This window comes from Oncorhynchus nerka, linkage group LG1, assembly GCF_034236695.1.
Source record: "Oncorhynchus nerka isolate Pitt River linkage group LG1, Oner_Uvic_2.0, whole genome shotgun sequence".
NCBI lineage: Eukaryota > Metazoa > Chordata > Actinopteri > Salmoniformes > Salmonidae > Oncorhynchus > Oncorhynchus nerka.
In genome coordinates, this window is record NC_088396.1 from 22063457 (window position 1) to 22134413 (window position 70957).

General features: G+C 45.7%; 3 protein-coding genes across 17 annotated transcripts in view; all 3 read right to left on the bottom strand.

Annotated features, from left to right (window-relative positions):
- Positions 1-9572: 9572 nt before the first annotated feature.
- On the bottom strand, positions 9573-15328 carry LOC135571362 (putative nuclease HARBI1). 3 transcript variants are annotated; one of them, XM_065017172.1, is made up of 10 exons: positions 12870-15328; positions 12606-12782; positions 12454-12515; positions 12285-12371; positions 12157-12198; positions 11914-12087; positions 11149-11834; positions 10964-11079; positions 10757-10868; positions 9573-10662 (listed from the first exon to the last, which is right to left on the bottom strand). In XM_065017172.1, the coding sequence occupies exons 7-10, from the start codon at positions 11615-11617 to the stop codon at positions 10292-10294; spliced, it is 1068 nt and encodes a 355-aa protein (XP_064873244.1). In that variant the 5' UTR covers positions 11618-11834; positions 11914-12087; positions 12157-12198; positions 12285-12371; positions 12454-12515; positions 12606-12782; positions 12870-15328; the 3' UTR covers positions 9573-10291. The 3 variants fall into 3 exon arrangements, with proteins under 3 accessions (XP_064873244.1, XP_064873237.1, XP_064873253.1); XM_065017165.1 differs by having other exon boundaries at positions 11149-11700; positions 11799-11834; positions 12285-12515; XM_065017181.1 differs by lacking the exons at positions 9573-10662; positions 10757-10868; positions 10964-11079 and having other exon boundaries at positions 11479-11700; positions 11799-11834.
- A 7147-nt stretch (positions 15329-22475) lies between these two features.
- Positions 22476-40834, bottom strand: rev1 (REV1 DNA directed polymerase). Of its 13 annotated transcripts, none has more exons than XM_065017195.1 (24): positions 40576-40834; positions 37348-37416; positions 36690-36822; positions 33087-33255; positions 32436-33014; positions 31480-32303; positions 31079-31177; positions 29072-29318; positions 28300-28428; positions 27991-28145; positions 27529-27648; positions 27205-27425; positions 26805-26977; positions 26469-26698; positions 26178-26392; positions 25787-26050; positions 25612-25714; positions 25235-25431; positions 24987-25137; positions 24539-24668; positions 24338-24404; positions 23066-23184; positions 22764-22827; positions 22476-22611 (listed from the first exon to the last, which is right to left on the bottom strand). In XM_065017195.1, exons 2-24 carry the CDS (start codon positions 37402-37404, stop codon positions 22546-22548), a joined length of 4512 nt encoding a protein of 1503 aa, XP_064873267.1. In that variant the 5' UTR covers positions 37405-37416; positions 40576-40834; the 3' UTR covers positions 22476-22545. The 13 variants fall into 13 exon arrangements, 10 of the variants coding, with proteins under 10 accessions (XP_064873267.1, XP_064873262.1, XP_029504424.1 ...); XM_065017190.1 differs by having other exon boundaries at positions 25235-25434; XM_029648564.2 differs by having other exon boundaries at positions 24539-24641; positions 25235-25434; positions 40576-40833.
- Positions 40835-43065: 2231 nt separating this feature from the next.
- aff3 (AF4/FMR2 family, member 3) overlaps positions 43066-70957 on the bottom strand; it is a 37862-nt gene continuing 9970 nt past the window's right edge. The window contains 17 exon segments of the mRNA XM_029648964.2: positions 43066-44340; positions 44518-44723; positions 44866-44915; positions 45030-45123; positions 52980-53051; positions 53143-53279; positions 53847-53910; positions 54067-54273; positions 54551-54678; positions 54858-56954; positions 56957-57001; positions 64060-64249; positions 64436-64473; positions 66223-66274; positions 66686-66726; positions 66878-66931; positions 67026-67100. Coding sequence (XP_029504824.1) covers positions 44219-44340; positions 44518-44723; positions 44866-44915; positions 45030-45123; positions 52980-53051; positions 53143-53279; positions 53847-53910; positions 54067-54273; positions 54551-54678; positions 54858-56954; positions 56957-57001; positions 64060-64249; positions 64436-64473; positions 66223-66274; positions 66686-66726; positions 66878-66931; positions 67026-67100 — 3672 coding nt within the window. The 3' untranslated portion in view covers positions 43066-44218.

Consider the following 70957-nt stretch of genomic DNA (forward strand, 5'->3'; position numbering starts at 1 on the left):
TTTTATCCAAAAATGAAATACTGCCCCTAGAGTACTAACAGGCTAATGGGCATGTGCAATCAATTTGCTCCTTGTCAATCAATCAATCAAATTTATTTCTAAAGCCCTTACATCAGCTGATGTCACAAAGTGCTGTAGAGAAACACAGCCTAAAACCCCAAACAGCAAGCAATGCAGGTGTAGAACTCCCTAGGAAGAAACCTAGAGAGGAACCAGGCTCTGAGGGGTGGCCAGTCCCCTTCTGGCTGTGCCGGGTGGAGATTATAACAGAACATGGCCAAGATGTTCAAATGTTCATAGATGACCAGCAGGTGAAATAATAATAATCACAGTGATTGTAGAGGGTGAAACAGGTCAGGAGTAAATGTCAGTTGGCTTTTCATAGCCGATCATTCAGAGTATCTCTACCGCTCCTGCTGTCTCTAGAGATTTGAAAACAGCAGGTCTGGGACAGGTAGCACGTCCGATGAACAGGTCAGGGTTCCATAGCCGCAGGCAGAACAGTTGAAACTGGAGGAGCAACAGCACGGCCAGGTGGACTGGGGGCAGCGAGGAGTCATCATGCCAGATAGTCCTGAGAAAGAAAGAGAGAGAAAAGAGAGAATTAGAGAGCATACTTAAATTCACACAGGACACCGGATAAGACAGGATAAATACTCCAGATATAACAGACTGACCGTAGCCCCCCAGCACAAAGTATTGCAGCATAAATACTGGAGGCTGAGGCAGGAGGGGCCGGGAGACACTGGCCCCGTCCGACAATACTCACGGACAGGGCCAAACAGGCAGGATATAACCCCACCCACTTTGCCAAAGCACAGCCCCCACACCACTATTTTTTATTTCACCTTTATTTAACCAGGTAGGCTAGTTGAGAACAAGTTCTCATTTGCAACTGCGACCTGGCCAAGATAAAGCATAGCAGTGTGAACAGACAACACAGAGTTACACATGGAGTAAACAATTAATAAGTCAATAACACAGTAGAAAAAAGGGGGAGTCTATATACATTGTGTGCAAAAGGCATGAGGAGGTAGGCAAATAATTACAATTTTGCAGATTAACACTGGGGTGATAAATGATCAGATGGTCATGTACAGGTAGAGATATTGGTGTGCAAAAGAGCAGAAAAGTAAATAAATAAAAACAGTATGGGGATGAGGTAGGTGAAAATGGGTGGGCTATTTACCAATAGACTATGTACAGGTGCAGCGATCGGTTAGCTGCTCAGATAGCAGATGTTTGAAGTTGGTGAGGGAGATAAGTCTCCAACTTCAGCGATTTTTGCAATTCGTTCCAGTCACAGGCAGCAGAGAACTGGAACGAAAGGCGGCCAAATTAGGTGTTGGCTTTAGGGATGATCAGTGAGATACACCTGCTGGAGCGCGTGCTACGAATGGGTGTTGCCATCGTGACCAGTGAACTGAGATAAGGCGGAGCTTTACCTAGCATGGACTTGTAGATGACCTGGAGCCAGTGGGTCTGGCGACGAATATGTAGCGAGGGCCAGCCGACTAGAGCATACAAGTCGCAGTGGTGGGTGGTATAAGGTGCTTTAGTGACAAAACGGATGTGCTGAGTAGAGTGTTGGAAGCAATTTTGTAGATGACATCGCCGAAGTCGAGGATCGGTAGGATAGTCAGTTTTACTAGGGTAAGTTTGGCAGCGTGAGTGAAGGAGGCTTTGTTGCGGAATAGAAAGCAGACTCTTGATTTGATTTTCGATTGGAGATGTTTGATATGAGTCTGGAAGGAGAGTTTACAGTCTAGCCAGACACCTAGGTACTTATAGATGTCCACATATTCAAGGTCGGAACCATCCAGGGTGGTGATGCTGGTCAGGCGTGCGGTTGCAGGCAGCGAACGGTTGAAAAGCATGCATTTGGTTTTACTAGCGTTTAAGAGCAGTTGGAGGCCACGGAAGGAGTGTTGTATGGCATTGAAGCTCGTTTGGAGGTTAGATAGCACAGTGTCCAAGGACGGGCCGGAAGTATATAGAATGGTGTCATCTGCGTAGAGGTGGATCAGGGAATCGCCCGCAGCAAGAGCAACATCATTGATATATACAGAGAAAAGAGTCGGCCCGAGAATTGAACCCTGTGGCACCCCCATAGAGACTGCCAGAGGACCGGACAGCATGCCCTCCGATTTGACACACTGAACTCTGTCTGCAAAGTAATTGGTGAACCAGGCAAGGCAGTCATCCGAAAAACCGAGGCTATTGAGTCTGCCGATAAGAATATGGTGATTGACAGAGTCGAAAGCCTTGGCAAGGTCGATGAAGACGGCTGCACAGTACTGTCTTTTATCGATGGCGGTTATGATATCGTTTAGTACCTTGAGCGTGGCTGAGGTGCACCCGTGACCGGCTCGGAAACCAGATTGCACAGCGGAGAAGGTACGGTGGGATTCGAGATGGTCAGTGACCTGTTTGTTGACTTGGCTTTCGAAGACCTTAGATAGGCAGGACAGGATGGATATAGGTCTGTAACAGTTTGGGTCCAGGGTGTCTCCCCCTTTAAAGAGGGGGATGACTGCGGCAGCTTTCCAATCCTTGGGGATCTCAGACGATATGAAAGAGGTTGAACAGGCTGGTAATAGGGGTTGCGACAATGGCGGCGGATAGTTTCAGAAATAGAGGGTCTAGATTGTCAAGCCCAGCTGATTTGTAGGGGTCCAGGTTTTGCAGCTCTTTCAGAACTTCAGCTGAATGGATTTGGGAGAAGGAGAAATGGGGAAGGCTTGGGCGAGTTGCTGTTGGGGGTGCAGTGCTGTTGACCGGGGTAGGAGTAGCCAGGTGGAAAGCATGGCCAGCCGTAGAAAAATGCTTATCGAAATTCTCAATTATGGTGGATTTATCAGTGGTGACAGTGTTTCCTATCTTCAGTGCAGTGGGCAGCTGGGAGGAGGTGTTCTTATTCTCCATGGACTTAGAGTCGCGTTGTTCGAACTGGCGAGAGCTTTCCAAGCTAAAGGTTAGCTGATGACCGGTTAGCTGAAGACGGCTAGCAATGTTTTGCTGACTGATAGCTGGTAGTTAGCTGGCTAGCTTCAGTTGAGGGGTTCCGGATCCGAAGTAAATATAAATACTTTAGGAAGAATAGCTACATTGGGTGAGGCGGGTTGCAGGAGAGTATTTAGAAGTTGAGGTTTAGCAAAATGTTTTAAAAGATATGCGAAGAAAAATATGTAAAAATGAAGAAAAAAACCGATATATACAAGGGACACGACACGACGTCTTACTGCTACGCCATCTTGGGAGCCAAGAGGGATAACTTCAACCACCAACTTACCATCCTGAGACAAGGCTGAGTATAGCCCACAAAGATATCCCCATAACTGCCATAACTATGCTTGGCCTATGGATAATATCATGCTTTCGAATGCTGTTGAAGATGACAAATTCCCCTCTTTACCGGTTACTCCGCGCAAACCTCCACCCTCCAAAACACCCAACATGAACTCTGACATCGAGGCTACCCTCTCCTTACTCATCAACTCCAGGTCTGACGCCATTGAGAAAATGGTAGGAGCGAACACCATGGTTATCGAAGGCTTGAAAAATACTGTGGAGTTTGCATGTGGTGAAATCAAGGATGTGAAAATGAGAGTGGCAGAAGTTGCGAAAGGTGTGGAAAAGAATAACAATGTCTACCATAGACGTCTCACTGATCTGGAACAATACACAAGATGGAACCTGAGACTCTACGGCTTGCCAGAGGTGGAGAATGAAGATGTGCGAGGAGAGGCTATCTGCATCTGCCAAGAAGTTATGCCTGCAGAGAAGAACAAAGTTGGTGATACCATCGACATTGTGCATCGCCTCGGCAAGAAGTAACAGCAAAACGATTCAAGACCAAGGGGTATTATCATCCTCTTCACTGCCAGATCCTACAGGGATGCTGTCTGGAAAGCTGCTAGGAAGAACGCCTTCCTTCAGAGCCATGGTCTGCATTTCGCTGAGCATCTCAGCCCGGAGGACATACAAAGAAGGAACAAGTTGTGGCCAAAGATCAAAACAGCACAAAATGAGGGAAAGGCTGCTTACTTTGTCAGAGGACGAGGCTTCATCAACGGTTCGGTAATCCATATTCCTCCCTAGAATCTCACCAGAAGGAACAGATTGATGGTTTCGGCCATGGTATTCTCATTTTCCTTGTATTGATTAACGTTACCTAACAAGCATCAGGTGACAATATTTCAGAATACTCAGGTACCTCAATAGTTTATTTATGTATGACCAGAAGGCCTATTTTGTTAACAAACTTACGAACTAAGATACTGTTTTAAAGGGCATACAGGTCTGCTCTGACTTTACACATGTATTGTTCTATTTAGTTATTCATACTTATTTCCAAGTGAAAAAGGTCTTAGGAACATGTATATGTAAAACATTTTTTATTCCATTTTTTTTAATGATCAGATTTCATATTCACTTAAAATAGTAGGTATCCTTTTATTAAAATGATTATTTTGTATTTTATTTCTCAGAATAGTTCCTGATTACACTAAAGGTTTTCTTTAGTCTCTGTTACTACAAGAACCCTTGTTTTGGTCTTGAACAGAATTTTCTGTTGAATTTCAAAAGCCGGATAACAACTAGCTCAGAGTTTATGGTATAACCTATTTTCACTTTAAGTTGACTTAAAATGGTGCAGATCTCGGTTCCTTATCTGTCAAAGGTGTGTATGGGAGGCGAAGTCAGGTGCAGGAGAGCAGAGTGTAGTGAACAGAAACCTACCCACATCCTGGTTTACTCTCTCCACCTGCCCGTTACTCTCGGGATGAAAACCTGAGGTGAGGCTGACCAAGACCCACAGATGTTCCATGAACACTCTCCAGACCCTGGACGTGAACTGGGGACCCAGATCAGAGACTATGTCCTCAGGCACCCCGTAGTGCCGGAAGACGTGAGTGAACAGGGCCTCCGCAGTCTGTAGGGCCGTAGGGAGACCGGGCAAAGGGAGGAGACGGCAGGACTTAGAAAACCAATCCACAGCGACCAGGATCGTGGTGTTGCCCAGTGAGGGAGGAAGATCCGTCAGGAAGTCCACCAACAGGTACGACCACGGCCATTGTGGAACGGGTAGGGGTTGTAACTTCCCTTTGGGCAGGTGCCTGGGAGCCTTGCACTGGGCGCACACCAAGCAGGAGTTAACATAAACCCTCACGTCCTTTGCCAAGGTGGACCACCAGTACTTCCCACTAAGGCAACGCACCGTCTGACCGATGCCAGGTTGACCAGAGGAGGGTGACGTGTGGGCCCAATAGATCAAACGGTCGCGGACAGCAGACGGGAAGTACAGGCGCCCAGCTGGACACTGGGGGGGAGTGGGCTCTGTGCGTAACGCCCGCTCGATGTCCGCGTCCAGATCCCACACCACCTTTGCCACCAGGCAAGAGGCCGGAAGTATGGAAGTGTGATCCATGGACCGCTCCTCTGTGTCATACATCCGGGATAGTGCGTCTGCCTTAGCGTTTTGGGAACCTGGTCTGTGGGACAGAGTAAAACCAGAGAGCACGGCTCCTATCCCAGCCTCTTACGCGTCCACCTCCACTATGAACATCAAAGAGGGATCCGGATGAGGCAGCACGGAAGCCGACGTAAACAGAGCCTTCAGGTGACCAAAAGCCCTGTCCGCCTCAGCCGACCACTGCAGTGAGCACAGCACAACAAGGCGATTCAATAATGTATTGTATGCTGCTGCATAAATTGTTATACACCAGGGAGATATGTACAGTGGGGCAAAAAAGTATTTAGTCAGCCACGAATTGGGCAAGTTCTCCCACTTAAAAAGATGAGAGGTGTAACGGCTTTCTAATGGTGAAGGAGAGTCGGACCAAACTGCAGCGTGTCTATTGCGATTCATCTTTAATAAAAAAACGTAACACACAACAAAACACTAACACTACAAAACGAAAACCGAAAACAGCCTATACAAGTGTCTACTAACCTCTAACCAGGACATCAAGACACACAGGACAATCACCCACAATACAACCAAAGAATATGGCTGCCTAAATATGGTTCCCAATCAGAGACAACGGTAAACACCTGCATCTGATTGAGAACCACTTCAGACAGCCATAGACTCTCCTAGAACACCCCACTAAGCTACAATCCCACTATACACACATACCAAAATCCCAAGACAAAACACACCACAATACAAAAACTCTATGCCACACCCTGGCCTGACCCAATACATGAAGAAAACACAAAATACTTAGACCAGGGCGTGACAGAACCCCCCCCCTAAGGTGCGGACTCCCGAACGCACCTCAAAACAAATAGGGAGGGTCCGGGTGGGCGTCTGTCCATGGTGGCGGTTCCGGCGCGGGACGTGGACCCCACTCACCAATGTCTTAGTCCCCTCTCCTCGCGTCCCTGGATAGTCCACCCTCGCCGCCGACCATGGCCTAGTAGTCCTCACCCAGAAACCCACTGGATTGAGGAGCAGATCGGGACTGAGGGGCAGCTCGGGACTGAGGCAGCTCGGGACTGAGGGGAAGCTCAGGAGTGAGAGAAAGCTCGGGAGTGAGAGAAAGCTCGGGAGTGAGAGAAAGCTCGGGAGTGAGAGAAAGCTCGGGAGTGACGGGAGTGAGAGAAAGCTCGGGAGTGACGGGAGTGAGAGAAAGCTCGGGAGTGAGAGGAAGCTCGGGAGTGAGAGGAAGCTCGGGAGTGAGAGGAAGCTCGGGAGTGAGAGGAAGCTCGGGAGTGAGAGGAAGCTCAGGAGTGAGAGGAAGCTCAGGAGTGAGAGGAAGCTCAGGCAGGTTGATGGATCTACCAGATCCTGGCTGGCTGGTGGTTCCGACAGATCCTGGCTGACTGGCAGATCCTGGCGGATCCTGGCTGACTGGCGGATCCTGGCTGACTAGCGGTTCTGGCAGATCCTGGCTGACTGGCGGATCCTGGCTGACTGGCGGATCCTGGCTGACTAGCGGATCTGGCAGATCCTGGCTGACTGGCAGATCCTGGCTGACTGACGTATCCTGGCTGACAAGCGGATCTGGCAGATCCTGGCTGACTGGCGGTTCTGGCAGATCCTGGCCGACTGGCGGATCCTGGCTGACTAGCGGATCTGGCAGATCCTGGCTGACTGGCGGTTCTGGCAGATCCTGGCCGACTGGCGGTTCTGGCAGATCCTGGCCGACTGGCGGATCCTGGCTGACTAGCGGATCTGGCAGATCCTGGCTGACAAGCGGATCTGGCAGATCCTGGCTGACTGGCGGTTCTGGCAGATCCTGGCCGACTGGCGGATCCTGGCTGACTAGCGGATCTGGCAGATCCTGGCTGACTGGCGGATCCTGGCTGACTAGCGGATCTGGCAGATCCTGGCTGACTGGCGGATCCTGGCTGACTAGCGGATCTGGCTGACTGGCACTTCTGGCGGATCCTGGCAGACTGGCGGATCCTTGCTGACTGGCGGATCCTGGCACACTGGCGGATCCTGGCTGAATGGCGGATCTAACTGATCCTGGCAGACTGGCGGCACTGGTGGCGCTGGGCAGACTGGCGGCGCTGGGCAGACTGGTAGCTCAGGCGGCGCTGGGCAGACGGGTGGCTCAGACGGCGCTGGGCAGACTGGCGGCGCTGGGCAGACTGGCGACGCTGGGCAGACTGGGAGCACTGGCGGCGCTGGGCAGACTGGCGGCGCTGGGCAGACTGGGAGCACTGGCGGCGCTGGGCAGACTGGCGATGCTGGGCAGACTGGCGGTGCTGGGCAGACTGGTAGCTCAGGCGGCGCTGGGCAGACTGGCGGCACTGGGCAGACTGGCGGCGCTGGGCAGACTGGTAGCTCAGGCGGCGCTGGGCAGACTGGCGGCGCTGGGCAGACGGGTAGCTCAGACGGCGCTGGGCAGACTGACAGCTCTGGATGCTTCATGCAGGCTGACAGCTCTGGCTGCGCTGAACAGAGGAGTACTGGTGCCTCTGGAATGAGGGGCTCTGGCGCCTCTGGCATGAGGGGCGGTAGCTCTGACAGCGCCGGACAGGCGGGAAGCTCCGGCAGCGGCGCCGGACAGGCGGGACGCTCCGGCAGCGGCGCCGGACAGGCGGGACGCTCCGGCAGCGCTGGACAGGCGGGACACACTGTAGGCCTGATGCGTGGTGCTGGCACTGGTGGTAATGAACCGAGGACACGCACAGGAAGCCTGGTGCGGGGAGCTGCTACCGGAGGGCTGGGGTGTGGAGGTGGTACTGGATAGACCGGACCGTGCAGGCGCACTGGAGCTCTTGAGCACCGAGCCTGCCCAACCTTACCTGGCTCGATGCCCACTCTAGCCCGGCCGATACGAGGAGCTGGAATATACCGCACCGGGCTATGCACCCGCACTGGGGACACCGTGCGCACCACTGCATAACAAGGTGCCTGCCCGGTCTCTCTAGCCCCCCGGTAACCACAGGAAGTTAGCGTAGGTCTCCTACCTAGCGTAGCCATACTCCCTGTGAGCCACCCCCCAAGAAATTTTTGGGGCTGACTCTCAGGCTTCCATCCGCTCTGCCGTGCTAGCTCCTCATAATGCCGCCTCTCTGCTTTTGCTGCCTCCAGCTCGGCTTTGGGGCGACAATAATCTCCAGGCTGATCCCAGGGTCCTTTACCGTCCAGTACCTCCTCCCATGTCCATTTCTCCAGGTAGTGCAATCTCTCCCACTGTAGCTGCTGCTGCTCCTGCTGCTGCTGCCTCTGTTGCTTCTCCTGTGGCTCCTGCCTGTTGACACGCTGCTTGGTCCTGTGGTGGGTGATTCTGTAACGGCTTTCTAATGGTGAAGGAGAGTCGGACCAAACTGCAGCGTGTCTATTGCGATTCATCTTTAATAAAAAAACGTAACACACAACAAAACACTAACATTACAAAACGAAAACAGCCTATACAAGTGTCTACTAACCTCTAACCAGGACATCAAGACACACAGGACAATCACCCACAATACAACCAAAGAATATGGCTGCCTAAATATGGTTCCCAATCAGAGACAACGGTAAACACCTGCCTCTGATTGAGAACCACTTCAGACAGCCATAGACTCTCCTAGAACACCCCACTAAGCTACAATCCCACTATACACACATACCAAAATCCCAAGACAAAACACACCACAATACAAAAACTCTATGCCACACCCTGGCCTGACCCAATACATGAAGAAAACACAAAATACTTAGACCAGGGGCCTGTTGCACAAAACTAGGATAAGGGATTAAGCCAGGATATCTTGGTGATCCTGGCTCAATTGATCCGTAATCCGGTTGCACTAAAGATGGATAGGGGCAGGAGGATATGTTATGGTATAAATTACCATGGAGATTTATTCTGTGGAGCTAGCCTGCTCCAGACCAGGCTAAATTCCAGGATCTATTTAATCTCATCCCTAATGTCAGTCAGCAGTCACCACAAATGGAAACCAATAGTTATTTCACTGCTCACTATACATTGTTATCACATATAACTAGACCCACTGTTATTATTTAAACGTTTGTGATCATTAATTTCAATGATTTTGGATAAAAAATGATTTTTAGATGATGTTGCTATCATTAGATAATTTACAGTTTCCCATAGACTATAAGGCTATATATAAAATGATAGAATATTAGGGCCACAGAGGGGAAAAAAACACAAGTCATAATATTGTAACCAGTTGTTTTAAAGGACAGTTGTTAAATTGACAGATGTGGGGCATTTCGTGAAATTGTACTTCAGTATGGTTTCATAAACAAAGACATGCTGATGTGCCAGAATATTAAGTATCACATTGTCATAAGTATCAAAACTGTAAAAACAATATGTAGCTTTTCTGCAGAAAGAACCAGCCTCATAAATTTATGACTTTATCCTTTTTCTTCAGTGTGGCCCTAGTACTCTGTCATAAACAAATACACATTCCATATGAATATAAAAACACAATGTGTAACATTATGTTCCTTTATTGAATAAGGACAAAACAAAGCAGGTAAACCATCAGCTCCTTTCGAAACTGAAGTCACAGTGACTCTACAAGATGGAAAGCACAGAATCCAAGCATATTATACAAAATGATACATACACATTCAAAGGTCTGTATATAACACACCCTGCATGTCTGCACACTAAAATAAATGCAGGACAAATCCATACACATCAACTGAACAGACAAATGAATGGATGCAGTAGCCTCCCTGCAGCCTTGTATTACACACAGTATACCGCACAAACATCATAAGAGGCCAAATTCGTCAAAAACGAACCCAAAAAAACCAAATTCCTCTGCCACCGCAGGACATATTTAACCAAAATTGAAAGCACACATACTAACTAAAATAATTCAACACATATTGGTCCCTCAGCAGCCGACCACTGTCGTCATCAGGGAAGATTGCCGGATTGTCCCAGTCCATGGCTGGTGGCACTCTGGGGGCCCTCTCCTTCCTCAGGCAGGCCACATTGTGGAGGACAGCACAAGCCACAGTAATATCACATGCCCTAACAGGGCTGACCCTTAATTTGTGAAGGCAGTGAAAGCGTGCCTTCAGGAGGCCAAAGGTCATTTCAACTCTGGCCCTGGTCCTGGCATGGGCATGGTTGTAGGCCTGCTGTGCTTCCTGGGGGTCTGTGAAAGGTGTCAGGAGAAAAGGCTGGCAGCCATACCCCCTGTCTCCCAGCAACACACCAGAGAATTCACCTGTCAACACAAAATCTCATCATTACTACCTCATAAACACAGTGATATTCTTGACACAGCCATGATGGTTATAAATAGGGGTTGTGTGGCTTACCTTGTGATAGGCACTGATAGATTTCAGAGGCCCGAAAGATTCTGGAGTCATGGACTGAGCCAGGCCATTTTGCCACAACATTGCTGATCACACAGTCAGCATTGCAGACCATCTGAAATCATAAGATGAGGAATATTACACCAATCAATGCACATCACTGGCAATGCAGAGTGTTCGTCAATGGACAATATCAAAAGTTATGTTCACCTGAACATTAATGCTGTGAAAGGATTTCCTATTCACAAAAATCGGCCTCATGGGCACCTGAGGGGCTTTTATCCTTATGTGTGTGCAGTCCACTGCACCAATGACATTGGGGAAACCTGTCACACAAAGTAATGAGTATCCTACTATGTGTTAACAGTTGTCCTGTAATTTGTAGATCCTCTTACCTGCAATCCTATAGAACTCCTCTTTGATGTCACAGAGTCTTCTGTGGCCAGGGAAGGAGATGAAGACATCTGCTAATGCTTTGATAGCCAGACACACACTCCTTATTGTGCGGCAAATTGTGGCCTTGTTCAGCTGTTCTGCATCCCCCACTGAGTACAGAAAGGCTCCACTAGCAAAAAAGCGCAAGGCCACACAAACCATTTGCTCCACACTCAGTGCATGGCTCCGTGCAGTGCGGTGCTTAATCCTGGGACCCAGCAGTCTGCATAGATACCTGATGCCATCTGCAGAAAGCCTGTATCTTTCATATAGATGGTCATCAGGGAAGGCCAGTGGGTCCAACCGGTCCCTGAAGACCCTTTCTCGCCTGAAGGCTCTCAGCACAAGTGCTTCTTCATCCACCACATCTCGCACGAATGGGCATGCCATTGTCAGAGCAGAAAGGAACACACAATTGTGGGCCTTCATATAGGCTAGTGGCCACACCTGGTGCTGGGGGGGTGGGCAAAAGAGGGCGATGCCTTATAACGATGACTTGGTTGTACTGATTGCTGGGAAAATAAAAAAAACCTTAGAAAGATGTCACCGTCCTGTGTGCTCACAATAAGAGCTCATATGTCATGGCTCACTTGACTTTACGAGAATATACCTAATTTTTATTTTGAGCTGTGTCATCTTCTTGGAGCTGGGGGAGGAAAGAAAAATAATGATTAATACATTTGTGTTACAGTTAGCATACAGTGTACATTGAAGGCATATCTCACCTCCCTCTCAAGTTTTTTTATTTCAAGGTCCAGTTTCCTAATTGTCCTCTTTTTTATTTCGGACTCCAGTGCAAGATTTTCCATCTTTTTCTTCTTGTACTGAATGTCTATGTCTGCCAGTTCTATTTGGCGCCGGAGGTGGTTGCCATACAACTTTCTGATAGCTTGTGAGCTCTGTGAACACAATACAATTAGCGCAGCTGGAATTTGGCAGGATGTGGTGTCCTTTTTATTAATACGCACTATGTTGCCAGGCTGGTTTTCCCACTGTATAGCATCTGGGTCCTGTAAAAGAAATTAGATTTTTGATTTTGATGAGGACTCCTCACCATTGTAGAGTAAATAGTACTTTCACAGTCTTAACATGATACCTCATGCCTTCTGGAATCCAGAGAGATGGTCTCCTCCTCATCATCGTCTCCATCATGTGCTGTTGCTGCTGCACTGGGGCCTTCACCCTATCACATTTAATCAGATTCATATTGAAGCTAGTAGACAAGACATGCCAGGCCTACAGTATGCCTTTGATGGAGTACTCACTGGATCAGCATCGTCTGGTGCTTGTGCTGGTGGCTCTAACAGGAACACAGTGCTGCCAGGCACTGCAAGGCAATAGGTAAACCAAAGTCAGACAGTCCAAATTGATTCAATATGAATGTGGTTGTATCCCATGTAGAGATGGAAGGACATACCTTGAATGAAGCGGGTGGCATCTTGGGAGGAACCTATGCTCGTCTCTTTCCCCCCAGGGATCCCCTCTAAGACGGGCCTGCCTTTATTTAGCTCCAAGGCCATGTCCTCTGCTGGGGTAAGGTCAGCCTTTGGTGACCCACCACCCGTGCCTTGTCTGTGGGTATTCTTTTTCACTGCTAAAACAGTACAGACAATGTGTGAGCAGGCACCTTCTGGGTACAATATATGCTTGTGCTTTGTTAAATATTAGTCAGGGACCATACCATTCTGCAGAAAGTTCTTGTATTTGATTTTGACCTGCTGCCATGTCCGTTTTGGCCCGTTCATGTTTAATCTACACACACACACACACATTTAATGGAGTCACACTGCAAAAAATTACTTGGTATTTTTGTCTTGTTTTCAGTAAAAATATCAAAAAATGTATCATAGCTTTATACAGTGTGATGGAGTTACTTTACACAATTTCACTCATATCTGCAGTGCATTTCAATTAAAAATTTAACCGTTTCATAATTACAGTACAACTGCATTTTTGGAGATGTGAATTAAATATTTGAATTGTAATTGTGATGTTTCAGCGGAGCGGTGAGTGTGTAATTGTGCACTACTTACGCATTCAGGCGGTCTGCAATACTTTGCCACGCTTTTTCTCTTTGCTTTATCACTGTGGCGGTGTTGCCTTTCTTCTTAATTATATCTTTTACCTCCTCGTATGCCTCCATGAGGATTTGTGCTTCCGACGGAGAAAAGTACGCGGCTCTAGTTGCCATGGTAAATCAGTTAATCTGTGATCTGTGGCGGGGTCTATTTGAGTGAGCCGTGAGCGCGCACCTATCCAGGATTGGTTTCACCTGGCTTAATGAATCCGTGTCTGCTCATCCTGGCTTGGTCTTTGTGCAACCAATTAAGCCTGGACGCACATGTTTTGGCTTCATTGAGCTCAGCTGAGTCATTTATCCCGGATGTCTTAATTCTACTTTTGTGCAACAGGCCCCAGGGCATGACAAGAGGCCTGTAATTTTCATCATAGGTACACTGGAGGACAGAGGAGCCTCTTAAAGAAGAAGTTACAGGTCTGTGAGAGCCAGAAATCTTTCTTGTAGGTGACCAAATACTTATTTTCCACCATAATTTGCAAATAAATAAATTAAAAATCCTACAATGTGATTTTCTGGATTTTTTTTCTCATTTTGTCTGTCATAGTTGAAGTGTACCTATGATGAAAATTACAGGCCTCATCTTTTTAAGTGAGAGAACTTGCACAATTCGTGGCTGACTAAATACTTTTTTGCACAACTGTATACTGTAGCTAAGAAAGTAAAACTAAGTGTATGTTGTTTAGTAAGCTGTTAGTAGCCCATGTTCCTCACCCTAATAAACGGTCACGGACAGCAGACGGAACATCTGCACTTGTTGGTGCACATGTAGCCTATAGACTGTGTCATGACGTTGGCCTGGGGGGGAGGTTTATGACCCCCATAAATACCTTTCCCCTTTTTCCTCTCTCTACTCTACCGATGTGACTATTGAACATTCCTTTGTTAACATTGAGAGAGAGTCTGGTGACATCAAAAGATGGGAATCGGAACCATATTTCGGTAATCCAACCAGTTTAATATATGAGTTGGGACTTAATGAATATGATGTCAGTTCAGTTGGCGTCTGAGACATGATTACTGATGATAGGACGACATAAACGGTATCTTGGAAAATGTACACATTCTAGTTATCAGATTCACATGGAATTGTTGTGCAACTTAAATGTTTAAATATGAAACTACTTGTGAAAAGATGAAATTTTTAGCTTCTTAATGAGAGAACGGTTTGTCAGAACACCACTCTGCTCACCCAGAGGCCCCGCCCAAGTCAAATCAAATCAAATCAAATTTATTTATATAGCCCTTCGTACATCAGCTGATATCTCAAAGTGCTGTACAGAAACCCAGCCTAAAACCCCAAACAGCAAACAATGCAGGTGTAAAAGCACGGTGGCTAGGAAAAACTCCCTAGAAAGGCCAAAACCTAGGAAGAAACCTAGAGAGGAACCAGGCTATGTGGGGTGGCCAGTCCTCTTCTGGCTGTGTGTTTCGGGTAGAGATTATAACAGAACATGACCAAGATGTTCAAATGTTCATAAATGACCAGCATGGTCGAATAATAATAAGGCAGAACAGTTGAAACTGGAGCAGCAGCACAGTCAGGTGGACTGGGGACAGCAAGGAGTCATCATGTCAGGTAGTCCTGGGGCACGGTCCTAGGGCTCAGGTCCTCCGAGAGAGAGAAAGAAAGAGAGAATTAGAGAGAGCATATGTGGGGTGGCCAGTCCTCTTCTGGCTGTGCCGGGTGGAGATTATAACAGAACGTGGCCAAGATGTTCAAATGTTCATAAATGACCAGCATGGTTGAATAATAGTAAGGCAGAACAGTTGAAACTGGAGCAGCAGCATGGCCAGGTGGACTGGGGACAGCAAGGAGTCATCATGTCAGGTAGTCCTGGGACATGGTCCTAGGGCCCAGGCCAGTTGAAACTGGAGCAGCAGCATGGCCAGGTGGACTGGGGACAGCAAGGAGTCATCATGTCAGGTAGTCCTGGGGCATGGTCCTAGGGCTCAGGTCCTCCGAGAGAGAGAAAGAAGGAGAGAATTAGAGAACGCACACTTAGATTCACACAGGACACCGAATAGGACAGGAGAAGTACTCCAGATATAACAAACTGACCCTAGCCCCGACACATAAACTAATGCAGCATAAATACTGGAGGCTGAGACAGGAGGGGTCAGGAGACACTGTGGCCCCATCCGAGGACACCCCGGACAGGGCCAAACAGGAAGGATATAACCCCACCCACTTTGCCAAAGCACAGTCCCCACACCACTAGAGGGATATCTTCAACCACCAACTTACCATCCTGAGACAAGGCCGAGTATAGCCCACAAAGATCTCCGCCACGGCACAACCCAAGGGGCGCCAACCCAGACAGGCCGACCACAACAGTGAATCAACCCACCCAGGTGACGCACCCCCCAGGGACGGCATGAGAGAGCCCCAGTAAGCCAGTGACTCAGCCCCGTAACAGGGTAGAGGCAGAGAATCCCAGTGGAAAGAGGGGAATCGGCCAGGCAGAGACAGCAAGGGCGGTTCGTTGCTCCAGAGCCTTTCCGTTCACCTTCCCACTCCTGGGCCAGACTACACTCAATCATATGACCCACTGAAGAGATGAGTCTTCAGTAAAGACTTAAAGGTTGAGACCGAGTTTGCGTCTCTGACATGGGTAGGCAGACCGTTCCATAAAAATGGAGCTCTATAGGAGAAAGCCCTGCCTCCAGCTGTTTGCTTAGAAATTCTAGGGACAATTAGGAGGCCTGCGTTTTGTGACCGTAGCGTACGTGTAGGTATGTACGGCAGGACCAAATCAGAGAGATAGGTAGGAGCAAGCCCATGTAATGCTTTGTAGGTTAGCAGTAAAACCTTGAAATCAGCCCTTGCTTTGACAGGAAGCCAGTGTAGAGAGGCTAGCACTGGAGTAATATGATCAAATTTTTTGGTTCTAGTCAGGATTCTAGCAGCCGTATTCAGCACTAACTGAAGTTTATTTAGTGCTTTATCCGGGTAGCCGGAAAATAGAGCATTGCAGTAGTCTAACCTAGAAGTGACAAAAGCATGGATTAATTTTTCTGCATCATTTTTGGACAGAAAGTTTCTGATTTTTGCAATGTTACGTAGATGGAAAAAAGCTGTCCTCGAAATGGTCTTGATATGTTCTTCAAAAGAGAGATCAGGGTCCAGAGTAACGCCGAGGTCCTTCACAGTTTTATTTGAGACGACTGTACAACCATTAAGATTAATTGTCAGATTCAACAGAAGATCTCTTTGTTTCTTGGGACCTAGAACAAGCATCTCTGTTTTGTCCGAGTTTAATAGTAGAAAGTTTGCAGCCATCCACTTCCTTATGTCTGAAACACATGCTTCTAGCGAGGGCAATTTTGGGGCTTCACCATGTTTCATTGAAATGTACAGCTGTGTGTCATCCGCATAGCAGTGAAAGTTTACATTATGTTTTCGAATAACATCCCCACGAGGTAAAATATATAGTGAAAACAATAGTGGTCCTAAAACAGAACCTTGAGGAACACCGAAATTTACAGTTGATTTGTCAGAGGACAAACCATTCACAGAGACAAACTGATATCTTTCCGACAAATAAGATCTAAACCAGGCCAGAACATGTCCGTGTAGACCAATTTGGGTTTCCAATCTCTCCAAAAGAATGTGGTGATCGATGGTATCAAAAGCAGCACTAAGGTCTAGGAGCACGAGGACAGATGCAGAGCCTCGGTCCGTTGCCATTAAAATGTAATTTACCACCTTCACAAGTGCCGTCTCAGTGCTATGATGGGGTCTAAAAACCAGACTGAAGCATTTCGTATACATTGTTTGTCTTCAGGAAGGCAGTGAGTTGCTGCGCAACAGCCTTCTCTAAAATTTTTGAGAGGAATGGAAGATTCGATATAGGCCGATAGTTTTTTATATTTTCTGGGTCAAGGTTTGGCTTTTTCAAGAGAGGCTTTATTACTGCCACTTTTAGTGAGTTTGGTACACATCCAGTGGATAGAGAGCCGTTTATTATGTTCAACATAGGAGGGCCAAGCACAGGAAGCAGCTCTTTCAGTAGTTTAGTTGGAATAGGGTCCAGTATGCAGCTTGAAGGTTTAGAGGCCATGATTATTTTCATCATTGTGTCAAGAGATATAGTACTAAAAGACTTGAGCGTCTCTCTTGATCCTAGGTCCTGGCAGAGTTGTGCAGACTCAGGACAACTGAGGTTTGGAGGAATACGCAGGTTTAAAGAGGAGTCCGTAATTTGCTTTCTAATAATCATAATCTTTTCCTCAAAGAAGTTCATGAATTTATCACTGCTAAAGTGAAAGTCATCCTCTCTTGGGGAATGCTGCTTTTTAGTTAGCTTTGCGACAGTATCAAAAAAGGAATTTCGGATTGTTCTTATTTTCCTCAATTAAGTTAGAAAAATAGGATGATCGAGCAGCAGTAAGGGCTCTTCGGTACTGCACGGTACCGTCCTTCCAAGCTAGTCGGAAGACTTCCAGTTCGGTGTGGCGCCATTTCCGTTCCAATTTTCTGGAAGCTTGCTTCAGAGCTCGGGTATTTTCTGTGTACCAGGGAGCTAGTTTCTTATGAGACATTTTTTTAGTTTTTAGGGGTGCAACTGCATCTAGGGTATTGCGCAAGGTTAAATTGAGATCCTCAGTTAGGTGGTTAACTGATTTTTGTCCTCTGGCGTCCTTGGGTAGGCAGAGGGAGTCTGGAAGGGCATCAAGGAATCTTTGTGTTGTCTGTGAATTTATAGCACGACTTTTGATGTTCCTTGGTTGGGGTCTGAGCAGATTATTTGTTGCAATTGCAAACGTAATAAAATGGTGGTCCGATAGTCCAGGATTATGAGGAAAAACATTAAGATCCACAACATTTATTCCATGGGACAAAACTAGGTCCAGCGTATGACTGTGACAGTGAGTGGGTCCAGAGACATGTTGGACAAAACCCACTGAGTCGATGATGGCTCCGAAAGCCTTTTGGAGTGGGTCTGTGGACTTTTCCATGTGAATATTAAAGTCACCAAAGATTAGAATATTATCTGCAATGACTACAAGGTCCGATAGGAATTCAGGGAACTCAGTGAGAAACGCTGTATATGGCCCAGGAGGCCTGTAAACAGTAGCTATAAAAGTGATTGAGTAGGCTGCATAGATTTCATGACTAGAAGCTCAAAAGACGAAAACGTCATTTTTTTTTTGTAAATTGAAATTTGCTATCGTAAATGTTAGCAACACCTCCGCCTTTGCGGGATGCACGGGGATATGGTCACTAGTGTAGCCAGGAGGTGAGGCCTCATTTAACACAGTAAATTCATCAGGCTTAAGCCATGTTTCAGTCAGGCCAATCACATCAAGATTATGATCAGTGATTAGTTCATTGACTATAATTGCCTTTGAAGTAAGGGATCTAACATTAAGTAGCCCTATTTTGAGAAGTGAGGTATCATGATCTCTTTCAGTAATGACAGGAATGGAGGTGGTCTTTATCCTAGTGAGATTGCTAAGGCGAACACCGCCATGTTTAGTTTTGCCCAACCTAGGTCGAGGCACAGACACGGTCTCAATGGTGATAGCTGAGCTGACTACACTGACTATGCTAGTGGCAGACTCCACTATGCTGGCAGGCTGGCTAATAGCCTGCTGCCTGGCCTGCACCCTATTTCATTGTGGAGCTAGAGGAGTTAGAGCCCTGTCTATGTTGGTAGATAAGATGAGAGCACCCCTCCAGCTAGGATGGAGTCCGTCACTCCTCAGCAGGTCAGGCTTGGTCCTGTTTGTGGGTGAGTCCCAGAAAGAGGGCCAATTATCTACAAATTCTATCTTTTGGGAGGGGCAGAAAACAGTTTTCAACCAGCGATTGAGTTGTGAGACTCTGCTGTAGAGCTCATCACTCCCCCTAACTGGGAGGGGGCCAGAGACAATTACTCGATGCCGACACATCTTTCTAGCTGATATGCACGCAGAAGCTATGTTGCGCTTGGTGATCTCTGACTGTTTCATCCTAACATCGTTGGTGCCGACGTGGATAACAATATCTCTATACTCGCCAGTTTTAGCTTTAGCCAGCACCATCTTTAGATTAGCCTTAACGTCGGTAGCCCTGCCCCCGGGTAAACAGTGTATGATCGCTGGATGATTCGCTTTAAGTCTAATACTGCGGGTAATGGAGTCGCCAATGACTAGAGTTTTCAATTTGTCAGAGCTAATGGTGGGAAGCTTCGGCGTCTCAGACCCCGTAACGGGAGGAGTAGAGACCAGAGAAGACTCGGCCTCTGACACCGACCCGCTGCTTAATGGGGAAAACCGGTTGAAAGTTTCTGTCGGCTGAATGAGCGACACCGGTTGAGCGTTCCTACAGCATTTCCTTCCAGAAACCGTGAGAAAATTGTCCGGCTGCGGGGACTGTGCCAGGGGATTTATACTACTATCTGTACTTACTGGTGGCACAGACGCTGTTTCATCCTTTCCTACACTGAAATTAACCTTGCCTAACGATTGCGTCTGAAGCTGGGCTTGCAGTACAGCTATCCTCGCCGTAAGGCGAGCACAGCGGCTGCAATTAGAAGGCATCATGTTAATGTTACTACTTAGCTTCGGCTGTTGGAGGTCCTGACGAATCGTGTCCAGATAAAGCGTCCGGAGTGAAAAGTTGAGGAAAAAATAAATAAATATATGAACGGTAATTAAAAAGTGAAAACCGTAAAGTTGTCAGGTAGCAAAATAGGTTGGCAACAAAACGCACAGCAACTCGAAAACAAGCCTGCAAGTTGTGACCCACAACTTAAATAACAGCATGCCCGTCACAGATCAAGTGAACAGACATGGGTTGTAAACTATGAAACACGCCCTTCTTTCACCACTATATAAACCCGTTTATGAAAATGTAACTTTCTGTTCCAAGGACGTGAGGACTTACCATTCCCACGTTGAAAGGACAAAGACCACCTACAGAACTAAGCCAACCTCAGCAAGAACCTAACGAAATTGGCATCGAATTTCAATGTGAAGGTGACGAAAGGATACACGCCGGAAGAATTAATTTTGACTATACCAGTCAGAATATAGCATGAGCTTAAAGTATGGCAACTTGGTATGAACTTTGAACTCTTAGGGCCTCCCGGGTGGCGCAGTGGTTAAGGGCGCTGTACTGCAGCGCCGGCTGTGTCACCAGAGACTCTGGGTTCGCACCCAGGCTCTGTCGTAACCGGGAGGTCCGTGGGGCGTCGCACAACGCACAATTAGCGTTGTCCGGGTTAGGGAGGGTTTGGCTGGTAGGGATATCCTTGTCTCATCGCGCACCAGCGACTCCTGTGGCGGGCCTGGCACAGTGTGCGCTAACCAAGGTTGCCAGGTGCACAGTGTTTCCTCCGACACATTGGTGCGGCTGGCTTCCGGGTTGGATGCGCGCTGTGTTAAGAAGCAGTGCGGCTTGGTTGGGTTGTGTATCGGAGGACGCATGACTTTCAACCTTCGTCTCTCCCGAGCCCGTACGGGAGTTGTAGCGATGAGACAAGATAGTAGCTACTAACAATTGGATACTACGAAATTGGGGAGAAAAAGGGGTAAAAAATAAAAACACTTTGAACTCCTAGCCGTCGCGTTAGCGCAGCAACTATAGACATGGGCTATGAGAGGGCGGACTGAGTATCTATTCTGCCACACGGCGACGGTACTACCAAGTATCCAAATGGGTGGTTATTTAGAATGCATAAGATTCTGTATTTACCAGAGTAGCTGCCCGATACATAGTTTCTCCCTTTGTTCCTCAGTCTTCCCGCTCTTTCATTCAAAACCCCACCCCATTTCTTTGTGTAACGAGCTGTCATATTCTGTCCGCTAGGGACGTTTTCCGTTATGACATAGAATTTATCATACATTGATTACAAATTATGTTTATGTAATTCTGTGTGATTATTCAGGTATTTAGTAAATAAATTAAACCAAATTTTGTATTGCCGATTCAACTTGTTAGCCAGGGTTCGTGAAGATATCTGAAAGATATATATTCATATTAATCATCACCTTGTCTCAACCAAGAATTTACAACTTTCAGATATCTTCACGAACCCTGGCTAACAAGTTGAATCGGCAATACAAAATTTGGTTTAATTTATTTACTAAATACCTGAATAATCACACAGAATTACATAAACATAATTTGTAATCAATGTATGATAAATTCTATGTCATAACGGAAAACGTCCCTAGCGGACAGAATATGACAGCTCGTTACACAAAGAAATGGGGTGCTATGGATGTGAAAGATTACTAGGTCTTTAAGAGTTTTTTCAGAAGATAACAGCTCTATAAACATTATTTCGTGGTGCCCCGACTTTCTAGTTAATTACATTCACCCGATTAGATTAATCAGGTAATATGAATTAAAGAGAAATTATTTTATATAATAGCATGTCATATCACTTAATCCGGCATAGCCAGATACACCTGTTTTAGAGAAATGTCATCATCGAATATTGTAAGAGCTTCATTTTCTGCTTATATGCCTCATTTATCCTACGGTTCCGACTTGGTGTACAGGGAGAATACTGGACGAACTGGCCATGTTCTGAATTCTGTCGCTGTACATTTCAAAAGTGCTGAACAAATAGACTATGTCCGTCCTAGCTCGTTCATTGTCTTAATCGAAAATATGGATTGCCTCTTATCCGCTCGTCATGCACTTATGCCATAGTTTGTACATCTCAATTGTCAATAGAAATTAAGCAAGTCAGCCATATCAGCTTTTTCTTTTTAAATTTTAAAGGCAGTAAATGAGGCTGAATTAACTGTTTCACTGCCAGACAAGGCTCCACTGATAGCCATGTGTAAATGCATATAAATTAGTCAAGGATATCCATATTGTAACAAAACTTGGTACACATGTAGCAAACATTGTCAAGACTCAACATTTGCAAGGACATTCATATCAACCTCATGGTGGCGCTATAACGTGCACATTTATATCTCTTGATCGGTTTGACTTGAGTGATGAAATTTGGCACACATGCTCAGGGATAGGAGTCTGGATAACCCACGCAATCTCAGACACCACTGACCAGATTTTGACAAAACTTGGGTGAATGATGCGTCTTGCCATAGAGATCCATCATTATTTACAAAAGTACACTGATTGGCCCAAGGGGAGCGCTGCATCATTTCTGGGGACGACACGTTTACTTTTAGCTTGTTTCATCATCCTTTTCAAAAGGATCATAACACCAACTCCAAATCACACACCAAATTAAAATCAAGAATTTTACAAGTTCCAAGTTTATTACCAAGTTCTTAGAAAACATACAAATGATGTCACAGCTTCAGGTCTTCAGGCACGGGTCAGTCGTGATAGACAGGTACACTGACCAATGAGATAATTCCTTCTGGCCCTTCCCTTTTGTAGAGTTAGGGCAGATGAGAGGAAAAGTGAGCATTATACAGTCACTCAGACCACAGCATACACATTCTAAGGAAATAAACTCCGAATCAAAGGGTTGTCTGTGTCTCCTGTGTTTAGAACTACATTCATTTCCCCAGCATACTCACCGTTATATGATCATGGATCAGGTACAGTAGAAACCATTTCAAAACCACCATGTCATCCACTCTGCTGATGTCACAATGAGAGAAAACTGTCAGTTCTTTTTTTTTTGTTGCAACAAATGTGTGCTCTCTTGAACATTTGTATCCCGCGATGTCACAATAAGAGAACATTTAATTCTGCAACGTCACAAAAAGGTGTGACATTGTGAGGGCATAAGCAAGTACTATTTCATTTGATGTCAGAGTATTGACAGCTCATAAGGAGAGTGGGTGCCTCACAACAGCCTAAAATGGCTTCCCCTCACCATCTGCACGTCACATAGTAGCTATCCAAAGCGATATAGTATTGCCTTCTCCTAGATTTTCTCATCAGTGTAGTTGAAGGAGAGGAAGCCACTTCACACCATTGCAATTCTGTGTCAACCTATAGAGGTTGCATAAAAAAGTTACATAAGTGCTTCGGCCAAATGTTGGTTTCCATCCCGTCACAAACACACACGATGAAAGAGCAAAAGAGAGAACTAACAACAGTTAATAACACACTACTTGTAACCAATACAAGAGAAAACATAAGAATGTCTATATAGAAAGTTTTTTTCTTTTGAAACTTAACAAGAGGTGTTGAAAACACAATTTACATGCCATAACAAGGTTTGGCACTTTTTCTTTTGCAGAGGAAAGGTACAAAAAAAGAAAATTGCTTGCTTTTTAAAAAAACAATCTCCCAAACAGGATGTTTTTGCATCTTTTTGCTACCATGTCAGTTTGCAGATACTTCTGAGGCTATGGTGGCAGAGCTTAAGAGTAACAGAACGACTGGTGATAAGCAGAGAGAAAAGAAACAGCCAGGAAAAGTGGATGTCTATGGTTTCCTTCTTTCTGCCTCCTAACTCTGGATGTCACAGAATAGGGGGGGGGGGGGGGGCAGAGTAGACCGTCGAGAAGGCAAGGAGATTCCATGGCCACCATCAGACTGTGATTTTTGGCATATTCACACACCTAATGGCTGAGTCAGCCATCACTCATGAGATTCAGTGGGTCCTGACCAACAGGGGCTACAGGAGGAGTGTTCCTGCCACCCCACCCCCCGGCTCATGGAAGGTTGGACAGTGCGTGTCGGGCCAAGTTGATATTCAGGCTGCTGAAGTGTAGTGCAGCCGATTCCTGTGCTGTGTTCTGCTGACACGTGTCATAATGAAGTCGAAATAGAACGCAGGTCAGTGAGAGAGAGCTTGTCATATAGATCCTATTATTACTAATTCTATGGGGCTTGCTGAGCTGATGTCACAGAACTTTCACTGTGATGTCACAAGAAGAGAACACAGCTCCTCCCGTCAGGATTATGATGTAATAGTTTGATGATGTAACAGTGGTACAACAAACAGAACACTGATGCAGAGTGTGTGGAGGAGCAAAACTGGATCTCAAATGGCATCCTATCCCCCACATACTAGTGCACTACTTTTGACCAGTGCACTATGTGGGGAATAAGGTGTGATTTGAGACTTGGCTAGAGCCTGCCGTGTCCTCTCCTATGTGATCTTCAGAGTGCTGCCGTAGGTCTGCTGTACCACCACCTGCACGTTGTCCAGGATGAAGTCAAAGGCCATGCTCCACACAGACTCCACAGACTGCTGCATCAACCTGCAATCACATAGGATACGTGAAAATAAATGAATGGGAACAGAGGAGAAAACTGAAAAGTACCAGCCTTGGCCCAGTGGTCCGTGACTGTCAAACTGAGTAGAGGGGAGAGTTAAACCATGAGTGGACCGTACCTCTTCATGTACTTGATGACCAGGTCAAGTTTCTCCAGGTCTTTGTCCTCGATCAGATCAGTGCAGTACTTGACCACCTGCAGAATGTCCTCCTCCATGGGTTCTGAGGACGGGGGGAAAGGACAAAGTCCTGGATTTTCACACACAACCACATCATTAACAAACAGTCAAAAGCACAACTACAACTACTACTATATGACAGCAAACGTCCCATTATTCCCAGAGATGGTACTGACCGACCCACTCCCCCTTCTGTACCTGAGATGGTACTGACCAACCCACTCCCCCTTCTGTACCTGAGATGGTACTGACCGACCCACTCCCCCTTCTGTACCTGAGATGGTACTGACCGACCCACTCCCCCTTCTGTACCTGAGATGGTACTGACCGACCCACTCCCCCTTCTGTACCTGATATGGTACTAACCGACCCACTCCCCCTTCTGTACCTGATATGGTAGTGACCCATTCTCTGAGTAGTGTTCGGATGTCCGTGAAATCACAGGCTCCAGCCAGGGTGGGTTCAGGGCGAGGGGTGAACTTAGACAGAGTCTCTGGGACATCCTGCTTTAGGGAGGATGTGGAAGGTCCATTCTCCAGCTAGTTGGGGGTCAGTTCAGGCCAATCATAAAGCATCAGTACAAATCCATTCAGAAAAAAATTCTAACTGACCTTGGATAAGTGTCTAGGGGCTCACCTTGAGGCCGTTGGATAGGTCCCTCGGTCTGAGCGGGTGCTGTAGGGCTTTGGCAGGGCTGTTTCCTGGTGGGTGGGGCCTCTTTAGAGGGGAGGGGCCTTTCTTAATGGGGCTGGAGTTTGTGTTCTTCTTCTTGTAGCGCCTCTTCACCCGACCCACTCCAACCTGCTTCAGCTGCAACAGGGGGTTCCGCTGCTCTGCTACAGAGAAAGAGGGGTTGAGAGAGAGGAGGGAGAACAAAGGAGGCAAGGAAAGGAGATGGAGAAATAAGGGGGTAATGCAAAGAGGGTTGAATTTGATCATTAGTGGAACGTCTACGGTTCTTTCCAGTGTATTGTATGAACATACTGTATTCTGCTCTACATCTCTGGTCTTACCCATGATGATCCCTTGGGCCTGGGCGGTCTCTCTGCGGCTGTACGCTGAACGCAGTTCCTCCTGGAGCTCTCTGGGGAGCGCTGCAAACACCTCCGGGTCAACCTATAGAGAGACAGAATATTTGTGTGTGTGTGTAATGGGGCTATTGGCGTTAATGAGAATGTGTGTGTGTACCTGGGAAAAGTCAGGCAGTTCCAGTATGATGCCCGTGGAGCCAGGCTGTCCAGGCTGGTTGGGGATCTGAAGCACCAGTGTTCCTACAGGAAGGGCAGCGGGGGTAGGAGGAGAGGAGGGGGAAGAAAGAAGGGATGAGGGGTGAGGGCTAGAGGGGCGGTGGTGTGACCCGTTGTGGGATCTCTCTTTCTCTCTGTGGGTCCAGGAGCGCTCCACCTGTTCTCTCAATTCTGCAGGCAAGGCGTCCAACACTGACCTGTCCACCTGGCACACAGACACACACACACACATAAGGGCGCTTTCAAACTGCCGAAAACAATGCATTAAAAACATAGACAACCCAATGGATTTTCAATGACAGCAATGTACTGGTGAACTAGGAGTGGAGAACCTGTGAAGGAGAGGGGACCTCGATGCTGAGGTTGAGGCGTGTCCGAACATGGTTAGGTGTGCGTGTAGAGGGCAGCGGCTCTTCTTTACTTGTCCCTGGGATTGGATCAGCAGGCGAAGGAGGGCAGAGAGTGGAGAAGGGGGGTGGGACTCTGGCAGAGGAACTCTTCCCCTGATTGGTGGTTGAGTCAGCAACAGGAGCATCAGCTAGCGAATCTGAAGAGAGAGAGAGCAGAGGTTGATGTATGGCTTCTTGAGATAATCACTAACAAGATCTCACACACACACATACCTGTGTGGTTGTGTTGGGCGGGGGGCCGCTGGGCCAGAAGCATGTCTCTGATGGAGCGTGTTTTAGGGCCAGAGGGGTCATAGGGGGCTGAGTGAGCCCCATCAAGGAGCTGCACCTGAAGGCCCACCCCCCTCAGGTCCTGCACCTCCAGCCTCATTGAGTGGAACAGCTTGATGACCTCACTGGCTATCAGCTGACCACTGTCTGTCGACTGGGCCAGGGTCACTGACCTGAGAGAGGGGACAGAGGGAGAGAGAAGAGAAGGACAGAAATGGATAAGGAAAGAGGTGAGTGAATTGTCCCCTCAGTGTGTAACCCTGTCCATTGCGCTCTCACCTGGCCAGATTGTCACAGATGCCGTGACCCCCATATTTGGATGGCTCCACCGGGGCCCCCACCTTACGCACCATGACCTTTAGGGTCAGTCTGCGACCCCTGAGCCCCGCGCCCTGAAGACGCTTCTGTACCTCCATGGACAGGTTGGTCAGGAACGACTCCGCCTCGTCCACCTGGTGAGAGAGAATATGGAGAATTCAGAGAACGACAGAATGGAGTAACAGAAAAGCACCTTGAGCTGTTGAAGAACATCGGTTCTACACAAAATATTCCATTCTGAACGAGTGTTCTGCCTCCTTGATTAAGCCTTGGTTATGACAAGCATAAACCAGTTATGACCTGTGTAGAGCAGACCAAATCAAACAAGCTCTAACCACTGTAAACCAAATCTGGTCCTTACCTGTGTGAAGCGGATGTTGTAGTTCATCTCGGCCGAGACAGACTTCCTTTCCTTCTCGCTGCGTACGGGCCGGTCGTCGAGACCTCGGCAGAACCTGAAGAGGGTCTGCCCGGTGCGAGGGCCAAACTCCTTCTGCAGTTGCTGTAGAGACACCTGCTGCAGGTCCCCACACGACCTCACACCCAGAGACGCCAGCTTTGCGCCCATAGAACGGCCCACACCTGAGATTGGTGAGGGGAAGAGGGTTCGGTAGAGGTGGTGAAACGCACCACCAGAAAGATGATCAGTTGCAGTGTCCACCAGGTGGTGCTGTAGTGTCCTCACCTGGCAGGCTAGTGACCCTGTGGTCCCTGATGAAGTCGTCCACTTCCTCTGACCTCAGGAGGTACTGTCCGTCCGGCTTGGCCTTCCGGGTCGCCATCCTCGCCAGCAGGATGTTGGACCCTGGAGAAGTCAGAGGTGACAGGTCACAAGTGTGACTGAGTGGGAGGGAAACTATGCTTAACAATGGCAGTCAACTCCCCTTGCTCCCCTAGAAGTTCAGGGTCACGTTCAGTAGAGCACAAGCACACTGTAGCAAAACATTTTGAAGTGGAAAATGAAAAGGAGCATTTGTTATTGGACAAGCCCAGATAACAGTGAGGGACTATTTCAGTCTGTTTTCTGCCATTTGGTGCATAATAAACAACCTAGGTAGTAGTGCCCGCTCCGTTTGCAAATGTTTCCTCCCGTTGTGCCTACAGAACATTACCACGGGGTGGTAGAGGAAGGCGTGGCACCACTCACCCATGCCCACCGAGGCAGTGCACCCAGTCCTCTCCCTGACATCTGTCCGGATGGCGCTGGCCAGCTCTTCAGGTGTAGCACCCAACTCAGCCAGCAGGGCAGAGCAATCCACCAACGCCTCGTCACAACTCAGAGCCTCAATGTTGTGAGTATAACTACGGGGGGGTGAAATCAATTTGTTGTTTATCAGATGATTGTGCTACGATCCTAACAATAACAAAGGAATCAGAGTGGTCAGAGGTCATGACTAACAGCGGGAGGTGAGAGAGAAAATGACATGGGATTTACAGATCCTCCCTACATCCGTACCTGGCGAGGGTCTCGTACATAGCCAGTGCCACCTCCTTGTAAGCCTGGAAGTCATAAGGGACAGACTGCAGGGAAGGACACAGCTGTTTAGCCTGGCCAAAAAACATCCCATTCCTCACTCCTGCCTGCCTGACAGAAGGAAAAGAAAAAAAGGAGACCAGATTACTAAAGGGTAGAGGGTATGTATGGAACCTGGCCTCGTTGGAAAGCACTTCTGACCCATCAGGAATGCACAGAGGACACAAGATAGACACACTTCCAGATACCAAAGAAAATATCCCTTTTCTCTGGAAACAATGTTAATATACTATTTTAAACTTAGTGCTTAGAACAGCCAATTATATTTCCACCAACCATTTCATTTGTTATGCTTCTTTTTTGACAATGAGGGTTAAAAGGGTCCATTTGAGGGTTAAACTAATGCATTCTGGGAAATGTAGCATTTCCCCCATATTGAACTAAATTAAAATAATTTCATATAAATATAGAATATAGGTTTTTTCCTTAATCATTCATTAAAAAAAAAGTTTGTCCTAAATCAATTTTCAACATTATTTTACATGCATGTATATAATGACATGATTGATGTTTTATGTACAAGATGTTAATTCGTATAGACTAACCTAATATAGAAGAATTTGAATTTCACAGAATTAAATTATATTTCCTTTAATTCAAACAATGGTGTATCATGTTTACTACGCCAATTCAAATTCAACGAGGCATTTGAGCCTAACCCTGAGTGAGTATGTAGAGAGATAGAGAGAGTTACCTGGCCTCGTAGCTACAGGAGGCAATCTCAGCCATAGAGAGGCAAGTTGTGTCCGGTTCCACACCATTGCCATGGGAGACGTGACTCTCGGCCGAGGTCATTTCCTCCAGTTCCCCATCCTTCCTCTCCGAGACACCTGCATGGGAGTATTTCCTCTGATAGTACTGCAGCTCCAGCTGGCGGTCAACACCAGGTCTCTGGGCCACTCTGCCTGGACCACGGTTACTGGTCACAGCTACTGGCTTCCCTGAGGGGGAGGAGAGGAGGTGGGCGGTTAGTAGGGACTGGCCAGTTAAGGACTAGATTTGAGGTATACAAACGGTTATGCATGAAGGTCATCATGAAAATAAAATAACTGTCATAACCCCTAAGAAAAAAATAATGGCGGTAGAGGCCACTGTGTTCTTGGGGACCTTCAATGCTGAATATATTTTTTGGCCCTCTTCCCCAGATCTGTGCCTCGACACAATCCTGTCTTGGAGCTCTACAGACAATTCATTCGACCTCATGGATTGATTTTTTGGGGGGTCCCACAGTTGACAGCACTGTCGACTGTGGGACCTTATATAGACAGGTCCAATCAATTGAATTTACCACAGGTGGACTCCAAGTTGTAGAAACATCTCAAGGATGATCAGTGGAGATGGGATGCACCCGAGCTCAGTTGAGTCTCATAGCAAAGGGTCTGAATACTTTTTTTTCTCTTCATCAAAACTATGAAATAACACATATGGAATCATGTAGTAACAAAAAAAAAGTGTTAAACAAATCATATTTGATATGTTAGATTCTTCAGTATCCACCCTTTGCTTGCGACCAAGCTTTAACTTCCTGACTGATGTCTTGAGATGTTGCTTCAATATATCCACATAATTTTCCTCCCTCATGATGCCATCTATTTTGTGAAGTGCACCAGTCCCTCCTGCAGAAAAGCACCCCCACAGCATGATGCTGCCACCCCCGTGCTTCACGGTTGGGATGGTGTTCTTCGGCTTGCAAGCCTCCCCCTTTTTCCTCCAAACATAATGATGGTCAATATGGCCAAACAGTTCTATTTGGTTCATCAGACCAGAGGACATTCCTCCAAAAAGTACGATCTTTCTCCCCATGTGCAGTTGCAAACCGTAGCCTGGCTTTATTATGGCAGTTTTGGAGCAGTGGCTTCTTCCTTGCTGAGCGGCCTTTCAGGTTATGTCGATATAGGACTATATGGATACTTTTGTACCGGTTTCCTCCAGCATCTTCACAAGGTCCTTTGCTGCTGTTCTGGGATTGATTTGCACTTTTCGCACCAAAGTACGTTCATCTCTAGGAGACAGAACGCGTCTCCTTCCTGAGCGGTATGACGGCTGCGTGGTCCCATGGTGTTTATACCTGCATACTATTGTTTGTACAGAGGAACGTGGTACCTTCAGGCATTTGGAAATTGCTCCTAAGGATGAACCAGACTTATGGAGGTCTACAACTTTTTCTGAGGTCTTGGCTGATTTCTTTTGATTTTCCCATGATGTCAAGCAAAGAGGCACTGAGTTTGAAGGTAGGCCTTGAAATACATCCACAGGTACACCTCCAATGGACTCAAATGATGTCAATTAGCCTATCAGAAGCTTCTAAAGCTATGACATAATTTTCTGGAATTTTCCAAGCTGTTTAAAGGCACAGTCAACTTAGTGTATGTAAACTTCTGACCCACTAGAATTGTGATACAGTGAATTATAAGTGAAAGAATCTGTCTGTAAACAATTGTTGGAAAAATTACTTGTGTCATGCACAAAGTAGATGTCCTCACCGACTTGCCAAAACTATGGTTGAAAAACGAGTTTTAATGACTCCAACCTAAGTGTATGTAAACTTCGGACTTAAACTGTATGTATGTATGTTTTGTGCTATTCAAACAGTTATTGCGGTGACTGTGGTCATTTGGCTGACCAATAACTGTCACCCAAAATTCCATGACCGTCACGGCCCTGTGTGTCTGTGTGTGGGTGTGTGTGAGAGCGTGCATGCCTTTGAGGTCGGGCCTGTGTCTGATCCCCACAGAGACAAAGAAACAGTCCATGTCCACATGCAGGATACAGGACTGAGGGCCAGGAGCAGCTGACAAACCTGAACAACAAACACACAGACAGACAAATCAGAAGAGAGACAGACTTGTAACATACACAGAATAAGAAACACACACATTTACAGACAGAAGTAAATGTACACACAGCTACTCCTGTAATAAGGTCAGCAAAACAAGTCACACTCAGACTCAACCTTCCATTAAACCCTGACGACATTAACAACATGCAGAATGTTTCCACTGACATTTGAGAGAGAGAGAGACATGACTGGACTGAGTAATTAGAATTCACATGCCGTCAGACAGAGACCACCTAATCCAATCACACACTCCTCTTCCTTACCCTCTCTCCTCTGGCGTTTGAGCCTGTCTCTCCCGGGGAATGTGGCGCCCCCTGTGGCCCTCCTCCTGCTCTGCAGCGTGTTGACATACTCAGAGAACTCACTCCTCCACGTGGAGATGTGATGTAGACGAGAGTGGGAGTAGAACTCTGAGATGATCCCCCCGGTCTTCGCCAGTACTGATTGGTGGTCACTGTCTGGAGGGGTGGGATTTGAGGGAATAGCTGATAAGCTGTTGGTTTCAAGAGGGGCGGGGCTAGGTGTAAAGGCATTGTGGTGACTGCCATTCAGACGGACAGGGGAAGTGGAGAGGTTTGGGTTATCAAGGGGGAGGGGGTTCTCAGGAGGGGAATCTGATTGACGGGGCTTCGGCGGTGGGAGAACGAGGGGGCGGGACGCCAAGGCAGCCGTCGCCTCCTGATAGGTGGGCGGCGGAGGTTTGGGTCGCTGTTCATTGGCCAGTTGTTCGTGGTGTCTGTGGTGAGACACAGGGGGAGGAGTTGGGTTCCTGGGGGGGCTGTGGAGAAGTTTGGGGGGGTCAGATTTCAAAGGAGAGTTGGATAGGGGGCTGGCAGGATGCAGGGACACAGACCCCCCCGTGGACTTCCTGTCAGGGTTCAGGGGTGTGTCTGTGGGTAGTGTGGGGTTGGGGGAGAGATCCAGAGGCTTTAAGGCACCATTCACAGGGTGGGTGTGACCATTGGTCAGAGGGGGGTCCGTTGCCCCTCTTGTGGGTCTGACAGGACAGGGGTCCTCACCGCCCCCCTCTTGCACCCAGTTTATTTGGGCGGTTCTCATTTTGTCATAGGTCAGTAATGATCCATTTCTATAGGACAGAGAGAGAAGTGGGAATTTAGAATCACAACTTTGAACCAATGTTCTTTATGTGCACCCTACTTTTGTATGTTATTATGCCAGCACCAATATACATGCATCAACACACACAAAACACACTCACAGTCTGAAGTCCAGATCCCGGTAGCTGTGCTGGAGGTGGTTGGAGAAGGAGAGGCTGGACTGAGGTTGTGCGTGCCCAGGTTTAGAGTGCTCATGGCTGGGGTGAGCTGGGATGGGACCGGGGGTCTGTAAGTGGGTGTCGGCTGGAGCAAGAGGCTGGATGCAGCCTGGCTTGGCCTGCCCTTGGCTAGGTGGGTGGTGGGGGATGTGTCCTGGGTCAGAGTAGAGGTGATTGGAGGAGTAGGGGCTGAGAAAGCAGTGTCCTGGGCTAAAGTGTCTGGGCTGGGGGTTGAGGTCACCAGCTAGCGGGTTACACTGGTTGGGCTGGGGGAGGAGATTGTCTATGTGTAAATGACTGTGGCTGGATAGGGGCTTCCCAAGGCTGGGGGATGGATTGCTGAGGACAGGTATGAGGTTATTGAGGCTGGGTACAGGGAGGCTGTGGCTGGGTTGGGTTTGCCCGTGGCTGAGTCCTGCAGCCTCCTGGCCCTGGCGAACAGACACACTGGGGAAGCTCAGGCCTTTCTGCTTGGCATAGAGCTGGTACTGCAGGTAGGACAGGAGATGGCCAGCCTTGATACTGAAGGTGGGAAAGAGGAAGGTTTAAACACTATACGTAAATTATTTACACAACACACAACACTACACCCACCTGTCAGTGATCCACTCCGGCCGGACCACCTTCTGGTCCCTCAGCTCCTGTATCTTGCTGTTGGGCAGGTTGGTGGCGATTATGTGGGTTGTCTTGGAGTGGGAGTAGTACATGTGAAACTGACCCCCATGCAGCATCATCAGCCTGCGCAGCTCGTCCGCACTGGGGTCTAGGTATAGAAATAATACATAGAAGAATTGGACTGGTGCTGATATCCACATTCTACTCTTCATAATCCTATGCTCACACACACAGTCAAAAGCCAGAGAGGAAGAACAGGAACAGACATCAAAGAGCAGGGTAAAGCACACACACACACAGTACCAGTCAAAAGTTTGGAAATACCTACTCATTCAATGGTTTTTTCTTTATTTGTACCATTTTCTACATTGTAGAATAATAGTAAAGACATCAAAACTACAAATAACACATATGGAATCATGTAGTAAACCCCCCTCCCCGAAAAAAAAACGGTTGTATTTGAGATTCTTCAAAGTAGCCACCCTTTGCCTTGATGACAGATTTGCACACTCTTGGCATTCTCTCAACCAGCTTCGAGGTAGTCACCTGGAATGCATTTCAATTAACAGCTGTGCCTAAAGTACATTTGTTGAATTTCTTTCCTTCTTAATGCGTTTGAGCCAATCAGAAGATGGTCTTTTACCAAATAGGGATAAGTCCATATTATGGCAAGAACAGCTTAAATAAGCAAAGAGAAAAGATAGTCCATCATTACTTTAAGGTCAGTCAATCATCAAAATTTCAAGAACTTTCAAAGTTTCTTCAAGTGCAGTTGCAAAAACCATCAAGCGCTATGATGAAACTGGCCCTCATGAGGACCGCCACAGGGAAGGAAGACCCAGAGTTCTCTGCTGCAGTCTGCTGTCCCCACATGCTTCAAGATGGCCACCATTGTTCCTGTACCTAAGAAGGCAAAGATAACTGAACTAAATGACTATCACCCCATAGAACTCACTTCTGTCATCATGAAGTGCTTTGCGAGACTAGTCAAGGATCATGTCACCTCCACCTTACTTGTCACCCTAGACCCATTTCAATTTGCTTATCGTCCTAATAGATCCACAGACAATGCACTCGCCATCACATAGCACACTGCCCTGTCCCATCTGGACAAGAGGAATATGGGACCAATGTGGAAAGCTTCAACTTCCTCTGTGTACACATCACTGATGATCTGAAATGGTCCATCCACACAGACAGCGTGGTGAAGAAGCTGAAACAGCGCCGCTTCAACCTCAGGAGGCTACAGGAGGCTGCACCCCCCACAACCGCAGGGCTCTCCAGAGGGTGGTGCGGTCTGCCCAACGCATCACCGGCAGCAAACTACCTGCCCTTCAGGACACCTAGAGCACCCGATGTCACAGGAAGGCCAAAAAGATCAAAGGACAACAACCACCCGAACCACTTCCTGTTCACCCTGCTATCATCCAGAAGGCGATGTCAGTAAAGGTGCATCAAATCTGTGACCGAGAGACTGAAAAGCAGCTTATATCTCAATGTCATCAGACTGTTAAATAGCCATCATATGCACATTAGAGGCTGCAGTCCTATATACATAGACTTGAAATCACTGGCCACTTTATTAATGGAACACTAGTCACTTTAATATTACTCATCTCATGTATATACTGTATTCTATTCTACTGTATCTTAGTCTATGCCCCTCTGACATTGCTCGTCCCTATATTTTTAATTCCATTCCTTTACTTAGCTGTGTGCATTGTTGTGAAATTGTTCGATATTACTGCACTGTTGGATTTCGCTACACCCGCAATAACAACATGTGACCAATAAGATTTGAAAGAGATAAATAATGAAATAAAAAATAAAAAAGATGTTACCAGCCTCAGAAACTTCAGCCCAAATAAATGCTTCACTGAGTTCAAGTAACAGACACTGCGTGAATCAGGCCTTCATGGTCAAATTGCGGCAAAGAAAACACTACTAAATGACATCAATAAGAAGAGACTTGCTTGGGCTTATAAACACGAGCAATGGACATTAGACCGGTGGAAATCTGTCCTTTGGTCTGATGAGTCCAAGTTTGAGATTTTTGGTTCCAACCACCGTGTCTTTGTGAGACGCAGACTAGGTGAACAGATGATCTCCGCATGTGTGGTTCCAACCATGAAGCATGGAGGGAGAGGTGTGATGGTGCTTTGATGGTGACACTGTCAGTGATTTATTTAGAATTCAAGGCACACTTAACCAGGATGACTACCACAGCATTCTGCAGTGATACGCCATCCCATCTGGTTTGCGCTTAGTGGGACTATTATTTGTTTTTCAACAGGACAATGACCCAACAGACCTTCAGGCTGTGTAAGGGCTATTTGACCAAGGAGAGTGATGGAGTTTTGCATCAGATGACCTGGCCTCCACAATCACCCAACTGTTTGGGTTACTACATGATTACATAGAGAAGACATCAAAACTATTACTCTACCATGTAGAAAATAGTCAAAATAAAGAGAAACCCTTGAATGAGTAGGTAGAGAGGAGATTATTTCCATGTACTCCCCTGTGATATTCTTAGAACTCATTTACATATCCAATGTAGATTTCCTGTAGGTGAACAGAAAGAGATAGAAGAAAGACAAATACAAAAGCTAAATGAGGGGAAAGAGTGAAAGGTGGAAAGAGGAATGAGAGAAGAAATGGGGTAAAAATGGAAAAGTGGAGATAAGAGGGGGAAAGAGAAAATAAATGAAAGAGAGATAGAAGGAGAGAAGGGAAGGCAGTGTGGGAAAATAGAATAAAGAGGTAGAACGTGTCGACCGCACAGCAATCCCAACAAAGCCTTCTATGGCTTACCTAACAACTGAACCCCATCTATTGTACGGTCCACGCGCACAAAGTCCATACATTGCAGTTACACACCCGCCCAGTCTTTCTAGAGAAATAATTGCAATCAAAGTAAAATTGCTTAGAAAGTATAAATGGGTTACTAGCTCCATTAAAGCATTAAGGACTGTATTTAGTATCCATAGAAGGGATAAGGATATAATCAATGGGAGAAGGGTGGGTATGGTGTAAAGGCGAGGGCATGGGAACATCCCAGACAGTTAGGAACAGTTCGGGTATATATTAGGACGGCATTTTGTGATGTTTTTGTTCATTTTGATCTTCGGAAGGTTTTTTACCAGCAGTTGGTGCACACAGAAGATGATCGAGGCAAGCTGAAGTCGGTAGCCAAGTCTACGCCCCTTTGACGGCGATTGGTCAACCGAAGGGATTCTTCAATTCAGTGTTTGTTGTCAATCAATGAGATGTGGATGAAAACAAGGCCTATTTTTCCACTTGAGAAATACTGCACCAAACATCTTAGTTAGATGTAAAATTGTGTGACTAAGAGCTCTGCAAAAACATCAAAATAAATGACAGATTTCTTGATTTATCTTAGATTAATTTGGACTCTTTTGAGGAAGTGTATGCTTGCTACAGCATCTCAAGATGGACAAACAGTACTTTTGCCGCATTGTCTCATTTGTCAAGCAAAGGTCTTTTAAGGGAGTATGCGAGCGCACTCGTTCGGGTCACCTAGCCAGACCATGCTGATGCCTTAATGGCCATGTGTCTCACCTGTGTACCCGTTGACATATATGGCCACCCCAGTGAAGATGCTAGAGCAGACTCCATCTTTCTGTTTCTCTCTGGGGGCGTCCATCTTAAACTGCTCATCCAGCTTGGACACCTTAGCAGCCATGTAGCCACCCTACACACACATTTTACATTTAAAGTCATTTAGCAGATGCTCATATCTAGAGCAACTTACAGGAACAATTAAAGTGAAGTGCCTTGCTCAAGGGCACAGACAGATTTTTCACCTGGTCGGTTGCTAGCCCAACGCTCTTCACCGCTAGGCTACATAATGTCGGTACACACACACACATTTTAGAATTTGTTCTAACAAGAAACCCTGATATTCTCACTGCAGACTGATAGTCACACATGCAACAGGGCTCCAGGCGAAGTCAATGAAGTGCCAAATTAAGGAGGAAAACCTGGGTCGGCTTATCATGCATGACATATACAGAGCATTACTACAAAATTCTTAGCCTCTTCTTTCTCATCAGCAGTCATAAGTATACATAATCACACAGGTATCAACCTAAGTTGTCTGCACAATTCAACATGCACTAGCAGTACCATATTATCTCACTGAGCTAAAGTGAGCCAATGTAACGGATAATGCCACGCTCATGGTTCTCCATGGCAACGGAAACAGGAAGTTACTCACCCTGGAGGCCCAACCGTTGTCATCCCTGTCCCTCTTCCTCCGCCCATCTCGACTCATACTGAGAAACACCTGGGAGAGGATGAGACAGGGAAAAATAGTCTGTTTTAGGTAGCCATATCTATGACGGTGAGTCAGTCCGTGTAAAGAGAACCCACACAGATACACACACTCTTTGTTATCAGGTGTTTAGGTGATCGACCAGCCAACTTCAGTACACTAATTAGGCTTGTATTGTAATTAGTGATCGATACAGGGAGATTTACATCAGGCCCCACCCTAGAAGAACAGTACAACAGTGTGTGTGGGAAAGTGTGGTGACCAATGCTTACTTTGATTGAAACGTTGGATATTACATTTTTGCATCTGAGCTCCTAGAGTGTGCGGCTCTCCTTTATTTTCACGTATTCTACTCCGCTAGCCAGCACCTCGCCTAAATAGGTGTGCGTTTCTTTTTCTTCTAGATTGACCAATGCTTACTTACCATATAAATTTGACCTTCCTTGGTCTGTCATTTTGTCCCTCAAAACACACTCTCTAGAACACTTTATTTTTCTCACACTTGATGTTCTCCCACCCTATATCCTGTGGGTGCCTCCATCTCAGATGGTGTTATTATGATGACACCATCCTCATCCTCTCTTTTTTTATTACATTATTTTAATTATCCGTCTGGACCTTTCAATTCTGGCCTTGAGCATTGTAGTGCTCATCTGAAAACAGATGCATCTTCAAACCCCCTCCTACTGGGCTTTCTGAGCTCAATCCATCAGACTGTTGTCCAACTTGACATGAGGAGGGTGTTTCCTAGATCAAGGAGAGATCAACAACTTCTGATTTTGGAGTGTACTCTCCCTTTAGCACAGACACTAGCCTCAGTCTGTGATCCATGTCTCAACCGGAGGGAGTGGCCCAGTAAGCCTATTAGTCCTAATATAGGCCCTGAGAAAAGGAGCCTGAACGCCCGCCATTAAGAAACCCAAAAGCAGAGAAAGGCACATCTGTTGAATGAATAGGCAGACACAGTCAGGTTTGACACTGATTGTCTGTGTTCCCAATCTGCTCATCACCTGTAGCTGGCTGCCATGATTGCAGCGTGTGACTTATATCCTGCCAGGGCCAGGTGCTCCAATCATGCAAATGAGCATGAGCAGGAAGCACACACTCAGGTCAGTTCAAAGGGAGGTGACATCAAACATTGGGAGAATCTCAATTGCATACTCCTCGCATCCTCACCTTCTCAAAAGCCACTGGATGAGAAAACCCAGAGGTCCCAACCCTTTGCCCTTCTCCTCCAATGGGTTTTTTGAGAAGGAGGCGAGAGGACGCAAGGAGTATGCAATTGAAATTCTCCCAAGAAAGAGAAAATGAAGGAAGCCGAATGGGAAAAAAGGATGGATGTAGCCTTGGGTAGAAATGTTATGGACAAAGGCACATAAAAAAGGATGACGGGGGGGGGGACAGAAAATGACAGAAAATGACATCGGCAGATAACCTATACAGAGAAGAAAGCAGTAAGGAAGAGGTGGAGATATGGGGTTAAATCTAAGCCTACATCCCATCCATGGACAGGTAATCAATCAGACAAAGCATCTGAGAAAGATTGACTATCCTACGCCTGTCTGTCTTTTTATTCCAGCCCTACAATATTTGCTGGGTTAAGATCAGCTTTATCTGGCGCTGTTATGACCTTTAACATTATGAGCTAAAAATACACCTGTCTCCAGAACAGTTCTAAAAGGCCTCCCGCTGTATTAACTCTGCAGCAGAATATAAACAGGATGGCTGGACCATAGACATAGATAGAGGACTCATCTCTGTATCTGTGCTATTATAGTGTTTGTGATGGCTTGGACAGTGCCATTGAAGTTCCATTTTGAAGTAGTACATTTTCTTCTTCAAGATTGTCTGATCGTGCCTAATGACATGACTCCAACAGGGTCACCAGGAGGGATCAGCTAATAAAGTTGTAAGTCCCACCCAGTTGACTACATTACAATAGTGGGAGCCCTCAATGGTGCTGCCCATGTTAATACAGCCTTTGACCACTAGAGGGCTCTATCATTCTCTATGGGCTGGACACCTGCCAGACCGTCTGTCCTGCTGTGCCACCCTCAAATGAGTCCCCACAGAAACACAAATGGCCCACAGCTGGTGGACTGCAAGTGTCACAGTGTAACCTGGCTCCAAAGTATTGTGGTAGAAAAGGGCCAAATTGGTTCCTGCCGCCAAGGAGTCCATCTTAAGTCAACTTCAAGGGCTGGTACCAAGAATTCATCAGAGGCATAGCCAGTTAGATATGAGAGAGATGCTGGGGGTGAGAGGGGACAGATAATGTACTTACTAAATCAATTATGACTTATTTCCATTACAAAGACAATTAAAATGAGTACAAAGAGCATAGCAGTAGACACCAGTCTAACTGCAGCCTCTTTTTGTACGAGGGCTGTTATGGAGCATGCTTCGTACAGTGCCAATCACTGATCTCCTCGCTGACTCCTTACTGGACTGAAAATTCTAAAGTAAGCAGGTTGCAGGAGTCATGCTTGCTGGAGTTGGCTACAGGTCTAGCTAGCCCCCCTCCCTGCTCCCTCCCTCCTCGAGCAGAACACAAACAAAGATTTGTGGTCGACCTGCATGGCGAGCACTGCCTGGACACACGAATGGGCATGATTTTACTTTAAGATTGATTTTTTTTTACTTTAAGCTAGATATAGCTATGCATACGGACTAGCGTTGACGATTTCCTAAATGAAAAAGACAGCTGACCCCAATCACGTCCACTATGTGTGTAGCTAAGCTTGTTAGCTAGATCCACGATCCATGATTCTGTGTGGGAAATGTATTGCTTGCTTCGTCATGTCTGTCAGCTAGTGCGGTCCCATGTGATTTTGACTACCACAGACCTAAAAAAGCTCAACTAGCCACGTTACTCTCGAATGAAGACTGTCAAAAAAAGGCAAGCTGAAAGACAGATAAAAATCAAGCCAGCTGCAGAGTTAGCTGGTAAATAACAAATGTAACCGAATGAATCGTGTCGCAGCGCTACAGAGTATAATTTCAGACTGTGCACAGATTCTGTGTGCAGTGAGGGAGGACACGTTGCTTATGTCGAAATTATGTTACATAATTGTCCAACAATGAATACACAGTAGGTGCACGAGTGTGTGCTACAAAGTGTCCACACTGTACTGTTCCCATTGTAAAAGCGGAAGTCGCTTTGCTACTCACCTTCTCTTCTACTGACTTGATCTTGTGCTGAAATCAAACTGCCAAATGTTGCTCTCGCAGGCTGGATCCTTCTTCTAAAAGGGTCTATGCGGTGGAGTTATTCCCTATTTTGAGTTCAGTGTAACTGTTGTGGTCTTCCTATTTTGACATGCTCTTGAATAATCTCCGATCACCTTTCTCCGTGTGCTCTCCATTTTCAGCAGCCCGTCTGCTTTTTCTCTCTGCCTCCCTTCTCTCCCTCTCTCAACTCCCTGGCTCCTCCCCTCACTGTTTAGCGCCTTAAACCGTCCTCCCTGTCGGGTCAGTGACAGCTCCCATTGCCGCTGATTGTGGTTATCGTGCCACCCGGTGGCGAGTCAACAACACTACACTTGACGCAGCGCTGTGAAAGGCCACGTTTCATTTCATTACCAATTTTCCCTAGCCTTTAAAACCTCATCGGCCTCCGCCGCATAAAGAAGTAGTTATTGCGCCACTTAAACTGGAGAAGGGTCTGAAAATTGAAATGGAATTGGGTCAAAGAAGATTAGGGACGACGGTATGTTGTGGGCTACTATCTCACGCACGCACGTCCCTCGTTTGAATGTCTATGGCACGTCCTCATTGACCAGAGAGAAAGTGTCAAACATGTCAGAAATAAGCCTAATGCGTTTGTATGGGTTTATTTTGGACCTGCCTGCTTTCCCGCCTTTGGGACAACGACTCCCATTGTTAAGGCGGAGACACGAGCACTCGTCATTATATACAGATCTCTGACTGGTCTTTTGACTGTAACTGCATCCAGCATACTGGCCCCCTAAACAAACACAAATTACCTCGACTAACCTGTACCCCCCGCACACCTCCTGTATATAGCCTCGTTTTTGTTATTTTATTGTGTTACTTTTTATTGTATTGTTTAACTTTCATTTATTTAGTTATTGTATTAATTATATTTACTGAACTGCGTTGTAGGTTATGACAGTGGACAATGGTTAAGGGCTTGTAAGTAAGCATTTCACGGTAGGTCTACCTACACCTGTTGTATTCGGCGCATGTGACAAATACGATTTGAAAACTGAAAAACGCAATACACAATCTGCATATAATATATGGTAGCCATGGCTCTCGGGCAAAAAAAATCCATGCAGGCAGCCAAGAAGAGGACTAGAGTCACAGAGTCCAAATATAGGGCTGCGTGTAGACTAGGCCGAGTGTGTGACAGATAGTGCGACAGAGAAAGAATACTTTTAAATCTTTTGTCTCGTGCTTTGATGCAGACTGGCCACCAGCCAGTGTCCTCGGAAACCCTAGACTAACCAGACAGCAGATGGCGCTATTATTCCAGCACGCGCACAGACTTCACAAAATGACGCACGGGCGACATACATGCGGAGAATACCGAAACGTGGTGGAGCTATGATACTTCAGTTCAGTCCAGTGTAGGCCTACTGATACCGGGTAAACCGTTATCTCGAAAGTCTCTGTTGTAACCGTGTAGCAATATATGTTATCAGCCGCTGAACATTAGTGGGCCTATGATGATTGGCCTTAATATTTTAGTATATCCAATATTATGTAGATGTGAACAGCAACATCTAAACATCTGAAAATAAGTTAAATTACAATCTCTGCTCCAGTGATCTCACTGAATGGATGGCAATTTGATCCCACGCACGTCATTGGGTGCAATGCCCATTCGTTATTTCATGTATAAACCGTTAACCCCACAGAAGCGCAGTCTGGGAAATCCGATGCATGAAGTCAAAGCACATGTGATATTTCAGGTTTGTTCCACTGTCATGTTTCATATACAGTAGCCAAATCTAAATATAGACTGTCTGATGCTTTTAAAAAATCCCTCTCAGGGTCTCATTGCGTTGCACCTGTCACGCGGACAGATGTAGGCTAGGCTACATCCTCCCCAGTCTCATTGGCTATTCCGAGTTGTTGCTATGGTTCCAGACAGCGGATGCTGAGGCTTGCCATAACAGTCTTCCTATTGGTGCAAAGGGCATCAGGGTAATAAGTGATGTCGAAAAAAGAACTAGCTCTATCAGACAACCTACTCAGAGAAAGAAGACAGAAAGATGGGGGAGAGGGAGGGAGCAGAAAGAAAGAGAGGCTGCCCACTGGGCACAAACGTCAATTCAACATCTATTCCATGTTGGTTCAAAGTCATTTCGTAGAAATGACATGGAAACAATGTTGATTCAACCAGTGTGTGTCCAGTGGGTAGGGAGTCAGTCAGACAGAGAGATGAAGGAGAGAAGCACAGTCTGATCACAAATACATTTAACTGGAATACACACACACACACACACACACACACAGACACATACCTTCATCTAAATATTTAAAGTTGAGTGGGGACACTAATAGAATTTAGGAAATATCTGAGCGATTATTAGGTGTCATTAAACATGTTCTATTTGGGGATAAATCCTTGTTGTTAGACTTTAGGAGGTCATATACCAACTTTGCTTCAACAAACATGGAGATGCATACAAATTGCAATATCAAAAAGACATTTATGAAATACAATTCGGTATGCAACTTTTGATAATTACATTACACCATATTATAAATAATAATTTTGCATAGACAGGAACATGAATGCTGGCCCATCCACTTGGCAACAAAACCAAATCCCATTGTTTTGGTATTTTTGTTAAAAACAAATAATCTGACACACCTATTGCACATAAAAAGACATCAAAAAGTGAAAGACATCTCTAAATGTTCTTAAAAGAGCCATCTCACAGTGTAGTCATACAGAAAAGCTAGCAGTAACTTGGTCTACATTTTAGGATGAGGGGTCTGACAGCCCAAAATAAAACTCCAAATCCCAACTTCACCTTTCCCCTAATGAAACCATTAGTCCTGGTAAGGCCCATGGGAGATGTAGTCCAGGTGATATGTCTGTTGTCCTTTTGTACGGTAGAGAAATCAAAGTCCTCACAGGTGCACTGTATGATGTTTCTCTTCCGTTTCCGTTTTAAGACAGTTTCTGTGTGTGTTTTGTGATTACATATGTGGCACGTTTGGTAAAGCAGCGAGTTTGAAGGCATTGAATCCACGTGGAACTTTAAAGATCTGCACAGAGAATCCCAAGAGGAAGAGTAAAATATATACTAAACAGTTCCTTTGCCTGTTTGTAGGATTAACAACACCTTCCCCCCATACAAAGTGAAGCTCTTTGAGCACCAGGAAAGGCGCTACTGTGTATACATCCAATCCATCATTTATGATACATGCTGAGAATTGAAGTATTAATTGAAGTACTAATCCTGAAAATGTAGAATACAGGGGGAATCGTCAATTTCTAATCACTTGTGTCCCTCTCTCCCTCCTTCCCTTAAAAGCCAGGTTGTTGGGTCTCACCCATAAAGAATGATAGAGGCCTCCAGTGGCCAAAAGGCCATGTTAGCATGGGAGCAGCATTGAGGGCATCCACCATTTTAATGCGGTCAACTGGGTGACAGTCAACTTCCTGTTGGAGTCATGTCCAACCAGCTCATCAGGAGGGATCAGCCAATTGTGAAGAATAAAATTGACTACTTAAAAATGGAGATGGCGCTGCCGGTGCGCTCACAGACACCATAATGGGAACTATATAGGGATACTTTCTCTATCATTCTCTATGGTCTCGCCCCTCCCTCCACTAACCCACATTGGCACTGATGCGTATCCACTGTAGAGCCTGTCTGGTGTACTGGACTGCATGAGCAATACTACTGTGGAGAGTCAACGGCCCCGACAGGGTGTTCAAATAGTTAAAAAACTCTGGAAAGAGAGAGAGAGAGAGAGAGAGAAAGTGGGGGGTTAGATCACATCTAATAAAACACTGAAACCTAGTCTCAACAAACTGATCTATCTCTCTCTCACTCTCTCTCTAAAAAAAACAAAGAGGTAATTTCAGTCCAGTTATTTATTTGCTAATAAAGAGGTAGCCTCTCTTACCCTTGTTGTCTCTGGCAAGGCTATCTGCTACCTCCCAGTACTCATAGCTGTAGAGGACACTGTTGGTGATGTTGAGGTGGTTTGCTGCCATCTGGTGGATACGTTGGGGTATGCTGATGAGGGAGGAGGGGGAGCTGCCAGTGTGAGAGCCCAGGGTGAGGGCTGAGGGGCTGGGGGAGAGGGACGAGGGAGGTCCCCCTGTGCCCCTGTCAATGAGAAAAACACAATGATACTTCGCTAAGGAGAGTCAAATCAACATAGTACTACATTCACAAATATATTGGAGTGATGGAGAAAGAGAGCGAGGGGGAGAGGGGATAAGAGAGACAGAGAGGGAGTCTTTCTTACTTTCCCGAGTCGCTCCAGATTGGGGGAGTAGTAGGCACTTTTGGAGAACTCTGGGATGACAGATAAAACACATTTACAATCTAACCAATCTAATCTAACATGTCTGCTTTTAATTGCATCTCACTAAATCCAGCAGTTAAAATAGCTGCTGGTGAGGTCTGTACCTTAAAGTAGTCCAATAGAGCCTTGGAATACTTCAGGGCGTGATCCTTCTTTAGACGAAACATCTGCCAGTATAGGAGAGCAAGGCACCGGAAACTAGGGAACACACACACACACACACACACAGAGAGAGAGAGAAATGCCCAGTAAATAAATACATAATCCACATCCTATAGGTGATTATTTTCTGGACCAATTAGTTGCTGGACCGATTTATTTAAAAAGAAAAGCAAAGCACATTCTAACTCTTGCTTGTTTTTTTTGTTTGTTTGTTTTTTTCACCTTTATTTAACCAGGTAGGCAGTTGAGAACAAGTTCTCATTGACAACTGCGACCTGGCCAAGATAAAGCAAAGCAGTGCAACACAAACAACACAGAGTTACACATGGAATAAACAAACGTACAGTCAATAGCACAATAGAATAAAACAAAAAGCATTTCCCTTTTGTACAAAAAGCATTTCCCTGTTGATGTTATGATTGTGCAAAAGTGAATTATGCTGGCTCAAACCAGCAAGACCCCTTCAAAATGTCAACAATGGCACATAGTCGTTTTTTTGTCTGAATCTATTCACCGCTGACGCTTGGACGCCCTCTGATGAACCATCAAACAGGCAAAGCATCAATACAGGACTATTATCGAATCCTCCTACACCGTCTCTGATGGTTGTCGGTTGTGGCAAGGCTTGCAAACTATCACGGATTACAAAGGGAAACTCAGCCACGAGCTGCCCAGTGACACGAGCCCACCAGACGAGCTAAATGCCTTGTAGGCTCACTTTGAGGCAAGCAACACTGAACCATGTGTGAGAGCACCAGCTGTTCAGGACAACTGTGTTATCACGCTCTCCGTAGCCGATGTGAGTAAGATGTTTAAACAGGTTAACATTCACAGACAGATTAAAAGGACGCATACTCAGAACATGCGCTGACCTGCTGGAAAGTGTCTTCACTGATATTTTTAACCTCTCCCTGACCCAGTCTGTAATACCTACATGTTCAAGCAGACCACCATAGTCCCTGTTCCCAATAACACCTAGGTAACCTGTCTAAATTACTATCTCCCCGTAGCACTCACATCTGTAGCCATGAAATTCTTTGAAAGGCTGGTAATGGCTCACATCAACACCATCATCCCAAACACCCTGGACCCACTCCAATTTGCATACCGCTCCAACAGATCCACAGATGACGCAACCCTTATTGCTCTCCACATCACCCTTTCCCACTTGGACAAAAGGAACACTTATATGTGAGAATGCTGTTAATTGACTACAGCTCAGCATTCAACACCATAGTGCCCTCAAAGCTCATCACTAAGCTAAGATTCCTGGGACTGAACACCTCCCTCTCCTGACGGGCCTCCCCAGGTGGTGAGGGTAGGCAACAACACATTCATCACACTGACCCTCAACACGGGGCCCCTCAGGGGTGCATACTTAGTCCCCTCCTATACTCCCTGTTCACCCATGACTGCGTGGACTCGCAAGACTCCAAAACCGTCATTAAGTTTTCAGACAACACAACGGTGGTAGGCCTGATCACAGACAACGATGAGACAGCCTACAGGGAGCAGGTTCGAGACATGGCAGTGTGATGCCATGACAACATCCTCTCCCTCAACGTCAGCAAGACAAAATAGCTGATTGTGGACTATAGGAAATGCAAGGCCTGGTAAGCCCCCATTCACATCGACGGAGCTGTAGTGGAGCGGGTAGAGAGCTTCAAATTCCTCGGTGTCCACATCACTAAGGATCGATAATGGTCCAAACACACCAACACAGTCGTGAAGAGGGCATGACAACGCCTCTTCCCCCTCAGGAGGCTGAAAAGATTTGGCATGGGTCCTCAGATCCTCAAAAAAATCTACAGCTGCACCGTTGAGAGCATCTTGACTGGCTGCATCACTGGTATGGTGTACGCCTGGTATAGTGCCCAAGATGGCATAGCAGTTCAGACGTCTTTTGTCCTCGTCTTGTCGTGTCCCGTATATATATATATTTACAACTTTTTTCACATACATTTTATTTTTATTTTCCATCAACTCATCTTCAAAACACTCTCCTGCAACCCGCCTCACCAATTTATATTTATAAAAAAGTATTATTTACCTCAAATCTGTAATCCTCCAAGAAGCTAGCCAGAAACTGCAAGAAGCTAGCCAGAAACTAGCCAGAAGCTAGCCAGGAGCTAGCCAGAAGCTAGCCCAGAAGCTAATCCAGAAGCTAATCAGAAGCTAGTTAGCTTCTTTACTGGCAAATCGTTAGTATTCAGCTAACCACGGTTTGTGGTCATCAGCTATCCTTTAGCTCGAAAATCTATCGCCAGTTTTGTACGGCGCAGCGCGGCTCGGAACGGAACATACCGGACCAATTTTTCTCTCCATATCCCTGGATTTCAACTGCTCTCTGGACATTCATACCTGGATCTCACAGCTAGCTAGCTGCTATCCGTGTGACTATCGGCTTTCGTCGATTCCGGAGCAAACATCAATTATTCCGGAGCTGGCCAGCTCCGTCAATCACTCCTGAGTTCAATCAATCACTCCTGGGCTGCAGTCACCTATCCGGACCCGTTTTACTGCCTACGCGGAGCCCCACCGGGCCTTCACAACTGGACTGCCGACATTATCTACCGGAAGGAGTTATCCGGCATGCTCCTCCGTCGCGACGTTACCTGAACGCCCATCTGCGGCCTGCTAACCATTAGCTGTCTTACCGGCTGCTATCTGAATAGACAATCGGACAATTTATTTATTTTTATTAGTATTATGTTTTCTTCTTGGGCCTCTATAACTATATCCATTGTTTTTATTTTTGTTGTTGTTTTGTGATTTGGATTAATCCCCTCTACCACACGGAACCCCACGAATCTACTGACGGAACGCAAGAGGTGGCTAATAACAGACCTCCATCCTATGCTAGCTTGCTACCGATGGCCTGGCTAGCTGTCTAAATCGCCGTGACCCCCAACCAACCTCTCCACTCACTGGACCCTTTTGATCACTCGACTAAGCATGCCTCTCCTTAATGTCAATATGTCTTGTCCATTGCTGTTCTGGTTAGTGTTTATTGGCTTATTTCACTGTAGAGCCTCTAGTCCTGCTCACTATACCTTATCCAAACTATTAGTTCCACCACCCACACATGCAATGACATCTCCTGGTTTCAATGATGTTTCTAGAGACAATATCTCTCTCTTCATCACTCAATACCTAGGTTTACCTCCACTGTATTCACATCCTACCATACCTTTGTCTGTACATTATACCTTGATGCAATTTTATCGCCCCCAGAAACCTCCTTTTACTCTCTGTTCCAGACGTTCTAGACGACCAATTCTTATTGCTTTTAGCCGCACCCTTATTCTACTCCTCCTATGTTCCTCTGGCGATGTAGAGGTGAATCCAGGCCCTGCAGTGCCTAGCTCCACTCCTATTCCCCAGGCGCTCTCTTTTGACGACTTCTGTAACCGTAATAGCCTTGGTTTCATGCATGTTAACATTAGAAGCCTCCTCCCTAAGTTTGTTCTATTCACTGCTTTAGCACACTCTGCCAACCCGGATGTTCTAGCTGTGTCTGAATCCTGGCTTAGGAAGACCACCAAAAATTCTGACATTTTAATTCCAAACTACAACATTTTCAGACAAGATAGAACTGCCAAAGGGGGCGGTGTTGCAATCTACTGCAAAGATAGCCTGCAGAGTTCTGTCCTACTATCCAGGTCTGTACCCAATCAATTTGAACTTCTACTTTTAAAAATCCACCTCTCTAAAAACAAGTCTCTCACCGTTGCCGCCTGCTATAGACCACCCTCTGCCCCCAGCTGTGCTCTGGACACCATATGTGAACTGATTGCCCCCCCATCTATCTTCAGAGCTCGTGCTGCTAGGCGACCTAAACTGGAACATGCTTAACACCCCAGCCATCCTACAATCTAAACTTGATGCCCTCAATCTCACATAAATTATCAATGAACCTACCAGGTACCTCCCCAAAGCCTTAAACACGGGCACCCTCATAGATATCATCCTAACCAACTTCCCCTCTAAATACACCTCTGCTGTCTTCAACCAAGATCTCAGCGATCACTGCCTCATTGCCTGCATCCGTAATGGGTCAGCGGTCAAACGACCTCCACTCATCACTGTAAAACGCTCCCTGAAACACTTCAGCGAGCAGGCCTTTCTAATCGACCTGGCCGGGGTATCCTGGAAGGATATTGATCTCATCCCGTCAGTAGAGGATGCCTGGATATTTTTTTTAAATGCCTTCCTAACCATCTTAAATAAACATGCCCCATTCAAGAAATTTAGAACCAGGAACAGATATAGCCCTTGGTTCTCCCCAGACCTGACTGCCCTTAACCAACACAAAAACATCCTATGGCGTTCTGCATTAGCATCGAACAGCCCCCGTGATATGCAGCTGTTCAGGGAAGCTAGAAACCATTATACACAGGCAGTTAGAAAAGCCAAGGCTAGCTTTTTCAAGCAGAAATTTGCTTCCTGCAACACTAACTCAAAAAAGTTCTGGGACACTGTAAAGTCCATGGAGAATAAGAACACCTCCTCCCAGCTGCCCACTGCACTGAAGATAGGAAACACTGTCACCACTGATAAATCCACCATAATTGAGAATTTCAATAAGCATTTTTCTACGGCTGGCCATGCTTTCTACCTGGCTACTCCTACCCCGGTCAACAGCACTGCACCCCCAACAGCAACTCGCCCAAGCCTTCCCCATTTCTCCTTCTCCCAAATCAGCTGATGTTCTGAAAGAGCTACAAAATCTGGACCACTACAAATCAGCCGGGCTAGACAATCTGGACCCTTTCTTTCTAAAATTATCTGCCGAAATTGTTGCCACCCCTATTACTAGCCTGTTCAACCTCTCTTTCGTGTCATCTGAGATTCCCAAAGATTGGAAAGCAGCTGCGGTTATCCCCCTCTTCAAAGGGGGGGACACTCTTGACCCAGACTGCTACAGACCTATATCTATCCTACCATGCCTTTCTAAGGTCTTCGAAAGCCAAGTCAACAAACAGATTACCGACCATTTCGAATCTCACCATACCTTCTCTGCTATGCAATCTGGTTTCAGAGCTGGTCATGGGTGCACCTCAGCCACGCTCAAGGTCCTAAACGATATCTTAACCGCCATCGATAAGAAACATTACTGTGCAGCCGTATTCATTGATCTGGCCAAGGCTTTCGACTCTGTCAATCACCACATCCTCATCGGTAGACTCGACCGCCTTGGTTTCTCAAATGATTGCCTCGCCTGGTTCACCAACTTCTCTGATAGAGTTCAGTGTGTCAAATCGGAGGGTCTGCTGTCCGGACCTCTGGCAGTCTCTATGGGGGTGCCACAGGGTTCAATTCTTGGACCGACTCTCTTCTCTGTATACATCAATGAGGTCGCTCTTGCTGCTGGTGAGTCTCTGATCCACCTCTACGCAGACGACACCATTCTGTATACTTCTGGCCCTTCTTTGGACACTGTGTTAACAACCCTCCAGGCAAGCTTCAATGCCATACAACTCTCCTTCCGTGGCCTCCAATTGCTCTTAAATACAAGTAAAACTAAATGCATGCTCTTCAACCGATCGCTACCTGCACCTACCCGCCTGTCCAACATCACTACTCTGGACGGCTCTGACTTAGAATACGTGGACAACTACAAATACTTAGGTGTCTGGTTAGACTGTAAACTCTCCTTCCAGACCCATATCAAACATCTCCAATCCAAAGTTAAATCTAGAATTGGCTTCCTATTTCGCAACAAAGCATCCTTCACTCATGCTGCCAAACATACCCTTGTAAAACTGACCATCCTACCAATCCTCGACTTTGGCGATGTCATTTACAAAATAGCCTCCAATACCCTACTCAACAAATTGGATGCAGTCTATCACAGTGCAATCCGTTTTGTCACCAAAGCCCCATATACTACCCACCATTGCGACCTGTACGCTCTCGTTGGCTGGCCCTCGCTTCATACTCGTCGCCAAACCCACTGGCTCCATGTCATCTACAAGACCCTGCTAGGTAAAGTCCCCCCTTATCTCAGCTCGCTGGTCACCATAGCATCTCCCACCTGTAGCACACGCTCCAGCAGGTATATCTCTCTAGTCACCCCCAAAACCAATTCTTCCTTTGGCCGCCTCTCCTTCCAGTTCTCTGCTGCCAATGACTGGAACGAACTACAAAAATCTCTGAAACTGTAAACATTTATCTCCCTCACTAGCTTTAAGCACCAACTGTCAGAGCAGCTCACAGATTACTGCACCTGTACATAGCCCACCTATAATTTAGCCCAAACAACTACCTTTTCCCAACTGTATTTAATTTATTTATTTATTTTGCTCCTTTGCACCCCATTATTTTTATTTCCACTTTGCACATTCTTCCATTGCAAAACCACCATTCCAGTGTTTTACTTGCTATATTGTATTTACTTTGCCACCATGGCATTTTTTGCCTTTACCTCCCTTCTCACCTCATTTGCTCACATTGTATATAGACTTGTTTATACTGTATTATTGACTGTATGTTTGTTTTACTCCATGTGTAACTCTGTGTCGTTGTATCTGTCGAACTGCTTTGCTTTATCTTGGCCAGGTCGCAATTGTAAATGAGAACTTGTTCTCAACTTGCCTACCTGGTTAAATAAAGGTTAAATAAATAAAATAAATGGCAACTGCTTGGCATCACTGGGGCCGAGTTCCCTGTCATCCAGGACAACTATATCAGGTGGGGTCAGAGGAAGGCCCTAAAAGACTACAGCCATAGACTGTTCGCTCTGCTACCACACGGCAAGCAGTACCGATGCACCAAGTCTGGAACCAACAGGACCCTGAACAGCATCTAAATCCAAGCCATAAAACTGCTAAATAGTTAGTTAAATAGTTAACCAAATAACTACCCGGACTATCTGCATTGACCCTTTTTGCAATAACTTTTGGGACACATCACATACGCTGGTTCTACTGTTTATTATTTGTCACTTTATTCCTAGTTATATGTCCATATGTTCCTTATTTACCCCGTACACCTACACATCAACTCAGTATTGGTACCCCCTGTATATTGCCAAGTTACCGTTACTCATGATGTATTTATTATACATTTTATTATTGTGCTTAACTTCTTTATTATTTCTCAATTTTCTTTCTCTCTACATTGTTGGGAAGGTACGTAAGCGTTTCTCTGTTAGTGTACACCTGTTTTTTAAGAAGCATGTGACAAATAATATTTGATTTGATTTGACAGGGATTAAAAGCACAAACAATATTTACATCACAAGAAAGACAAGAAAGGGATTGTTGCACATGTGGGTGTTAATTTTTGTAGAGTTTGAAAAAGTTGAGATTTAATGTTTACAAAGTAGCCTAACTCAGCCACAAAGGAAGCCGCTCCCAAAAATGAACAACCAACATCAACTATTTCTGTGCTTGAAAATTCTAGAGCATTTAGGTTAGGTGACTTTTCTCAAACACAGTCTCCATCTAATGTTGAATATGCATGAGGATTTGACAAAAACAATCATGATTATGAATGAAAACCATGGTGAAAGCTGGGAGATTGTGAGGGATTGGTAGGCCTACCATAGAAATATGCTGATTGTATAGAGAGTAGGCCTAATTTTCTTTTTAATTATGCCCAAATTAGTTGGTATTTCCAGAAGTTTACTCCATCAATGTAATCACAAAATGCATAAATAGGCCATATATGGTTTTAAAAAATGTTGGCATTAAATTGAAATTGCCACCTAAACTGTCTGGATTCCATAGATTTTATGGATCTCATTAAACAAAGGTTCAGTCAATGTTTCTTGGGTTTTTAAAATTCAAAACGCGTTGACTATCGTACCCCATTATGCACCTCTTACATTGATCAGAACTTTATTTTTGACCTTTCAACAATTTGGACAATCGTTGCTAGTGACATACCACAGTACGGCCAACTGTTGGTCTTCCTGTCTAGCCCCTGGGCCAGAGTGGTTCTTCAGCTTCATGGCGTACCTGACAACCACAGAGGATCACTGTTACAGTGTGTGTGTGTGTGTGTGTGTGTCTGTGTTTGTGTGTGCGTGTGAGTGTGTGTTTGTCTCACCTGATAAGCTCTACTGTCTCTGCGTACATGGTATAGGGAGACTTGGCCTCCAGTGGTCCCTCCTCCATAGCTTTTCCACACTCCATGAAGGAGAGAGCAGCATCCACATAGTTCACTGCCTTCCCCAGCTTATCCACCTGAGACAGAGAGAGAGAGATACTGGGTAAGAGAGATAGGAAATGAATGAAGTTGGAAGAGCTCACTAGCCACTTAATCCTGTAAAAGGGTCCTTATCATTTTAGCCAACTTATCTTAAAAATGTTACTGATGTCTTTGAAACAGTCTTAAAGTGGCAATATGTAACTTTGTGGTCAAACCGACCAAATTCACATAGAAATGTGAGTTATAGATCTATCCTTCTCATTGAAAGCAAGTCTAAGAAGCGGTAGATCTGTTCTATGTGCGCTATTTCTATACTTCCTGGTCTTAAGTTTTGTTTTTGCTTCTTTCACTTTCGGTTTTATTACACCAGCTTCAAACAGCTGAAACAACAATATTTTTGCTTATGAAAAATATCTATTTCACAGCGGATTAGATGGTACAATGATTCTCTACACTATACTAGCTTATTTTGTCACATAAACTGAAATTAGGCGAACTATCAGAGTTTTAGCAACCAGAAAATGACGGAACAATTTTTAACATCCCTAACTCAGTGTTAGAACAGTCCTTCCGGTCCTAACCCAGTCCTGAACCAGTCTCACCATGGCATCTGCACGGTGCTTCATCCTCTTGGCTTCATGCATGTAGTACTCAGCATGATGTGGGCTACAGAGGGATGGAAAGGGGGAGGAAGTCAATAGGAAAGAGCAGACAAATATATTATTATGTGGTAGCTACTGACTGCTTCTGACGGTCTAGGTTGGGCTGTAGAATGTGGTCATTAAGACTGACAGTGGCCTTATTTTTCAGTCAGGCACTCACGGTTCATGGTTGGTTACGGTTCCTCTCTGTCCCCCTGCCCGTTGTAAAGGAGGTCCCCATGGTTCACACTCGGGCTGAGACTGCCCTGACACCCCAACACAACACTCAACCTCCATCTTAGGCTCTGGGTTCTGTGTTTTGATGGGGGGCTTGGTGGGGCCGAGGGTGTCAGAGAGAGGGGTACTGTCCAGATAGTCCTCCAAGAACCTGCTCACACATACAACCCCCGGAAATACACAGTCAGTACTTCTTACAGTGTTTATGTATGTATCAGCGTGTGTATATATACTGTCGCTTTTACCTGGATTCACCTGGTCAGTCTATGTCATGGAAAGAGCAAGTGTCCTTAATCTTTTATCTACTCAGTGTATATATGTGTGTTTGTGTGTGTGTGTTTGTGTGTGTGTGTTTGTGTGTGTGTTTGTGTTTGTGTGTATAAGTGTCAATGAGAGTGTGTATGAGAGTGTGTGTGTTCCAGTCTCACCCGTTGTGTCTGGTGTCTGAGTGAGGGTCTAGACGTCTATGCGTTGTAGACTCTGTGTGGGCAGAGGGGCCGTTGGTCTGGGAGTTGCTCCTCTTACTCTCTCTGTGGTGCTGGACTCCATTCTCTGACTGGGAGGAAACACGCATATTATGGCAGAACCACGGACACCAGGCTGTTGTAGCTGTGAAGTAACAGGGACTTCAGGTCTCAGTAAAGGATGACAATAGTATTCCATGGTAAACTAGCTACAGTGCAACTATCTTGTTTACACTGGAGGTCTATAGAGAAACAGGAGTATGTGTGTTACCTTGCGTTTCCTCTTGCTGTCTCCTCTCTCTGTCTCGGGGATGCACAGGTGTCTCATGGCTTCTTTATGCTTGGAAGAGGCAGAGGAGGAAGAGTGTTTGTGAGAGGCTGGGGTGCCTGTAGTAGTATCAGGCACTCTGTTGAGCAGGGAGAGGTCTATCTGCACCACCAAGTTTCTCAGGCCTCGATGGGAGGCTGCGGCCAGCTCACGACGTCCAAACGGGACCAGGGTGTAGAGTTTCTGCTTTCCCTGGATTTGGTGCCCCTGGCCTGGGTTGGATGCGGTGGTGCGCCTGGGGTAGAGCACTCTGGGCCTGCTATCCGCGGGCCTCCCCGGGCCCTGGTAGCCTCTCCTGGGGATGGGACGCTGGCTTGATGTGGAGTCGGCCGGGACTTTGGTGACGTTGGGAGGCAGATCGGGCTCTGAGTCGGACTCTGAAGAGGCGGAGGAGTCCGTTGGTGGGACAACAGGAGTGGGGGAGGAGGGTGATGGTGGAGGGGAAGGGTCCGGCTGAGACTGTCTCTCTTCCTCCTCCTCACTCTTCCTCCTCCTCTTTTTCTTGGTCCCGTGGCGTTGTGGGTCGATGGGATGGTGGCGGCGCTCGCTGTTGGTGTGAGGTCTCTGCTTGGGCTGGACGGCCTGCCATTCACCACTCTGCTGCTGCTGCTCCTTCCACCTCCTCTTGCACTTCTCCTTCTCTCTCTCCTCCCTTCTCCTCTTTCTCTCCTCTACGTCCTCTTCCTCCTCTGAGCTCTGGACCCAGGGGCGTCTAAGCAACTGCTCCTCCGCCAGTCTTCTCTCTCCCTGTCTCTCCTCCTTTCTTTCCTTCTGTTTCTTCCCCTGCCTCTCTCCTTGTTTTTCTGTCTGTCTCTCTACCTCATGTTCCCCCTTTCCCTCTGTCTGCCTGTCTACCTTCCTCTTTGGTGCATGGGTCTCTCTCCGGTTGTCCACCTCCTGTTCTCTCTCCCTGGATTGGGGCTTCCTCTGTGGAAGCTTTGAGTGGGGAGCAGGGGCCCAGGACTTGACTTTGGGTCTAGGGCTGGGGCTGAATTTAGCGCGAGGCTCAGAACTAGCTATGGAGTTAGGCAGAGAATGTGGCTTTGGGCTGGATTTGGAACAGTGACCAACCCTGCTGCTGGTCTCTCTGCTAGGGTCTGTGGTGGGTAAGGTCTTGGCCCTGGGTGTGGGGCTGAGACTGGTACTGAGTCTGGTTGTCAAACTAGGCCCATTACTGGGTCTGGGGTTGGAGTTGGAATTATGGCTGTGTCTGCTACTCTCCTTAGGCCTTTGTCCAGAGGTTGATAGGTGTTGGCTTTTGGGGTCTAGAGTGCGTGCGTGTTTCAAGCTAGGCTGAGAATGAAGCTTGGGACTCGAGTTAGGACTAGGCCTGGGTCTGTGTTTGTGCCTGTGGCTCAGCTCAGTGGTCAGTGCAGGGGCTGCCTTGGCTGTGGTCTTGGGAGTGGGAACAGGCTGGGTCTGTGTGGATTTAGGCCTGGAGCTGTGCTGAGGTGGAGGCTGAGGATATGGACTGTGTCTTGGCTTGCTCTTGGGCTCAGTGCTGGGTACAGGTGCAGTCCAGGGCCTGATTTTGGGTCTATGGCTCGGGCTGGTTGTTAGGCTAGGCCACGTGGGAGGCCTGTAGCTTTCCTGATGAGGACTTCGAACCTGAGGATAGCGGCGGGGGCTAGAATGAGTAAGGCTAGGACTAGGACTCCTAGGGGGGTGCTGGGGAATGGAACTAAGGCTGCAGGTGGCTCTGGGGCTTGGGAAGGGGCTTGGACAGACACTGAGGACCGGGCTAGGGATGGGGCTGTGTCTTAGGGTGGGGCTAGGACAAGGACTGGAACAGGGGCTGGGGCTGGGGCAGGGGCTGTAGCCAGGGCTAGGCCGAGGGCTATGCCTGGGGCTGTAGTTAAAGCGCGGGCTGGGAACAGGGCTCTGGCTGGGGCTGTAGTCCTCTCTGATCCCCCAGGGTCTGGATGGAGATGGAGCTCTGTGGGGGTCTGGGGAGAGCGACTGGTCCTCTGTAGCTCTCTGGGCGTGGTCGTGATTGCTGGGATCCTGGTCGCAGGAAGAGGATTTTTTGGGGACTTTTTTTTCAGCCACTTATCCAGCTGCCACTGAGTGGTGGAGGGGTGATATATCTGAGAAAACAGAGAGAGGGATGGAGACGGATGACAGATTTAAGGAGAGAGGGATGAGGGGAGAAACAGTCAGGTAGGCTCAACAAAGGAGAGGGATCATGTGATACAAGTTGACTTTTATACATCCACATTGGTTTTAAACAGTAACTTGCACTATAATTAACTGGCAGAAAGTGCTTGGACTATATTCAATCAAAACAGATAGCCTGGTCTTGGGGTTAAGCCAAAAACAACAATCGTTCTGATCAGCGAGAAAAATACCAGGTATTTAACCAGGTAGGCTAGTTGAGAACAAGTTCTCATTTACAACTGCGACCTGGTCAAGATAAAGCAAAGCAGTTCAACACATACAACAACACAGAGTTGCACATGGAATAAACAAACATACAATCAATAATACAGTAGAAAAAGTCTATATACAGTGTGTGCAAATGAGGTAGGATAAGGGAGGTAAAGGCAATAAATAGGCCATTGTGGCGAAGTACTTACAATATAGCATTTAAACACTGGAATGGTAGATGTGTAGAAGATGAATGTGCAGGTAGAGATACTGGGGTGCCAAGGAGCAAGATAAATAAATAAATACAGTATGGGGATGAGGTAGTTGGATGGGCTAATTACAGATGGGCTATGTACAGGTGCAGTGATCTGTGAGCTGCTCTGACAGCTGGTGCTTAAAGCTAGTGAGGGAGATATGAGTCTCCAGCTTCAGTGATTTTTGCAGTTTGTTCCAGTCATTGACAGCAAAAAACTGTAAGGAAAGGCGGCCAAAGGAAGAATTGGCTTTGGGGGTGACCAGTGAGATATAACTGCTGGAGCGCGTGCTACGGGTGGGTGCTGCTATGGTGACCAGTGAGCTGAGATAAGACGGGGCTTTACCTAGCAGAGAATTATAGATGACCTGGAGCCAGTGGGTTTGGCGGTGAGTATGAAGCGAGGGCCAGCCAACTAAACCGTACAGGTCGCAATGGTGGGTAGTATATGGCTTTGGTGACAAAACGGATGGCACTGTGATAGACTGCATTCAATTTGTTGAGTAGAGTGTTGGAGGCTATTTTGTAAATGACATCACCGAAGTCGAGGATCGGTAGGATGGTCAGTTTTACGAGGGTATGTTTGGCAGCATGAATGAAGGATGCTTTGTGAAATAGGAAGCCAATTCTAGATTTAATTTTGGATTGGAGATGTTTAATGTGAGTCTGGAAGGAGAGTTTACAGTCTAACCAGACACCTAGGTATTTGTAGTTGTCCACATATTCTAAGTCAGAACCGTCCAGAGTAGTGATGCTGGACGGGCGGGTAGGTGCGGGAAGCGATTGGTTGAAGAGCATGCATTTAGTTTGACTTGCATTTAAGATCAGTTGGAGGCCACGGAAGGAGATATATATATATATATATCCAGATAAGATTTTCCTACAAAAATATTGATGTGTTGAATGAAGACCAATGCAATATAAAATAGTCCTTGAAAATACAAATGTTTATAAAGTGTGTAGGGAGGAACAGGATGAAAGACAGATGAGGAGGGTAGGTCTTATGGTCACACTGTTCTGTGAAGAGAGAAAGACTAGGGGGGGATAGAGTGACAACATGAGAGAGAGAGAGAGAGAGAGAGAGAGAGAGATACTAATGGGGAGGGAGGGATAGAGTGATAACATGAGAGGGAGAGACTAAGGGGGAGGGAGGGATAGAGTGATGGAATGAGAGACAGAGAGAGAGAGATTAAGGGGAGGGAGGGATAGAGTGACAACATGAGAGAGAGAGAGAGAGAGAGAGAGAGAGAGAGAGAGAGAGAGAGAGACTAAGGGGGAGGGAGGGATAGAGTGACAACATGAGAGAGAGAGAGAGAGAGAGAGAGAGAGAGAGAGAGAGAGAGAGAGAGAGAGAGAGACTAAGGGGGAGGGAGGGATAGAGTGACAACATGAGAGAGAGAGAGACTAAGGGGAGGGAGCGATAGAGTGGTCGAATGAGAGACAGAGAGAGAGACTAAGGGGAGGGAGGGATAGAGTGATGGAATGAGAGACAGAGAGAGAGACTAAGGGGGAGGGAGGGATAGAGTGATGGAATGAGAGACAGAGAGAGAGACTAACTGGGAGGGAGGGATAGAGTGATGGAATGAGAGACAGAGAGAGAGACTTAGGGGGAGGGAGGGATAGAGTGATGGAATGAGAGAGAGAGAGAGAGAGAGAGAGACTAAGGGGGAAGGATAGAGTGATGGAATGAGAGACAGAGAGAGAGACTAAGGGGGAGGGAGGGATAGAGTGATGGAATGAGAGACAGAGAGAGAGACTTAGGGGGAGGGAGGGGTAGAGTTATGGAATGAGAGAGAGAGAGAGAGAGAGAGAGAGAGAGAGAGAGAGCCTAAGGGGGAAGGATAGAGTGATGGAATGAGAGACAGAGAGACTAAGGGGAAAAGAGCAAGTGACAGTGACATGACAGTACATCACTGGGGCCAAGCTTCCTGCCATCCAGGACCTCTATACCAGGCGGTGCCTCCCTGCTACCACACGGCAAGCGGTACAGGAGCGCCAAGTCTAGGTCCAAGAGGATTCTAAACAGCTTCTAAACAGCTAAACCCCCAAGCCATAAGACTCCTGAACATCTAGTCAAATGGCTACCCAGACTATTTGCATTGCCCCCACCCCCCCACCTCCCTCCCCTCTCCACACCACTGCCACTCTCTGTTGTCATCTATGCATAGACACTTTAATTAACTCTACCTACATGTACATACAACCTAAATTAACCGGTGCCCCTGCACATTGACTCTGTACCGGCACCCCCCTGTATATATTGTTATTTTGACTCTGTACCGGCACCCCCCTATATATATTGTTATTTTGACTCTGTACTGGCACCCCCTGTATATATTGTTATTTTGACTCTGTACTGGCACCCCCTGTATATATTGTTATTTTGACTCTGTACTGGCACCCCCTGTATATATTGTTATTTTGACTCTGTACTGGCACCCCCTGTATATATTGTTATTTTGACTCTGTACTGGCACCCCCTGTATATATTGTTATTTTGACTCTGTACCGGCACCCCCTGTATATTTTGTTATTTTGACTCTGTACCGGCACCCCCTGTATATATTGTTATTTTGATTCTGTACCGCACCCCCTGTATATATTGTTATTTTGATTCTGTACCGCACCCCCTGTATATATTGTTATTTTGATTCTGTACCGCACCCCCTGTATATATTGTTATTTTGATTCTGTACCGGCACCCCCTGTATATATTGTTATTTTGACTCTGTACCGGCACCCCCTGTATATATTGTTATTTTGATTCTGTACCGCACCCCCTGTATATATTGTTATTTTGATTCTGTACCGCACCCCCTGTATATATTGTTATTTTGATTCTGTACCGCACCCCCTGTATATATTGTTATTTTGATTCTGTACCGCACCCCCTGTATATATTGTTATTTTGATTCTGTACCGCACCCCCTGTATATATTGTTATTTTAATTCTGTACCGCACCCCCTGTATATATTGTTATTTTGATTCTGTACCGCACCCCCTGTATATATTGTTATTTTGATTCTGTACCGCACCCCCTGTATATATTGTTATTTTGATTCTGTACCGGCACCCCCTGTATATATTGTTATTTTGATTCTGTACCGGCACCCCCTGTATATATTGTTATTTTGATTCTGTACTGGCACCCCCTGTATATATTGTTATTTTGATTCTGTACTGGCACCCCCTGTATATATTGTTATTTTGATTCTGTACCGCACCCCTGTATATTTTGTTATTTTGATTCTGTACTGGCACCCCCCTGTATATATTGTTATTTTGATTCTGTACCGCACCCCCCTGTATATTTTGTTATTTTGACTCTGTACCGCACCCCCTGTATATATTGTTATTTTGATTCTGTACCGGCACCCCCTGTATATATTGTTATTTTGATTCTGTACCGCACCCCCTGTATATATTGTTATTTTGATTCTGTACCGGCACCCCCTGTATATATTGTTATTTTGATTCTGTACTGGCACCCCCTGTATATATTGTTATTTTGATTCTGTACCGGCACCCCCCTGTATATATTGTTATTTTGATTCTGTACCGGCACCCCCTGTATATATTGTTATTTTGATTCTGTACCGCACCCCCTGTATATATTGTTATTTTGATTCTGTACCGGCACCCCCTGTATATATTGTTATTTTGATTCTGTACCGGCACCCCCTGTATATATTGTTATTTTGATTCTGTACTGGCACCCCCTGTATATATTGTTATTTTGATTCTGTACCGGCACCCCCCTGTATATATTGTTATTTTGATTCTGTACCGGCACCCCCCTGTATATATTGTTATTTTGATTCTGTACTGGCACCCCCCTGTATATATTGTTATTTTGATTCTGTACCGCACCCCCTGTATATATTGTTATTTTGATTCTGTACCGGCACCCCCTGTATATATTGTTATTTTGATTCTGTACCGCACCCCCTGTATATATTGTTATTTTGATTCTGTACCGGCACCCCCTGTATATATTGTTATTTTGATTCTGTACCGCACCCCCTGTATATATTGTTATTTTGATTCTGTACCGCACCCCCTGTATATATTGTTATTTTGATTCTGTACCGCACCCCCTGTATATATTGTTATTTTGATTCTGTACTGGCACCCCCTGTATATATTGTTATTTTGATTCTGTACCGGCACCCCCCCTGTATATATTGTTATTTTGATTCTGTACCGCACCCCCTGTATATATTGTTATTTTGATTCTGTACCGGCACCCCCTGTATATATTGTTATTTTGATTCTGTACCGCACCCCCTGTATATATTGTTATTTTGATTCTGTACCGCACCCCCTGTATATATTGTTATTTTGATTCTGTACCGGCACCCCCCTGTATATATTGTTATTTTGATTCTGTACCGGCACCCCCCTGTATATATTGTTATTTTGATTCTGTACCGGCACCCCCCTGTATATTTTGTTATTTTTTTACTGCTGCTCTATAATTACTTGTTACTCTTATTCTTATCTGTATTTTTTGAAACTGCACTGTTGGTTAGGGGCTTGTAAGGAAGCATTTCACTGTAAGGTTGTTTTCGGCGCAAGTGACTAATAAAATTGGATTTGATTTGATGAGTAAACGATAGATTCCTTGAAAACCAGGACACACATTGGACTATTCCAAAACACACAACCCATAGAACAAACACTACCAACACACATCACTCACTCCCAGTCCCGGCTTCACTCTTACCACCACAGTCAAAACTACACTGTAAATGTAGAGTACATTGAGGAAACACTGTAAAAACGGCCTCTCGTTCAACCATAGTCTAAGAAGCTCAAACTTTGAACAGTGCCCTTTAAATGGACTACTTCTTCAACCCACCTTCATTTCCTACTATCACTGGAATCCACACACATCTGACCTGACATTTCCTACTATCACTGGAATCCACACACATCTGACCTGACATTTCCTACTACCACTAGAATCCACACACATCTGCTCTGACAGAGGCTAAAGCCCCCTCCCATTTATCTAATGACTCACACACTGGCTGTTTATTCTGCCTAACAATTCACCCAGTAACCCAGAAAGGGAAGAAGATAGTTTTAAAAAGGAGAGGATATACTCACTGCTTTCCTGCTCTTTCTCTTTTCTTTATGTTTCTCTCCTCCCCCTCTATATCCCTCTCTCCAGTAGCTGACCAGAGTTATTTAAACCTCTACTCCTCTACTCAAACACTGCCCCCCTTCCCTTATTCCCTTTTCCAGAGAAGACACTGCGTCTCTTGTACCCTCTCTGCCTCCTGCCTCCCTCCCTCCTTCCCTCTACCTGGAACTCTGAAGCACTCTTTCCTACCCCCCTCCCCACCCACCCAAACATGCTCGGTTGAAACCCCAGTTCGAATTCGATCATCCATAGATAAGATCTCTCTTCAGCTCAGAGATGGATTGTAATTTCAATTGAGGAAGGAAACTCCCAGTGTGCTTTGCATAATTTTCAGGACCTAGTTTGTCAATTCTCAGTTTGTTCTGGCTTGGCGCTATTTGACAAGAAGGCAATAGAAATCACTAAATAAATATACTCCCTTACGCCCCCCCTCAGCCTCACCACCTCTATTGGGGCCTGATATACCGCATGTACAGTAATAGACCCAGCTATGGTCAGAGACAGACACATAGGGCCTTCTATTCATACAGGCAGTAGAAGCAGGTTTCCCCTACTCAACTCTCTCTGCATAGCTAACCTAAACCCCAACTCCTGTCCCCCTCTTTCGACAATATCCCCCCCCACCAGCTCCTCAAATAAAGACCTATTTCTCACCACTGTTTCTAAACAGACCCCCCTGTGCATTTACATGCTTGTAACTCAGTGCCAATGAAACTGCTAACCCATTCCATTTGAAAGCTTCCCTTACCTTTAGTTTAGCTTAGTTGGGCGTAAGCTGGCGGAGCATAGAGAGTCTGCAGTTGGTTATTAGTGTGGGAGACTGTCATGCTAACGCTAATGAAATGTTAGCGTGAAACTGAATCTCCAGGACTCCCACCTCCAGTGGGCTTTCCTATTTGGGACTGGGCTTGTTGACATGACACCCAGACTCTAATTCCTACAGAAACTCCCCTCCCCCTGCTTCCTCCCCCTGGTCTCACCCCCTCCCTTGACTAGCTCACGTGCATTCCTAATTCCTGCCTCCCCCTCCCCCTCCCCAGATAGATTTCACTTGCTTTGGCAATGTAAACATATGTTTTCCATGCCAATAAAGCCCTTTGAATGGAATTGAATTGAATTGAGAGAGAATCTGAAATGAGAGGAGGCAGAGAGAAAAAATTGAGTAAAATGGTATAAGAGGCTAAAGGGTATAAGAGGCTAAAGGGTATAAGAGGCTAAAGGGTATAATAGCCTAAAGGGTATAATAGCCTAAAGGGTGAGAGAAAAATCTCTAAAAGAGAGAGATTGAGAAATACCATGAAAGAGAGACAGCTAAAGAGAGATATGGTATAGAGACAGACAGCAGTGTGACACAAAGTGAGTGTGGGGGTACTACCTCCTTGGTGCAGCCAAGGGCCTGAGTGTCGGTGGGTGTCCCAGGATCGGAGTGTGTTTCTGGGCTTGGGCTAAGGGAGCGCTGGCCACTGCTCTCCTCCTCCAATTCACTGTAGGAGTCTGAGCCTGAAGAGTCTGAGCTGGAATGTCTCACCCTCCCACCATGTGTGTGTGTGTGCTGCTCCGACAGACTGTCAATCAACAAACACACCAGAGAGGGGTCAGATTACACACAGATACACAAACACACAGATACACACACACACACACACACACACACACACACACACACACACACACACACACACACACACACACACACACACACACACACACACACACACACACACATATAATGCAGTAGACACATCTAGTACCTGTTGTTAATAACCCAGGGGGCTGACTGTTCAGGGCCCTAGTAGAAAGATGACAGAGAAGGGAGGTCAAAGAGACTGGTGTCATTCATAATGTACAGCATGATCTTCATTTCACCAGTATTGTCGAGCAAAAAATGTATCTGCAGCAACAGGAGTTGAACATTTAGTCCATAATGTTGCTTGATCGATGGTTATGCTATTAGCCTGCCAAAATTTGATTACATATACTGTTATACTGCAATACTGTTATACTGTTATACTGCAATACTGTTATACTGTTATATTGTTATACTGTTATATTGTTATACTGTTATATTGTTATATTGTTATACTGTTATACTCTTATACTGTTATACTGCAATACTGCTATACTGTTATACTGCAATACTGTTATACTGTTATACTGCAATACTGTTATACTGTTATACTGTTATATTGTTATACTGTTATACTGTTATATTGTTATACTGTTATACTGTTATATTGTTATACTGTTATAGTGTTATACTGTTATACTGTTATACTGTTATATTGTTATACTGTTATACTGTTATACTGCAATACTGCTATACTGTTATACTGTTATACTGTTATACTGTTATACTGTTATATTGTTATACTGTTATACTGTTATATTGTTATACTGTTATACTGTTATATTGTTATATTGTTATATTGTTATATTGTTATACTGTTATACTGTTATATTGTTATACTGTTATATTGTTATACTGTTATATGTTATACTGTTATACTGCAATACTGTTATATTGTTATACTGTTATACTGTTATACTATTATATTGTTATACTGTTATACTGCTATACTGTTATAGTGTTATACTGTTACTATAACCATGTGTTAGTGCTGGTTTTCAGCTAATTTATGTAAATCACGAAGCTCCTACGGTGCAGGAGCAGTTATCCACAACACAAGAGAGATCTGTCAACAATAAGCAAGCAGTGGAACTCCTGTGCTGCTCATATTGAAGTGCTATTGGACAGGTGAAAACAATATGGCAAAAGCGTGCCAGACGATTTCAGCTTCCAGTTCTATCAAATGAATACAGATGGAGAAATGGAAACAAGAAGGGGATGTCACTTTAGATGTGTGTGTGTGTGTGTGTGTGTGTGTGTGTGTGTGTGTGTGTGCGAAATGCATCTCCATTCTAACAGAAAGAGCACAGACAGCTCCCTCAGAGAGCAACTATTGCCAACTCTCCAGTCTCTCTCTCTCTCTCCTTCTCCTCTCCTTCCAATTTTCACTCCAGCCCTGGCCCAGAACCGCACTCACTGCAGGGAGCACCTCTCACTCTCCTCCCCCCTGTCTTCCTACCAACCCTTCCAACTAACTGTTTCTCTTCTCTCCTTTCTATGTTGTTCATACAACTTCAAATAAGGGATGTAGCCAACGTACTCAGTCACAAAGTCCTGTTAATAGTTACCCCCAAAAATATTTAGGCTTCCTTTTATTTTTTATGTACAGTAGGATGAACATAGAGAAGGGTTGGAGGGAGCAGAAAGGAATGGTGGAGGGAGGAAGGGTGGAGGGAGGAAGGGTGGAGGGAGGGAGGAAGGGTGGAGGGAGGAAGGGTGGAGGGAGGAAGGAAGGGTGGAGGGAGGAAGGAAGGGTGGAGGGGAGGAAGGGTGGAGGGGAGGAGGGAGGAAAGAGAAAGGGCGGATGGAAGTAAGGAAACATTTAGCTCAGGTCATGAGAGAGAGAGAGACATTCTGAAATGTTGTAAACATTTTTGAAAAGGTTTGTAGAATGTTCCTGGGCTTTCCTACCTTGTCAGCATCATCATCGTCACTGCTGAGCTTCAAGTCATCAGCGAGCATGCTGGGAAAAATGAGAAAAACATACGTCAAGAGAAAGACCAAAGTAAAGTAATGGTACTATAAAGTAAAGTAAAAGTGAAGTATGAAGTACAGTATACAAAGGCTATAATGTCTAGTTTTGACGGGGTAATGAGATTCAAGCCACCTCTGACTGAGAAAGAGGATATAAAGGGTTAATAAGCTAGGATACTCTTTGTTCTGCTACTGGAAAAGTTCACACAAATGTCAGGTCACCTTTGGCCTGGTATCCTGGTGTTTTTACGTCATGTTTGTTGCACAACTAAAACTGACAGATTAGTACTACTCCCCCTCTGTGTGTGTGTGTGTGTGTGTCTGTGTGTGTGTGTGTGTATTACAGCCCCGGCACTGTTTGGTGACCTTAGGTAGAATATATTTCTCGTGTCCCACTTACGATTTGTGAGGCGCCAGGTGAGGGTGGGTCATCCCCCCGAGCTGCCAGAGAGAGAGGGAGTGAGGACACACACACACGCAGGTTTGACCAACATATTCATTCTTATAATATATTCCTGAGCAGCCTGATAGAGAAAGGTTACAGACACACACACACACTCACACAGATACACCCACGCACAAATACACACACCTTAGACTGTGAATACATACGTTGTTTGTGCAGAGTAGTGTGCTGCTTTGTGTCCTAGAGAGTGAGAGAGAGAGATAGATTGATAAAGTTTAAAGACCCCCCCCCCCCACACACACACACACACACATAAACACACACATAGGCCTACTTTAGGGTTGTAGAGGAAGCACTGGGCCTGGCCACCTCCTGAGGGTTGCTGGGACTGCCAGGAGTTGTTCATGTCCTGGGGGTATGAAGGTTAGAGGTCAGAGGTCACAGAGATTGGATAGACTTTACTAACATTACTGACAAGCATCTGCACACACAAACACACACACACACACACACACACACACACACACACACACACACACACACACACACAGTATAAGAATTTGAGTTTTCTGGGGTTGACTCATGGTACAGGCTTAAGTGCCCAATGAGGATATTTTTGCCAATAGAAGGTGAATGGCACTAGAGGGAGTGCTGTGCTATTTATCATGACTCCCTCTGAAACAGTGGCTCAGATTACTCTCTACTTCCCTGCCTACAGTGGTGTAAAGTACTTAAGTAAAAATACTTTAAAGTAGTACTTAAGTCGTTTTTTGGGTATCTGTACTTTACTATTTATTTTATCGACAACTTTTACTTCACTACCTTTCTAAATAAAAGAACATGCAGATCTAACTCTAGCCATTGAAAGACATGAGGGTGAGGGATGGGGATCGGGGTTGTAGGGTGTCTATGAAAGACATGAGGGTGAGGGATGGGGATCGGGGTTGTAGGGTGTCTATGAAAGACATGAGGGTGAGGGATGGGGATCGGGGTTGTAGGGTGTCTATGAAAGACATGAGGGTGAGGGATGGGGATCGGGGTTGTAGGGTGTCTATGAAAGACATGAGGGTGAGGGATGGGGATCGGGGTTGTAGGGTTACTGTGAATGATGTAGGTTGTGATAAATTGTCCATGATCTGTGTGTATGTCTATGTGTGTGTGTCTGCGTGTTTGTGTGTGTCGGTGTGGATTCAGAGGTGTCATGGTACAGCGTATACACAGTGTGAAACAGGTTTCTGCTCTATTGTGTCTGTGATGTGTTTTGAGAGACAACCTGTCTTTTGTTCCTACCGCTTTGTGTATATTGTACATCAACTTCTGTATATTTTGTGCATATTTGTAGCTGTCTTTGTGATCTCTCTTTTGTTAGTGTGTGTGTGTGTGTGTGTGTGTGTGTGTGTGTGTGTGTGTGTGTACTTGCTTGCGTGTGTGTGTGTGTTTGCAAGTGATGTCCCTGAAGCACTGGTCTACCAGAGGGAGGACAGGGGTTTTGATGATCCAGGTGATAATCATCAGGGCGATTATGAGACAGTGCCCAGTGAACTATCCTATCTGCTATCTGTTATCTGCTCTATCTGAGTACATGAGCCCGGCTCTGAATAGGAAGCCAGCCAGAGAGAGTGAGAGAAATCTTTGCACCAATCCTCATTGCATACAAATGATTAGATTGACTGACAAAGACAAGTCACAGCCATGTTAGAAGAAGAATAATACAGTTGTTTAGTATGGATTATTAACATGGCAGAGAAAGGGATGTGTGTGTGTGTGTGTGTGTGTGTGTGTGTGTGTGTGTGTGTGTGTGTGTGTGTGTGTGTGTGTGTGTGTGTGTGTGTGTGTGTGCGTGCGTGCGTGCGTGCGTGCATGGTGTGAGCGTGTGAGTGTGTCTAGTCCATGCCGACTTTTGCATCGCCATTGAACAGGAAGCAGGCTCTGGAAAAGGTCAAGCCTTATCTGTTCTGATGGCTGTGTGCGTGTGTGTGTGTGTGTGTATGTGTGTCAGTGGAGGCTCCTCAGAGGAAGAAGGGGAGGACCATCCTACTTAGTGAATTAAAAAAATACAAATAGTGAAACATTCAAAAAGTTATTATTTTTTAGATACAACTAAAACTAAATATATTCACATCACCAAATAATTTGATTAAAACAAACTGTTTTGCAATGAAGGTCTACAGTAGCCTCAGCAGCACCCTGTAGGAGAGCACCATGGTGTAACGGGAGGTCAGCTAGATTCCAGGCCTCCTCTGGGTACATTGATTTCAATACAAAACCTAGGAGGCTCTTGGTTCTCAACCCCTTCCATAGACTTACACAGTAATTATGACAACTTCGGGAGGACGTCCTCCAACCAATCAGAGCTCTTGCAACATGAACTGACATAATTCTCAATCAAAGGATTCGATAATTAATCTTGTACTGAACACATAAGCTACAGCTAGCTAGCACTGCAAGTGCATAAAATGTTGTGAGTATTACACTCAAAGAAAGAGAAAGAGAATAGTTGAACAGTTTTGAACAAATTTCTTCAAAAATTAAATGGAAGCAAACGGAACAAAAAATGGATCAACCTACCTGAATTAGCCTAATAGAAACTCTCGTTTTGTTTGCAAAATGGAACGTTTTGACTAATGAGTGCACACTAGATCACCTAGATGCAGGCAAGAGTGTGCAAGGTGGTACTGAATGTTTCAATGTCTGTCACCTTGATTACTCCAATTTGTCTTGCGACCTGTGCACCTACGTTAACAACTTTCATTCGTAGGCTAGATTGTAGAAACCTCATGATGGGTAGAGGGAAAATGTGTGTATCATGTAATAGCCTAAATCTATCGATGTTACATTGAGCTGGGTGAATGGAATGTGAATTACAGTCATCCAATTTGCTGTAATAGAAATAAGGCCATGCTCATTAAAAAATGACTAAATTCCTCCCTAATCTTAAACGGCACTGACCGCCACTGGTGTGTGTGTGAATGTGTGTGTGTGACAGAGAGAGAGACTTCACCACGGATACACCCTGCACACCCTAATTGACAAACAAACAAACCAAAACAAAGACAAAGTCTTCTCACGCTTTGTTGATTTCAAAAAAGCTTTCGACTCAATTTGGCATGAGGGTCTGCTATAGTAATTGATAGAAAGTGGTGTTGGGGGAAAAACATACAACATTCTAAAATCCATGTACACAAATTCCATTTTCACAATGTTGCCATAGAGCACACAAAAAACTATACATACCTCAGCCTAAACATCAGCACCACATGTAACTTCCACAAAGCTGTGAACAATCTGAGAGAGAAGGAAAGAAGGGCCTTCTATGCCATCAAAAGGAACATAAAATTCGACATACCAATTAGGATCTGGCTAAAAATACTTGAATCAGTTATAGAACCCATTGCCCTTTATGGTTGTGAGGTCTGGGGTCCGCTCACCAACCAAGAATTCACAAAATGGGACAAACATCAAATTGAGACTGCATGCAGAATTATGCAAAAAATATCCTCTGTGTACAACATAAAACACCAAATAATGCATGCACAGCAGAATTAGGCCGATACCCACTAATTATCAAAATCCAGAAAAGAGAAGTTCAGTTCTAAAAGGAAGTGATTCCCAAACCTTCCATAACAAAGCCATCACCTACAGAGCAAGCTGGTCCTGGGGCTCTGTTCACAAACAGACTCCACAGAGCCCCAGGACAGCAACACAATTAGACAAAAGCACACTGCCCACAAAATGAGGTGGAAACTGAGCTGCACTTCCTAACCTCCTGCCAAATATATGACCATATTAGAGACACATATTTCCCTCAGATTACATAGACCCACAAGGAATTTGAAAACAAATCCCATTTTGATAAACTCCCATATCTACTGGGTGAAATACCACAATGCAATCACAGCAGCAAGATTTGTGACCTGTTGCCACAAGAAAAGGGCAACCAGTAAAGAACAAACACCATTGTAAATACAACCTATATTTATGTTTATTTATTTTCCCTTTGTACTTGAACTATTTGCACATCAGAATGTATACCACACTGTATATAGACATAATATGACACTTGAAATGTCTTTATTCTGTAATGTTACTGTTCATTTTTTATTGTTTATTTCACTTTTGTTTATGATCTATTTCACTTGCTTTGGCAATGTAAACATATGTTTCCAATGCCAATAAAGCCCCTTAAATTGAAATTGAATTGAGAGAGAGTTGAAACCGATGGACATGTGTGATAGAACAGTAGCCTGTTAGTGCTCAGTATTGAAC

Bases quoted from the DNA above. Each gene is read 5' to 3' on its own strand.
- rev1 (XM_065017190.1), bottom strand. From the start codon at position 37,404: ATGAGTCGAGATGGGCGGAGGAAGAGGGACAGGGATGACAACGGTTGG. The intron at 26,051-26,177 runs GTTCTCCACTCC...TCTGTGTGCCAG, and splicing joins AGGTCCCCTCTCCTTCACAG to GTGGACAGGTCAGTGTTGGA. The intron at 22,612-22,763 runs GTGAGTATGCTG...ACTCTACAAAAG, and splicing joins TGATCCATGATCATATAACG to GGAAGGGCCAGAAGGAATTA.
- LOC135571362 (XM_065017172.1), bottom strand. From the start codon at position 11,617: ATGAAGGCCCACAATTGTGTGTTCCTTTCTGCTCTGACAATGGCATGC. The intron at 10,869-10,963 runs GTGAACATAACT...TTATGATTTCAG, and splicing joins TTCACAGCATTAATGTTCAG to ATGGTCTGCAATGCTGACTG. The intron at 10,663-10,756 runs GTAAGCCACACA...TTGTGTTGACAG, and splicing joins CTATCAGTGCCTATCACAAG to GTGAATTCTCTGGTGTGTTG.